The following is a 72,089-nucleotide window of genomic DNA, read 5'->3' as shown; positions in this document are numbered from 1 at the left end:
ATATTTTTAGCGCAACGCAATCTGACTTTCAAAAATCCCTACAAAAGAATGGCCCTGACTAACATTAACCTATACCTTTCACAAATCACTTACCTCACAAAAATCTTCGTTACTCGAACTACTGCGATACAGTGAGCGCCACTACTGCCAGCTAAATAAAAGATTCAAGCTACGGAAGGCACTAACTACTGATAGGCATAGTTAGCAAATGAAAGATTTTAATAGAGAACAAACAATGTATTTACCTTAATAATCATATAAATTTCAAAACTCCGCCATTTCTCTCCCCACATCCACCACTGCTGGAGGCTATAAATACAAAGTCAAATAGGGGTAATGCAGGAGTAGGTTTAATAATGAATAGGAAAATAGGAATGCAGGTAAGCTACTACAAACAGCATAGTGAATGCATTATTGTGGCCAAGATAGATACGAAGCCCACACCTACTACAGTAGTACAAGTTTATATGCCAATAAGCTCTGCAGATGACGAAGAAATTGAAGAAATGTATGATGAAATAAAAGAAATTATTCAGATAGTGAAGGGAGACGAAAATTTAATAGTCATGGGTGACTGGAATTCGAGTGTAGGAAAAGGGAGAGAAGGAAACGTAGTAGGTGAATATGGATTGGGGCTAAGAAATGAAAGAGGAAGCCGCCTGGTAGAATTTTGCACAGAGCACAACTTAATCATAGCTAACACTTGGTTTAAGAATCATAATAGAAGGTTGTATACATGGAAGAACCCTGGAGATACTAAACGATATCAGATAGATTATATAATGGTAAGACAGAGATTTAGGAACCAGGTATTAAATTGTAAGACATTTCCAGGGGCAGATGTGGACTCTGACCACAATTTATTGGTTATGACCTGTAGATTAAAACTGAAGAAACTGCAAAAAGGTGGGAATTTAAGGAGATGGGACCTGGATAAACTGAAAGAACCAGAGGTTGTAGAGAGTTTCAGGGAGAGCATAAGGGAACAATTGACAGGAATGGGGGAAAGAAATACAGTAGAAGAAGAATGGGTACCTTTGAGGGATGAAGTAGTGAAGGCAGCACAGGATCAAGTAGGTAAAAAGAAGAGGGCTAGTAGAAATCCTTGGATAACAGAAGAAATATTGAATTTAATTGATGAAAGGAGAAAATATAAAAATGCAGTAAGTGAAGCAGGCAAAAATGAATACAAACGTCTCAAAAATGAGATCGACAGGAAGTGCAAAATGGCTAAGCAGGCATGGCTAGAGGACAAATGTAAGGATGTGGAGGCTTATCTCACTAGGGGTAAGATAGATATTGCCTACAGGAAAATCAAAGAGACCTTTGGAGACAAGAGAACCACTTGTATGAACATCAAGAGCTCAGATGGAAACCCAGTTCTAAGCAAAGAAGGGAAAGCAGAAAGGTGGAAGGAGCATATAGAGGGTCCATACAAGGGCTTGAGGACAATATTATGGAAATGGAAGAGGATGTAGATGAAGATGAAATGGGAGATACGATACTGCGTGAAGAGTTTGACAGAGCACTGAAAGACCTGAGTCGAAACAAGGCCCCCGGAGTAGACTTTCCATTGGAACTACTGACGGCCTTGGGAGAGCCAGTCCTGACAAAACTCTACCATCTGGTGAGCAAGAAGTATGAAACAGGCGAAATACCCTCAGACTTCAAGAAGAATATAATAATTCCAATCCCAAAGAAAGCAGGTGTGGACAGATGTGAACATTACCGAACAATCAGTTTAATAAGCTACAGCTGCAAAATACTAACACAAAATCTTTACAGACGAATGGAAAAACTAGTAGAAGCCGACCTCGGGGAAGATCAGTTTGGATTCCGTGGAAATACAGGAACACGTGAGTCAATACTGACCTTACGACTAATCTTAGAAGAAAGATTAAGGAAAGGCAAACCTACATTCCTAGCATTTGTAGACTTAGTGAAAGCTTTTGACAATGTTGACTGGACTACTCTCTTTCAAATTCAAAAGGTGGCAGGGGTAAAATACAGGGAGCGAAAGGCTATTTACAATTTCTATAGAAACCAGAAGGCAGTTATAAGAGTCGAGGGGCATGAAAGAGAAGGGAGTAGGACAGGGTTGTAGCCTCTCCCCGATGCTATTCAATCTGTATATTGATCAAGCAGTAAAGGAAACAAAAGAAAAATTCGTTGTAGGTATTAAAATCCATGGAGAAGAAATAAAAACGTTGAGGTTCGCCGATGACATTGTAATTCTGCCAGAGACAGCAAAGGACTTGGAAGAGCAGTTGAACGGAATGGATAGTGTCTTGAAGGGAGGATATAGGATGAACATCAACGAAAGCAAAACGAGGATAATGGAATGTAGTCGAATTAAATCGGGTGATGTTGAGGGTATTAGATTAGGAAATGAGACACTTAGAGTAGTAAAGGAGTTTTGCTAATTGGGGAGCAATATAACTGATGATGGTCGAAGTAGAGAGGATATAAAATGTAGACTGGCAATGGCAAGGAAAGCGTTCTGAAGAAGAGAAATTTGTTAACATCGAGTTTAGATTTAAGTGTCAGGAAGTCATTTCTGAAAGTATTTGTATGGAGTGTAGCCATGTATGGAAGCGAAACATGGACGGTAAATAGTTTGGACAAGAAGAGAATAGAAGCTTTCGAAATGTGGTGCTCCAGAAGAATGCTGAAGATTAGATGGGTAGATCACATAACTAATTGGGAAGTATTGAATAGGATTGCGGAAAAGAGAAGTTTGTGGCACAACTTGACCATAAGAAGGGATCGTTTGGTAGGACATATTCTGAGGCATCAAGGGATCACCAATTTAGTATTGGAGGGCAGCGTGGAGGGTAAAAATCGTAGGGGGAGACCAAGAGGTGAATACACTAAGCAGATTCAGAAAGAAGTAGGTTGCAGTAGGTGCTGGGAGATGAAGAAGCTTGCACAGGATAGAGTAGCATGGAGAACTGAATCAAACCAGTTTGAGGACTGAAGACCACAACAACAACAACAACCCTCAGGTAATACAGATTACAGCAATGGAATGAAATGTATCACGGAAAACTTTCTTTGTAATTCAAAAATCTTTAAAAATAAATGTTTTAAGTACAAAATTAATCATTCAAATACGTGTCCTGTAGCGCTAAATGTGCGTCTTGCTGTAAGATAATCTCTGTGGGAGTGTCGTAGTTATTTTCCTCCGAAAGCTAAGTTCTGCAGAAGTCCATGTACTTACCTCATGATAAACAAAAGTGAAATGCTTTGCGTATAGATATCTTAGTTATTACGCTTATTGTTGTGATGAAGAAATTACTATGCTGTAACGTATTGTTGTCCTACGGAAAAGGCTGTCTCCTTGTTGCTATAGGACAAAAGTCACCACTAAAACATGTTTCACTTTACAGAAGAATTCTGAAAAACTGTGTAGATATAAAACATACACCGCAAAAGAAACATTGTAAATTATCACTCATTAGTAGTGTCGTGATAAAACCGTGTAGCTGTCACACAAACCAACCACTGTGTCATCTGGTATCTCACAGAAAGTACTTTAAATCCAGAATGTATTTTCAAGTAAACCAAAATGTTGCATTAAAATCTCATTGGCAGTATATATTCTAAGTATGTCAGCCTTATGGTCGTTATGTAATCGTGCAACTAACAAGAAAGAATGTACACACAAAATAACACTTTGTCGTCTGTTCACAATAACAATGCTTTCGTAATTTCTGTTTAAATAATTTCTCTTGGTTCTTGACTGGATATTTAATCTAAAACATTGTTGCATGGTAACAGTTTCTAAAGCATACTAGTAACGTGAAGTGAAACGTTTCATGGCAAAGACAAAGTTAAAAAGCAGATTATCTTTCAATAAATGGTTTCACATGTGAAATGTGGTGTAGCCCTTTGGTCTTCCCAGTACGCAGAGTTTCAACTTTAACGCAATGATCATGTGGTATACGTCGGTAAAGAGTACTGGAATTTTTCTCAAGGTTAGCGTCTATGTTTATTTTTCCCTGAGCCAGCAGGCGCAAGTGGCTGCCTGCGGTGTGAGTCATTGTCTGTTTCTTTTTTGGCGCGTGTCGTTATTGGGATTAGGAGACCTAGCTTCTACAAATTCACGTTGTCCCTGCTCTGTTTGAATCCCCCCAGTTCTGATGAAATTCAGGTCTGTCGTTATGATTATATCGTCTGTCGTCATGTCGGTAGTTCCTGTACTTTCTTTCTTGTCGCATAAGTGGTGGAGAAATTCTCCCTGAATTATCACTGCACGGTGGACCGTTGCGTCTGAAGTTATTCTGTCTCCCTTGATAATAATTGTTTTGGTTCCCATATTGTCTGTTTCTATGGTAATCTCTGTCATATTCATTACTACAGAAATGTGATCTTTCTCTGTAACTATTATTACTCTGCCAGTGGTTGTCATATGGGTGGTGTCTGTTTTGGTCACGATTTACGTTATAAGAATAGCCTTGTCGTGTATTATTTCTGTCATCGTGGAATTGTGACAGATGTGACCTGTAATTGTTGTGCTCCTGTTTTCGTGTTTCGCGATTGTCAGTGTCAATTTCCAGTTCTTGTAACAGTCCCTGAAAAGCTTCAATGTCGTCTTTGCAACGTCCTGCTAAAATAATATGTCGTAAATGTTCAGGCAGTTTGATTAAGCAAATGCGGATGAGTTCTGAGGGACTGTATGGGTTTGAAAGATACTGATTCTTATGCAACATGTCTTCAAAATATTTCGTAAGACTGGAAAATTCAGATTGTTCGAAATGTTTCATCATTATGATGTCATGTTTTACTCGGTCTTGTGTAGCTTGAGACCAATATGCTGAGAGGAAGGCATGGTAAAATTCTCCTTCACTGTGGCAATCGTGAATGACAGATCGCATTCTTACAGCTGGTTCATTCTCTAAGTAGCCACACATAAATTCTAACCTGTGCTCCAATGACCAGTTGGGAGGAAAACAATGAGAGAATTGATGTAGCCACGCTTGTGGGTGAATGTCGTTGGCAGAATTCTTAAACGTTTTGAATTTACGTGTAGTAATGAACAGCTTATAGTCAAAATCATCATGTCGGCGAGTCGCATGTCGGTCATTGTTACGTCGTTTCGGCGGTTCCATCTCAAAATTCGGTGTACCTTGCCAATTTCTTTCATAATTTCCGATGTGCCCTGTGTTATTATTTTGTGGCTGTTCCGTATTTCTGTGTCCTCTGAAATACATAATTCTTGTATTACCTGTGTCAGCTGATCTTTTACTTCCTGGATTTCTCTTTGGTGTTGCGTATTAATTTGATTCTGATTTTGTTTGAATTTCCTAATTTGTTCGCACTCTTCTGTGTCAGTGATGTCTAGAGGTCTTGTGTCATTCAGATCATCATCTACCTTTGCAGATAAGTTAGTGAACTGATCCGAAAGTTCGGCTACTTTCTCCGATAGTGTACTTATTTCCTCAGTGTGTTTTTCTGAACCAAGTTTGAGAGTGTCCATTTGTGTTGAAATCGAATCTACTGTATCCTTTAAGTTTTCCTGAGTTTTTGCAAGTTGGTAACCGAATCGGTAGATGCAACTGAGTCAATTTTAGCCCGCAAAGTGTCGTGATTTTCATGAACAATAGTTTGGAGTTCTTTTATGGCTGCTTCGTGATTCTGTAATGCATTTTCATGCCGCGAAGAAAAGGTTGAAAATGCTCACAAATTTGTGTTTTTACATCATTACTGACTTTTTGACATTTCAATTCGATTTTATGTAACTCAGTAGTCAAATCTTCACGTGTTTGTTCAAGCGTGGTGTGAAGATTTTGTTCCATTGCGTCTAACTGTTGCTGTGTTTGTCTCTGATTTTGTTCCATTGTGTCTAACTTTTGAAGCTTTTGTCCCATTTGTTGCATTAATTGTAATAACAATGCACTGGTGTCTGAAACATGTTCCACAGTGATTTTTGGCAGTGAATTTGCACCGGCAACATTCACATTTTGACAAGCGGAAAATGTGTCTTGACTCATTTGAGAAAACGGTGAGAACCCAAAACCTGAGTCTACAGTATTTGCAATATTGTGTTCTGTCATTCCCGATTCCTGAGGCGAGCAGTTGCCGACCGATCGATCGATAATGCTTCCCTGTTTACTACCTGTTTCACTGCCTACACCATTATTTGACGCCCGCTCCATTTCCCTATGCACAGTTACCAAATTACTACTTTGAATATTAGTTAATTCATTGCATGGTGGCGCTAACACACTGCTTTCGTCTTCACTGTCATTTCTCAGTTTACTTTGGAGCCTAGTATTACGTTTTTCACACGCCATTATTGTCACAATATTTCACACGACAACACAGAAAAACACAATTTGAAGAGCAAAAATAGGGAAACACATTAACATAGCACTGAAAATAATATCTAGATAATTGCAAGTGCAGCTGCGAAATACTTGATGCAAATCTACATGCATGCCACAACGGTTTTACTGTACAACAATGAAAGACTGCTACTACAAAGGAGATTCTCTACAATTACACAATAGCAATAAACAAAATCTACACTAATTACACAAACTACAAGAACAAATCAGAGGATTCCAGTGAGATATCCCGGCAGGGTCGCCATATGAAACGTCCCCTTTTGAAGAATTGTCTACGAGACTGTGTTTAAACTGACACACAATATTTTTAGCGCAACGCAATCTGACTTTCAAAAATCCCTACAAAAGAATGGCCCTGACTAACATTAACCTATACCTTTCACAAATCACTTACCTCACAAAAATCTTCGTTACTCGAACTACTGCGATACAGCGAGCGCCACTACTGCCAGCTAAATAAAAGATTCAAGCTACGGAAGGCACTAACTACTGATAGGCATAGTTAGCAAATGAAAGATTTTAATAGAGAACAAACAATGTATTTACCTTAATAATCATATAAATTTCAAAACTCCGCCATTTCTCTCCCCACATCCACCACTGCTGGAGGCTCACCTCGAACTGCACAACGCTATGCGCTGTTAACATCCAGCTGCCGCTGCCAAACACTACAATGACAGACAACAATGCAAACTAGCCACAGACTGCACACAGCACAGCCAGTGATTTTCGTACAGAGCGCTACGTAACGTTGCCAATAAGAAAACATAAACAGCCTACTTACGCTGTCTTATTACTCCTCGCGAAAAAATCCATTAACTTGCCTCCTGATCAGTTCTGTTTGGATCAGATAGCAGTGGTGCGGTGACAATTTTAAGAATGCAGCATTTGTACAGCGTGCTCGACGCCGTGAAAACTATTTTCCGTGTTTCTACGATGCTCATTACTCTTGTCCGTGTGCGACCACATCTGTCCTGTAAAACAGCTGGCATATTCAAACAAAGAGTATTTATTTTTCATTTTTCTCGAAAAATTTAATTGTGTAATGTTTCCTTAATTTCAAAATTAGTAACAGTCTTTTATGATGTATCAATAATTAAGAATGTGTATTTGCAATCAAAACCAGAATTCTACGTGTGATATGTAATTAAACACCCGAAGACGTGCATTTTTCTTAAAAAAGTGATGGTTACATATGAGTTAATTACCACATATTGATAAATTTCATAATTTAATTATTTTGGTATTCAAGAGGAATGAAAAAGTCGTTGAACCACCGCCCACCAGCCCCCTCTATTATCAAACAACGACGTTTCCGATTACGCCAACATTACAAGTAACAGTGCGTATCTTATATTTACTACATCTTGTTTCTCAACAAATGTCAAAGCTCATTTTTCTCTGTAGTGTTGCGCAAAATATTAAGAACAGCTTGTTTCTAGCCATTAACGGTGTTCCCCGCACGTATTTCACTTCGAAACAGGAAGCAGTTTCATCCATTTTCGCGCTACGTGTGAATAGCGACACAATGTCGGAAGTTCCATGCGGCTTTTCGCGGATGGTGCTGTAGTATACAGAGAAGTTGCAGCATTAGAAAATTGAAGCGAAATGCAGGAAGATCTGCAGCGGATAAGCATTTGGTGCAGGGAGTGGCAACTGACCCTTAACACAGACAAATGTAATGTATTGCGAATACATGGAAAGAAGGATCCTTTATTGTATGAGTATATGATAGCGGAACAAACACTGGTAGCAGTTACTTCTGAAAAATATCTGGGACTATGCGTACGGAACGATTTGAAGTGGAATGTTCGTATAAAATTAATTGTTGGTAATGCGGGTGCTAGGTTGAGATTCATTGGGAGAGTCCTTAGAAAATGTAGTCCATCAACAACGGAGGTGGCTTACAAAACACTCGTTCGACCTATACTTGAGTATTGCTCATCAGTGTGGGATCCGTACCAGGTCGGGTTGACAGAGGAGATAGAGAATATCCAAAGAAGAGCGGCGCGCTTCGTCACAGGTTAATTGGTAAGCGTGATAGCGTTACGGAGATGTTTAGCAAACTCAAGTGGCAGACTCTGCAACAGAGGCGCTCTGTATTGCGGTGTAGCTTGCTGTACAGGTTTCGAGAGGGTGTGTTTCTGGATGAGGTATCGAATATATTGCTTCCCCCTACTTATACCTCCAGAGGAGATCACGAATGTAAAGTTAGAGAGATTAGAGTACGCACGGAGGCTTTCCGGCAGTCGTTCTTCCCGCGAACCATACGCGACTGGAACAGGAAAGGGAGGTAATGACAGTGGCACGTAAAGTGCCCTCCGCCACACACCGTTGGGTGGCTTGCGGAATATTAATGGAGATGAAATGTAGATGAATCAGAACACAAATAGTGCTTACTGTGACTGTACATGATTTTTGAAATAAACATTACGTAGCTAAACTATAATTAAGGAAAACATTGATGGCTGTTAATACATCAGAAAGTCTTAAAGTTTGATTTACCGTGACATAGTCATAAGATATTTAGTACATAATTTATACCTACTTCCAAGAGCGGAACAACAACAGTGTACGGGAGCTACGGATGTTGACCAATCATCGTTTTGTGTTTGTTTACGTCAGGTTTATTCTTATGATCAACGGAATATAGGTGAAAACATGATATTAGTAAAGGAGACATATGTATGTGCTACAACTGACCAGCACCTAACCATCCCATCTACGTGGGCGGGGTGAACTTTGCATTTTCAAATGGAACCCCTAAACCCAATTTTTGTTGCATATTCGGATCGTGCGCCAAATATAGGGATGATTTACGCAAACCACTGTTTTCCATCAAGGGTAGATGGCGCTGTAACCGCCAAATATCAAGTGTGCCTGTTTTTGCAATTAAGAATCAACGCGTTTATCTCTACATTTCATTTATGATGTAAAAGTAAATCTTTGTGATCTAACGGGTTATATTTATGATTTAAATTTACTTTAGTGTTGCAAATTTGTTTGTACAATGTAGTATGGTTAGCCGTTTCACTGTCTGGTTAGGAACTATCTTCAGCGTGATCCGATAATAACGGCGTCGATGTAATAGTTTTCTACATCCTCACCGAGATGCCTGATTTCGGTGAGGCGCCATGCGTCTCACCTTAATTGTAATTCACAATAAAGTCTCAAACTGACGACCTTCCATTTGGTCCGTGGAATGCACATAACACAACTTAAAAGCATTGGGAATTATAGTTATGGTAAAAGGAAAAGGGACTGACCACACCCAACCACTCCAATGGAGAGAGCCAAGGCGACTTAGCGATATCATGCTACACTAATGTAAATTTAGAAGATAAATTTTACTCGTTAATACAGAAAGGTTTACTTTCACATTGTAAATAAAACGTAGAACCAGATGCGTCGGTTCTTAATTGCAAGAACAGGCACAATTGATACTTGCCGACTGTAGCACCGTCTACCTTGACTGGCAAACAATGGATTGAGTAAAGAGTACGTATGTTTTGGCGCAGAATCCGAATATGCAATAAAGTGGTAGGTTTCCCATTTTAAAATACGGCGTTGGTCCTGCCCAGGCAGGACGGGTGGATAGGATGTGGCCAGTTATAGCACAGACAGGTGTCAACTTTACTAACACTAACTTTCCAACTATAAAATATTTTGTACGATGCGTCGTTTCCGAAATATTTAGTGGTTCTCGAGTTAAAGCAAACACCCTATACATATTGAACTATTTTTAAGTACAGCTGCATGAGCAATACTAAAAAAACAATGTCTTCATTAATGTTAACACCAATCATGTGTACATCTCCTGTAAATTGAAGTGCTCTATACGATTTCGATAAACGAACCGTTCTAATGCTGTATGAAACACGTAACTAACTACATTCCTAGATGTGTAGTTTTAAATATCGTGTAATGAATTTATTTTACACTCCTTCCAGCAATCTGACAAGACATTAATGAAATACATTCATTTACAATAACAAAATACAATAGAAAATTCAAAAGTAAGTAATGTGCTAATAATGAAGTAGCCTACTCTGTTGTAATGTTACAGTGTATCGAGGACAGTTTTCCAACGTGTCTAAAAAGAATACCTCTCGCAGCCATACAATGCAACTTAATAGCAGTGGTCGTGGAAAAGCTATTTGCCTATACCTAGCAAACTACTTTCAAAGTACTTTTATTCGCTGAAGAACGAAAGAAACTCGTATAGGATTGCGTATTCAAATACAGAGGTATGAAAGCATGCAGAACACGGCACTGAGGTCGGCAATACCTATATAAGACAACCAAGTGTCTGACGCAGTTGTTAGTCGGTTACTGCTGCCACGACGGCAGGTTATCAAGATGTAAGAGAGTGTGAACGTGGTGTTATAGTCGGCGCGCGAGAGATGGGATACAGCATCGCCGAGGCAGCGATGAAGTGGGAATTTTCCCGTACGAACATTTCACGAGTGCAGCGTGAATATCAGGAATCTAGTAAAACATCAAATCTCCGGTATCGCTGAGGCGGGAAATGATCCTGCAAGAACGGGACCAACGACGACAAGAGAATCATTCAATGTGCCAGAAGAGCAACCCTGCCGAAAACTGCTGCAGATTTTAATGCTGGGCCATCAACAAGTGTCAGCATGCGAACCATTCAATGAAAGATACCGATATGGGCTTTCGGATTCGAAGGACCACTCGTGTAGCATTGATGACTGTACAACACAAGGCCTTATGCCTCGCCTCAGCCAGTCAGTACCGGCATTGGACTTTTTGATAACTAGAATCATGTTGCCTGGTCGCACGAGTCTCGCTTCGAATTCTATCGAGCATGTGGACTTGTACGGGTATGGAGACATCCTCATGAATCCATAGACCCTGCATGTCAGCAGCAGACCGTTCAAGCTGGTGGAGGCGCTGTAATGGAGTGTGGCGTGTGCAGGTGTAGTGATACGGGACCACTGGTATGTCTAGACACGACTCTGACAGGTGACACGAACGTAAGCACTCTGTCTGATCACCTGCATCCATTAATGTCTATTGTGCATTTCGGCGGACTTGGGCAATTACAGCAGGACAATGCGACGCCCCACACGTCCACGATTTCTACACTGTGGCTCCGTGAACACTCTTCAGAGTTTAAACACTTCCGCTGGCCACCAAACCCCCCAGACATGAAGGTTATTGAGAATATCCGGGATGTCTTGCAACGTGCTATTCAGAAGATGGCTCTGAGCACTATGGGACTTAACCTCAGAGGTCATCAGTCCCCTAGAACTTACAACTACTTAAACCTAACTAACCTGCCCGAGGCAGGATTCGAACCTGTGACCATAGCAGCAGCTCGGTTACGGACTGAAGCGCCTACAACCGCTCGGCCACAATGGCCCGTTGTTCAGAAGATATCGCCAACCTCCTTTAGTCCTGCGGATTTATGGGCAGTGCTGCAGGATTCATGGTATCAATTTCCTCCAGCACTACTTCAGACATTAGTCGAGTCCATGCCACGTCGTGCTGCGGCACTTCTGCACTCGCGGGGGCCCTACACGATATGAGGCCGGTGTTCCAGTTTCTTTGGCTGTTGGGTATATATATTCTCTTGAGTATACATATATTCTCCTCCAATTCCAACCAAATTTGATAGCGATTGTCACTCACTGTTTGCAAAGAACCACTCTGCGGGTGGGAACCACCTACTTATTAAAGGGGCGGAAGTGGAGGTCAAAACGCAATGTAGCTAAGGCGCCAATTTGACAGACTTCGTTCATCCAGTGTTTGAGAATGAGAGCGCATAGTGACTTGCAACGATCTTTCCACATAATATAAAACCTTTACGAAACTCTTTCTCGCTGACAACCTCCACAAAATAATAAACAGAAAAGAAATTCTATCATTTGCCACATTTTCGCTGTTCATGCAGTAAAATTGCCACGATAGACATGGCGTTCTAATTATTACTACGGACTGTATTCACGATACGTTTCGTAGATAGTATTCGAGTATACCACTGAATGTACCTGAAAAGTTATGACACATTGTTCCGAAGAAATGGCGTTACAGAAATTGAGATGTGCGTGAAGGAAACACCTGGACGAACTCCGCAAGAGATAGGGGTGAAATATTTTAATATACGTTAAACGCAACATGTGTAGTTTGCCAAAGCTGCAGGTAGAAAGCTCCTCCTAAGCCGATGGATCGATTTTAACCAATAGGTGTGCACATATTTCTAACCGGATAGAAATATTGTGGGAAGGGGGAGTAAGAAGTAGCGACCTCCTACTGAGGTGAGAGTGATAACGTGCACTTAGAGGGGGAGAGGAAGAGATGGAAAGACTGTGAGGCGGAAGGACGAACTGGACACAGAAGTCAGAGGAAGAGGATGGACAGAGTGAGAGGATGGACAGAGTGAGAGGATGGATAGAGTGAGAGGATGGACAGAGTGAGAGGATGGATGGAGTGAGAGGATGGACAGAGTGAGATGATGGACAGAGTGAGAGGACAGACAGAGTGAGAGGATGGACAGAGTGAGAGGATGGACAGAGTGAGAGGATGGACAGAGTGAGAGGATGGACAGAGTGAGAGGATGGACAGAGTGAGAGGATGGACAGAGTGGGAGGATGGACAGAGTGAGAGGATGGACAGAGTGAGGCGATGGACAGAGTGAGAGGACAGACCGGGTGAGAGGACAGACAGAGTGAGAGGACGGACAGAGTGAGAGGATGGACAGAGTGAGAGGACGGACAGAGTGAGATGACGAACAGAGTGAGAGGACGGACAGAGTGAGAGGACGGACAGAGTAAGAGGACGGACAGAGTGAGAGGATGGACAGAGTGAGAGGATGGACAGAGTGAGATGGTGGACAGAGTGAGAGGGTGGACAGAGTAAGGGGATGGACAGAGTGAGAGGAAAGACAGAGTGAGAGGACAGACAGAGTGAGAGGACAGACAGAGTGAGAGGATGGACAGAGTGAGAGGACAGACAGAGTGAGAGGATGGACAGAGTGAGAGGATGGACAGAGTGAGAAGACGGACAGAGTGAGAGGACGGACAGAGTGAGATGATGGACAGAGTGAGAGGACAGACAGAGTGAGAGGATGGACAGAGTGAGAGGATGGACAGAGTGAGAGGATGGACAGAGTGAGAGGATGCACAGAGTGAGAGGATGGAGAGAGTGAGAGGATGGACAGAGTGAGAGGATGGACAGAGTGAGAGGACGGACAGAGTGAGAGGACAGACAGAGTGAGAGGACGGACAGAGTGAGAGGACGGACAGAGTGAGAGGAGGGACAGAGTGAGATGACGGACAGAGTGAGAGGACGGACAGAGTGAGAGGATGGACAGAGTGAGAGGATGGACAGAGTGAGAGGATGGACAGAGTGAGAGGATGGACAGAGTGAGAGGATGGACAGAGTGAGAGGGTGGACAGAGTGAGAGGATGGACAGAGTGAGAGGACAGACAGAGTGAGAGGACGGACAGAGTGAGAGGATGGACAGAGTGAGAGGACGGACAGAGTGAGAGGACGGACAGAGTGAGAGGACGGACAGAGTGAGAGGACGGACAGAGTGAGAGGACGGACAGAGTGAGAGGACGTACAGAGTGAGAGGACGGAGAGAGTGAGAGAACGGACAGAGTGAGAGGACGGACAGAGTGAGCGGACGGACAGAGTGAGAGGACGGACAGAGTGAGAGGATGGACAAAGTGAGAGGATGGACAGAGTGAGAGGACGGACAGAATGAGAGGGACAGAGTGAATGGAGGCTGGACATAAAAAGGGGAAGCAGGAGACGGACTGAGAGGATGGCAGAGGGGAGGGTAAGAAGGAGTTTTTTTTTTTTTCTTTATTGGAATTTTTAACACCTTACACAAGGCGGGCTGTCAGCAGCTGAGTACGCCGCTCTTCAGCCTTGAGATTTACAATAAAATGGAGGGGACACAGAGAATACAATCAAAAATGGTGGGCATAACAATGTAGACACCAAAAAAACAAAAAAACACAGAGTCGTTCACGCCTGACGTAAAAACATCACTGACACTAGTTGACACGGCGCACAAAACACGGACGGCTGCGACGGAACACGTGAACAGAGGAGGCGTGACGACGAAAGAACACTAAACACAGACGAAGGCACACACACGAGACACTGATGGCGACGATCTCCGGCGCGCGAATGTTCACAGAGCGTGTGCGAGTCCGGGGACCTGCCAAGAGAGGAGGAGGAGGAGGGGGAGTGGGAGAGGGGAGAGCAGAGATGCCATGGACAGGGGAGAGTGGGAGAGGGGGGAGGGGGGAGGGGATAAGAAGGAGATGTGCTAATGCAATGAATACTTACATGGTGAAGCATCCCCAAATCTCTTGTGGGTCCCTTTTTAGCTACTCCACGTCGACGTCTGCTCGTAGATACGTATCATCTGTAGGTTTTCCGGATTTACTTCCCGACGTGACAGCGACGACTCTCCGATGAGGTGCGGGCCTTGCGTTTTGCTATTACTGCGAGTCTTGTAAATATCGCTTTTATTTAGTAATTTTCCCGCCTAAAATTTTCCCCTTTTATGATTAAGACAGCCTGCGCCACCTTTCGGAGTCACAAAAGCTCATATTAAGCAGTCTGTAAAACACGTAAACGTTCACTTCAGTTAGCGTGTTAGTTAATGCTTACGCTTTCCGCTAGATGGTACTGACTTACTGCTGAATAGCTTTGGTTCCGTAAAACCTTCACTGATTAGTACTAGGTAAATGAAATAAGTACAACACTGTTATATTTCACTTTCACTCTATATTCAAAGATTAAGATGGTGATGGATGATGGTCTATTTAAAAGGTTCCTAGCCTGAAGGAACCTAAATAGTCCGCAAATGCCAATATGCACGCGCTCTACGTCCAGATTCGCAACTAGCGGCACACGACACTTTCAAAAGTCCACACGTTAATATCTGAATACCGGTACCTCTGAATTCACTCGTATCAGCAGATAATTTGAGTTCCTGTCGTCTGTGTGTCTGTAAAGTTCCAATATAGCACTAAAGTCCTAAAATCACCCTTAATACTCCGTTGCTACTAACAGTCAGAGATCGTACACTACATCACTTTTAATCTCCGTAATATTCTAACTGTTTATCGTGAATCTTAACACGATGAAGTCCGATCTATTTATTGTCTCGCTGACTGACACAGGTTCCCCGCCCTTTAACGAAACAATCAAGGAAAAAAGGCGGCAATAATGACGATCAGGCCTTTTTATAGGTTTTTCATGACAAGAGTTTAACGTCACTGCCTTCTCCACGACGGAGCTTCCGTGGCTTTGCTGTACTGAGACGTTGAACTACTTGCTGATATACTATAATTTTAATCTGCAATTACCAAACTCTGATTTTTATTTTCCCCTCTAAAAATTCTGTTCTTATTTTTAAATTATTCTTTCTATGGCTTTTTTCACTGTAAGCTGAACCGAGGTGTTACAATCGGCAAAGCTGGGCTGGTTAGTAAATAGACCGACAGAAAAAATAATTAATTGAGAGTAATGAAATTTCAGGAGTACACTCTTCTAGGTAACATATTTACGTGAGTAACATTGTAAGATCACAGGTTAATGTAAGCTCGAGATAAGCCATTGCAAATCTGAAATGCTGGTACACTAATAACCGATGTAACCGCCAGGCTGTTGAACGCAAACATGCAAATGTGCTTGCTTTGTGTTTTACGGGTGCCGCATGTCAGTTTGTGGGCCTGTTGCCATTGGTCCACCAGTACAGTGACAGTTAACGCTGGTTGTGGATGATGCCGGAGTTGTCGTACGATGATGTCCCATGTGTGCGTTATCCTGTTGGAAAACCTTCCCTGGAATGCTGTTCACGAATGGCAGAACAGTAGATGGAATCACAAGACTGATGTACAGATTGGCAGTCAGTGTGCGTGGGATAACCGCGAGAGCGCTCCTGCTCTCATACGAAATCGCACCCCACACCATAACTGCAGGCGTTGGTCCAAAGCATGCAGTTGCAGAGCCTAACTGGCCTTCTCTTAACCACCAACAGACGGGCATCTCTGGCCCCGAGGCGCTACCAGCTTTTATCAGAAAACACAACGCACCTCCACCCTGCCCTCCAATGAGCTTTCGACCGACACCACTGAAGTCGCAGATGGGGGTGGTTTGCGTTCGGTGGAAGGCACGCTACAACGCGTCTGGCTGCGGAATGTCCTTGAAATAACCGACCTGTAACAGCGCGTTGTGTCAGTCTGGTGCCAACTGCTGCTGAAACTGCTTTTGCAGATGTAGTACGTTGCGCCAGTGTCAAACGCCGAACACGATGGTCTTCCATCTCGGTAATGGTATGTGACCATCCGGAGCGTGGTCATCTTGCAACAGCACATTCTTGTGACCACCGCTACGAGCAGTCATATACAGTGGCTCCGTTACTGCCAAGTCTTTCGGTAGTATCGCAGAAGGAACATCTAGCTTGTCGTAGCTCTATTACCCGAACTCCTTCAAACTCAGTAAGGCGTTGATAATGGCGTCTTTGTCGCCTGAAAGGCATTCTCGACTGACATAAGCTCACACTGTTGAAGCTGAAAGATAACTATCATCCACGTTACAGCATGCATTTAAAAGAAATCTGATTCTCATCCTCATAGTGTGTAATAATAGTAATTTTCGCCTCACAAACATTACAATACGCTCAATAGTAAACGCCTGATGGCCTAAAGTTATCGGACAATAGTAAAGTAAAAGAAATGAACCATCGCATAGCAGTGACCGAAGCTATTGTTCTTCCTCTTTGCCGTTCTTGCACGGTGCCTGTAAATCTCTATGTACATGTATCGATTAATCATATAAAAAAGAATTCTGTTGTTTCAAGACAAATGAGGCATTGGGCGCCTCACCTTTTACTGTTTGTATTCCATGAAAGGCGGACACGGACTTGCTACGTTCCGCATTGGGATTTTATATTTTATGTGAAAACATTCAATAAATGTGCTAATTGTTATTTTTCCAATCACAAAACATGTACCTGATTACGAAAAGACAGCATCAAGAGGACATTTTGACTGTTATGTATCACGTATTTAACCACAATGGTCATCTATTGTAATGAAAAGGTACGTAGCATTAAAAAACGTGTGTTTAAGATATGTGCGCTTATTTTAGTACATTAACCATGATGATTTCCATCTCCTCATTAATTGAATGATAGTTATTTTGTGTTAGTTCATCACCAGAAATTAAGATCACGTAGATCGGCCGAACGCACCGTGAGGCAGAAGGAACATTATCGTTCTCCTATTATTTCTGAATGAACTCTTTTTTTAATTGTGTAGTACTGCATTTCTTTTAATGTCTATAAATCTTATGGTCCCTTAGTGTTGTTCCGGGTATGACTACATCGCGACTATAAAAATGCACAGAAATGATAATGTTTCTTCCGAACAATCTTACATAAATCAATCTGCTGCTCTTATTCAAGTATTTAATGCTCAACGTATGTTATTATAATAGTGTAATCAATCCCTGATTCTGTTACCAAGTGGCCCACCAAAATATTAACTTTCTCCAAATCTTTCAAAATAATATAAAATAACAAATCTTTTTTTTTTCGCCCCCCCCCCCCCAAGAGCAACGCTACAAGTGGCACTACTAGCGCAGTATGCGTTGGATAACTGGAGCGAAATCTAAATAGACATAATCTTTTAGATGTAGAAACACGTCCACCAGCTTGCGTTTATGTTGCATAACTCTTTTTTCGTGTTGTGATTTTGTTCCGTCAGTGCATTTAGCCATTTCAGCCAATAGGGAGCATAAAGCTGAATTTTCGTTGGCATTGCCTTTTTCCGGTACTATGACTCTACTATGACCTGGACATACTGACAGGTGTCAGATAGATTACATAACGGTAAGACAGAGATTTAGGAACCAGGTTTGAAATTGAAAGACATTTCCAGGGGCAAATGTGGACTCTGATCACAATCTATTGGTTATGAACTGTAGATTAAAACTGAAGAAACTGCAAAAAGGTAGGACTTTAAGGAGACGGGACCTGGATAAGCTGAAAGAACCAGAGGTTGTACAGAGTTTCAGGGAGAGCATAAGGGAACAATTGACAGGAATGGGGGAAAGGCATACAGTAGAAGAAGAATGGGTAGCTTGGAGAGATGAAGTAGTGAAGGCAACAGAGGACCTAGTAGGTAAAAAGACGAGGGATAGTAGAAATCTTTGGGTCACAGAAGAAAAACTGAATTTAATTGATGAAAGGTGAAAATATAAAAATGCAGAAAATGAAGCAGGCAAAAAGGAATACAAACGTCTCAAAAATGAGAACGACAGGAAGTGTAAAATGGCTAAGCGGGATGGCTAGGGGACAAATGAAAGGATGTAGAGGGTTATCTCACTAGGGGTAAGATAGATACTGCCTACAGGAATATTAAAGAGACCTTTCGAGAACAGAGCACCACTTGTATGAATACCAAGAGCTCAGAAGGAAACCCAGTTCTAAGCAAAGAAGGGAAAGCAGGGAAGAGGAGGGAGTATATAGAAGGCCTATACAAGGGCAATGTACTTGAGGACAATATTATGGAAATGGAAGAGGATGTAGATGAAGATGAAATGGGAGATACGATACTGCGTGAAGAGTTTGACAGAGCACTGAAAGACCTGAGTCGCAACAAGGCCCCAGGAGTAGACAACATTCCATTGGAACTACTGACAGCCTTGGGAGAGCCAGTCCTGAAAAAACTCTACCATCTGGTGAGCAAGATGTATGAGACAAGCGAAATACCCTCAGACTTCAAGAAGAATATAATAATTGCGATCCCAAAGAAAGCACGTGCTGACAGATGTGAAAATTACAAACAATCAGTTTAATAAGTCACGGATGCAAAATACTAACGCGTATTCTCCACAGGCGAATGGAAAAACTGGTAGAAACTGACCTCGGGGAAGATCAGTTCGGATTCCGTAGAAATGTTGGAACACGTGAGGGAATACTGACCCTACGACTTATCTTAGAAGCTAGATTAAGGAAAGGCAAACCTACGTTTCTAGCATTTGTAGACTTAGAGAAAGCTTTTGACAATGTTGACTGGAATACTCTCTTTCAAATTCTGAAGACGTCAGGGGTAAGGTACAGGGAGCAAATGGCTATTTACAATTTGTACAGAAACCAGATGGCAGTTATAAGAGTCGAGGGGCAGGAAAGGGAAGCAGTGGTTGGGAAGGGAGTGAGACAGGGTTGTAGCCTATCCCCGATGTTATTCAATCTGTATATTGAGGAAGCAGTGAAGGAAACAAAAGAAAAATTCGGAGTAGGTATTAAAATCCATGGAGAAGAAATGAAAGGAGGGTATAAGATGAACATCAACAAAAGCAAAACGAGGATAATGGAATGTAGTGGAATTAAATCGGGCGATGCTGCGGGAATTAGATTAGTAAATGAGACGCTTAAAGTAGTAAATGAGTTTTGCTATTTGGGGAGCAAAATAACTGATGATGGTCGAAGTAGAGAGGATATCAAATGTAGACTGGCAATGGCATGGAAAGCGTTTCTGAAGAAGAGAAATTTGTTAACATCGAGTATTGATTTAAGTGTCAGGAAGTCGTTTCTGAAAGTATTTGTATGGAGCGTAGCCATGTATGGAAGTGAAACATGGACGATAACTAGCGTGGACAAGAAGAGAATAGAAGCTTTCGAAACGTGGTGCTACAGAAGAATGCTGAAGATTAGATGGGTAGATCATATAACTAATGAGGAGGTATCGAATAGGATTGCGGAGAAGAGAAGTTTGTGTCACAACTCGACTAGAAGAAGGGATCGGTTGGTAGGACATGTTCTGAGGCATCAAGGGATCACCAATTTAGTATTGGAGGGCAGCGTGGAGGGTAAAAATCGTAGAGGGAGACCAAGAGATGAATACACTAAACAGATTCAGAAGGATGTAGGTTGCAGTAGGTACTCGGAGAGGAAGAAGCTTCCACAGGATAGAGTAGCATGGAGAGCTGCATCAAACCAGTCCCAGGACTGAAGACCACAACGAAAACATGAGTTCAGTAAGGCACTGCTTTCTTGCAGGAGTTTCACACGGTTGTTTATCGGGGGAGTTTTTAAGCTTCGACCATCGATGGAAATCAAAACCCCTTTAAGGCAACTTTATATGCTCAAGCCACAACCCTTTCAGCAGGATTAGGTAGTGGTCCCTTCCTCTCCACCCGAGAGAGAAGATTCCTTCTCCCTGTACTCGGAAATAACCCTGGCACTCACAATATTCGAATACATTCACACAGACGCGGCCAGCAAGTTGTTTTGCAACCCTTGTCAATGGCAACCGATTTACTGCTGTTAGTGAACGCAGGCCCACACAAGTCTGTTTCCCAGCGAATATTTCGAACGAAACTGCGTGAAACCTGGCAACAGGCCATTTCCCACAAGGCACACAACGCTGAACATCTTCAGTGGGCCAAACAACGCTGCAGCTGTGATCAGACTAGTCGTGACTTTGCGTCTTGCCGAATGACGCAGTGCGTCGAGTGCAACAGAGGTATTGTGAGCCTCTTAAAAAGTAGTGTGTTTGGGGTGTGTTCCAGTACAGATGGGTTCTGTAGGGTTTTGGGAGTGTTTTTTGCATCATGATTTGGCCTCACCCATACAGATTTGATTCACAATTATCGGCGATCAAATATTAATCCTTGTTCTAAGATCCGAATCAATAACAGCTGCAAACATGACACACTTAAGAGCAGGTAGTCTCGGTGCTGTGTCGTCCGAACAAGACACAGCCAGGGCAAAAGCACCACAGACGCAAAGATGCGAGCTGGAGCCAGTGCCATAGGCACTCGCCATCTGCGCGACTTCCGCCAGAATGAAGATATCGACTTCGCCTCGACCAATTGCCGGCCGAGTAGAATCCACCTATGACCGGACGACAACGGACAGAAGCCCATTCGGAAGATAGAAGAGCAGCTCTCGCCCACTTCATTGTAGGTCATCGTCTAGGGCTGACTTAAACAGGGAACGTCGTTTAGTAAACTCTTAGAAGTGAACAGACAGTTGTTGCAAATTCCATTTGCTCAGTACTGTGAAGTTTACCTACGATTAGTTGCGCTTAACAGATGAGGGCCATTTTTGTGTTATATTACAAGCAGTGCTGCAGACTTCATTATTCAGCTAGTCACAAAGACAAGTACACATTTTGACTCATTTGTATTACTTTGTCACTAATTTGTTGGAGTGTTGTACAAGCTTCTTTCTCCTATCCTGTTACCTGACCCTAGGATAGTTGTGTAATAGTGGCAGGGAGAAGTTGTCTTAGCGGTGTACTACACCAGAAGCCGTTTCAAGAACTCACAAATCTCAGCCTACCGTAACAACAGTGGCAACTCGGCCTCCAAAGCTGTAACGACGAAGCCTTTACAAAACTAGCCAATTTGGTTTACAAAACTCGGTGTAGCGAAGTACCGTAAGTCACTTAGTAAAGACTACTGCGCCACCCTTTAGATACCACCAACTCGTAGGAGAAATGCTATTTGAACATGTTGTAACATCACTGCAATATATTGGTGAAAAGAAACTTCGGACAATCTCTCGTAATAATACAATTAGTTCTACTGACAAGACTTTCCCTACACTCAACGACGCAATATGCGTGACTTGAAATAAAACAAAGGCGACGAATAGGATTTGATATTCAGCTTCTCACGCTACAAGTCACAGCACTGCCCGCTACTACATCACTATGTTCAAAAGTATGGACATAATAACGCTTTCGTGGTATATTGGGGTCATGGTAGCTATCTGGATATATAGTAATTACAGCAACGCATCTGACTATCAGGGTTCACTAAGTTCGAAAGATAAACTACCACCAAAGCTAGGATTAGTCACCAGAACTAAATGCGAGAGTCTATGAGTAGTAGGAATGATATACTTACTTTACCAAGAACAGCAACCTTAGTGAATCTTACTCTGTATACTCTAACAACACAACTAACCACTCCTCAACAACGTAGGTACCAGAAACGACAGTTCTCATAAAGAACTGATAAATGTGTCGGGTCTAGTGAAGCAGGGGATAGAACCCGTCGGCTTTGACCAATGAGGTCATACATTAGTCATAGATAGTAATGTCTTCACTTCGAAGCATAGATAATAAAACAGTTCTGTGTTTCGGATAAGCGCTATCATTGTAAATTAAAATAATTGAATGTGAATCAATAAGCGATCGCTTGGTATTCGTTAAATTATTCATCGTGTAATTTAATTAAATTAATTGTTTGTTTCTTATTCAAACGATACTTAATTCTGTTCGTAATGATATTGAGGTAATTTGGAGTATTAGTTTGTTATTGTAGAACAATTTTTACTGTCTTATTTTCATATATAGAAATGGATTTGTCTGCTGCAATGAATCTTGACGATTTAAGAGAAGCTATGGGGGAAGACATGTTGACCACAATTTGTTTCTTGCAAATATGTGGTCTTATTGCTGAATACGTCCGATGTCGTGAGTACGGCGAACATATGCGCCTCACCAGTGTCTCAAGTCGGCGTAATCACGACTTATTTGTATGGAGGTGCAGCAGAGACCGGTTGCGGCGATCTATTAGGAGGGGAACGTGGTTCGAGATATCTAAGCTCGTCCTGAGAGACATAATGAGAATCCCTTACTGTTGGTGTTTAAGATATCCTGTGTGGCTCTGTGTTCATGAATGTCGTGTGAGTAAGCGTACGGTAGTGGACTGGTACTCGTTTTGTAGGGACGTTTGTGGGGAATATATGAAATATAGGGGTCCGTTGGGGGGGGGGGGGGGTGTTATGGTCGAAATTGACGAGTCGCATTTTGGGAAAAGGAAGTACAACACGGGGCAACCTCCGGTTGATTATGGGTGTGGAGGGCAATAGTTTGAGGTCAGCATTGTGACGATGTACTGTTCAGAGTAGTACCAAATGGAAGTAAGGAAGTTTTGGTTAGGTTAATTGAAGATCAGGTTGCAGAGGTTTGTATTGCTATTTCAGACGGGTTTTCTTAATATAGGGATTTAGGGGATAGGGCTTATCAACATCTTGTAGTAAACCACACCATTGAATTAAATCATTATCCACAGGCGCCTGCACTAACAGTATAGAGGGGTACTGGTCATCGGTGAAATCTCTTGTAGGGAAAGGGAAACGTCAGATTTCGACACTTCAAAGCCACCTAGATGAGTATTCGTGGAGACAAAGTATTCCGCGGAGATATTGCCCGTTTAAATGTTTTATGAAACATGTTTGCAAAATGTACCGTCCAAAACATCTCAGCTAATTTCACAGTGGGGATGGGGGGTGGGGGGTTGGTGAATGAGTGTGTGTGTGTGTGTGTGTGTGTGTGTGTGTGTGTGTGTGTGTGTGTGTGTGTTTGTGTGTGTGTATGAGTGTGTGTGTGTGTGTGTGTGAGAGAGAGAGAGAGAGAGAGGTAGGTTTGGTAATAATGTGTTTGTTGTGAGTGTGGGTATGTGATTTTCATTACTGTCTGTCTAGGCGAGCTTCGGTTATTCCTCGATGTTTCCGTGTGATAAGTTCACTTTTCCATTTACTTCTTTCACTGTATTTCACTATTTTGGCATATTTCACTGTTTTATTCCACCAATATGTGTATTTTCGTGTTGTGAAGTACGTAATAGAAATTTCTCAGCTGTCGATCTTCTTTCGTATCCCAGCACTAGTATCAGTACGACATTTTCGAATGTGTAAGGTACTTGCTATATTAAAGACGAAACCCCCGACACTACTAAAATTTGTATCCACTTCTTCACTTCGCCTTTACACTGACACTATATTTGTCAATTGGCGAGCTAGATACAAATGTTGCGTATAGCTATATAGCTCAAGCAACGAATGGGATACTATTAGCGTCCAAGGCAACAAAAAACTGTACCCCATAGTGAAGTACGGGATACAAATTGCACATATGTTGTCTTCTTGTCTCCGTCTAGTTCACTTGAGGTACAGGTTGCAAATGTAACGTACGTCTATTTTCACCTTTTCGTTACCAGTGTACATATATAGAGGTCAACGGAAGTCTGGTATACATGTATTACATACGTAGTTCTTTCTGTCATCAGTAGTATTGATATGTACGTAAGAAAAGACTGTTAGTAACAGCGGAGACGAAATAAACAACACATCTACAATTTGTATCCCGTCTTCCATTTAGGGTTTACTGAAGCGGAGAATACATCGTTCAAGTGAAGAACAGGACAGCAATGCTAGTGAAAACGAAGAAATCGACTTACGACAAATTCGTATTCAGTACTGTACTTAAGCAACACACTTGAAATGAGCTTTTAATTTGTATCCGGTGTTTCATTTACAGTTTAGTGAAGCAGGGGATACATAGTTCAAGTAAACAACAGGACTTCACGTGAACACGTCTCTTCACGTACACCAGCCAATGGAAAATCTCCCAATAATACTGAAACACGGTTCGCCTACATAGGGGTGGCTATTAAGTTCCACAACGCACGATTAATCACAAACAGTGGAAACTAATCTCACACTTCAATAAGTAGGAGCTTTTCCTATACCTGACGGGTCTAAAGTCCACCAAAATCGGCGAAATAAACAATTTCTACACAAGCTGATAATCTTCTCAAAATATCTCTCCAAACGACTTAGAACCTCTGTGAACACATTTGAGTTGTATCCCCATTGCAGACTAATTCACGTATCGTACCTGTGAGCCGATCTCAACACACTCTGGAAGTAATCTCTCTCGACGCTCACTGCTCGAACTATACTCGGATAATAATCTCAAATTCTAAACAGACAAGCCAAGAACCATTCTCTGCGATCAATCATATCACACTAATTCTCTATTTAACAAGTATTTGCTGGCAAAGGTTTGTAGTGGCCAGCTGATCCGTAGCTGTCATCTTTGCCGCACACTGCGATTCAGCAGTCGGCTGGACGCAGCAAACTCGCTGACTTGACAAGACACAGCTTTTCTCGAACTTTAGGTGTCAGATATCTACAACATTTTAACGAAAAATATAAAAAACTCTACAAGCCTATTAACAAACTCTTCATTCACTCAATTCATTGAAATCGATTATAAGCTAAGGCGCTTTTTAGATCTAAAGGCGTTTGGCGCATTATGTAATGAAAATCTCCCGGTCCAGTCTGTACACCACTTTGCTTCATTTCAGAGCCTTCTGATACAATAGCTCCAATGACATATAGTTGATCGCTCGACGAGAGATACGAACCTAAGGACTGGAAAAATTATACAGGTAACACCAATGCCCAAGATAGGAAATCGAAGCAAACCGCTAAATTACAGATCCCGTATCACTGACGTAGATGTCCAGTAGAATTTTGGAACAGAAATTAAGTACGAAGTAAACGACCGCCTCTCACAACCGAATTATAATCTATCTGCGTGCCTGTAGGCTATCGCCACACTTTTCCAGCTGAATCTGTGTTTTCCTGCCACGTAGGTCACAGTTCGTAGAAATTGTCGGAAAGTCATGTAGTGAAATGGAAGTGACGTCTGGTGTGAACAGCCCTCTTAGACTGTTAGCATATGACGCTCTTATTTACTGTCTAGTAAAGTCGTCAGAAGATTGAAACCAATAAATTGCAATTGAACGCTCTTCATCTGTGCTGTATCTTTAGTTATTAGTTTTTACAGTCAAATTTTACGTTACGTTGTTTGAAATTAATACTTGAAATTGAAAATTAGTTTAGCCTCTATTATGCAATACAAGAGTGAGCAGTTACTGTGACAGCAAAACTTAGACTAAATCTGGCAGTAAATAGTTAATAAATTTTTTCATTTTTTACGACTCTCGGTCATTCCATAGAGGAAAGGAACCCTGCTTGGTAAGTATGTCTGAGGACAATGATATCACAGATTCCCTACAAATTTTAACTACTGCAGCTTATTATTCAGGGAAGTTAGTCATTATAGTTTCTTAAAGAAATGTCACCTGGATAATGCCTGTATAATATTAGTTACGCTTTGCTAATTAACGTTCTTACAATGTTACGGCTGTGCGGACGATGACGAATGTAGCGGACGACAATGCTGAGCTGCTGCTGTTGCTGCTGGTTCCGAATCATGAGTCGTTTCCAGAGCCACGGATAGTTAGGGGACAGGCAGTAGGCAGAACTACAGATTCCTCCGCCTGTCCACTCCTACCGTGTTGTCAACACTCACTGATTAACGAATCAGGCGCGCCTACACTGTCGCGAGCATAGCTGCACACCGCATCTGCTGGAGCGCCCAACAAACACTTCCGCACTCTTTCGTGCCTCGAGCTGCTGTGTCTCCTTTGTGCTCGCAACGTGACAGAGACTCTCCATATGCAAAGATAAACAACGGCACAGCTACTGCCATTTCATCGTTGCTATCTGTACATTAGAACAGAGCTCCCTTAGCGATTACCTAGAAATTTACAATATTTACATTGTGATATGTTCACAAATAAATACATCATTACATCCATTACGTATTGAATATAGTTTCTATATTAAGGCTGCCGGATTCAGAAATAGCTGGATAACGGATGATACAAAAGGTATTTGATCTGCTTTTTCGGTGTTACAAGTGTCTCCGATGTGATACTCAAGTTCGAGTGGCAGCCCTTAAAAGAAACGCGTTTTTCGTTGTCGTGAGATCTTTTCGTGAAACTCCGATTTCCAATTTTGTTGAATGATTAAGTATTGTGCTGATGCTGACCTTCATAGTGAGGAATGATCATCGTAATAAAATACGACATATATGACCCCCCCATGAACCATGGACCTTGCCGTTGGTGGGGAGGCTTGCGTGCCTCAGTGAAACAGATAGCCGTACCGTAGGTACAACCACAACGGAGGGGTATCTGTTGAGAGGCCAGACAAACGTGTGGTTCCTGAAGAGGGGCAGCAGCCTTTTCAGTAGTTGCAAGGGCAACAGTCTGGATGATTGACTGATCTGGCCTTGTAACAATAACCAAAACGGCCTTGCTGTGCAAGTATTGCGAACGGCTGAAAGCAAGGGGAAACTACGGCCGTAATTTTTCCCGAGAGCATGCAGCTTTACTGTATGATTAAATGATGATAGCGTCCTCTTGGGTAAAATATTCCGGAGGTAAAATAGTCCCCCATTCGGATCTCCGGGCGGGGACTACTCAAGAGGATGTCGTTATCAGGAGAAAGAAAATTAGCGTTCTACGGATCGGAGCGTGGAATGTCAGATCCCTTAATCGGGCAGGTAGGTTAGAAAATTTAAAAAGGGAAATGGATAGGTTAAAGTTAGATATAGTGGGAATTAGTGAAGTTCGGTGGCAGGAGGAGCAAGACTTCTGGTCAGGTGACTAGAGGGTTATAAACACAAAGTGAAATAGGGGTAATGCAGGAGTAGGTTTAATAATGAATAGGAAAATAGTAATGCAGGTAAGCTACTACAAACAGCATAGTGAACGCATTATTGTGGCCAAGATAGATACGAAGCCCACACCTACTACAGTAGTACAAGTTTATATGCCAACTAGCTCTGCAAATGATGAAGAAATTGAAGAAATGTATGATGAAATAAAATAAATTATTCAGATAGTGAAGGGAGACGAAAATTTAATAGTCATGGGTGACTGGAATTCGGTAGTAGGAAAAGGGAGAGAAGGAAACGTAGTAGGTGAATATGGATTGGGGCTAAGAAATGAAAGAGGAAGCCGCCTGATAAAATTTTGCACAGAGCACAACTTAATCATAGCTAACACTTGGTTTAAAAATCATGATAGAAGGTTGTATACATGGAAGAACCCTGGAGATACTAAAAGGTATCAGATAGATTATATAATGGTAAGACAAAGATTTAGGAACAAGGTTTTAAATTCTAAGACATTCCCAGGGGCAGATGTGGACTCTGACCACAATCTATTGGTTATGAACTGTAGATTAAAACTGAAGAAAGTACAAAAAGGTGAGAATTTAAGGAGATGGGACCTGGATAAACTAAAAGAACCAGAGGTTGTACAGAGTTTCAGGGAGAGCATAAGGGAACAATTGACAGGAATGGGGGAAAGAAATACAGTAGAAGAAGAATTGATAGCTTTGAGGGATGTGGTAGTGAAGACAGCAGAGGATCAAGTAGGTAAAAAGACGAGGGCTAGTAGAAATCCGTGGGTAACAGAAGAAATATTGAATTTAATTGATGAAAGGAGAAAATATAAAAATGCAGTAAATGAAGCACGCAAAAAGGAATACAAACGTCTCAAAAATGAGATCGACAGGAAGTGCAAAATGGCTAAGCAGGGATGGCTAGAGGACAAATGTAAGGATGTAGAGGCTTATCTCACTAGGGGTAAGATAGATACTGCCTACAGGAAAATTAAAGAGACCTTTGGAGATAAGAGAACCACTTGTATGAACATCAAGAGCTCAGATGGAAACCCAGTTCTAAGCAAAGAAGGGAAAGCAGAAAGGTGGAAGGAGTATATAGAGGGTCTATACAAGGGCGATGCACTTGAGGACAATATTATGGAAATGGAAATGGAAGAGGATGTAGATGAAGATGAAATGGGAGATACGATACTGCGTGAAGAGTTTGACAGAGCACTGAAAGACCTGAGTCGAAACAAGGCCCCCGGAGTAGACAACTTTCCATTGGAACTACTGACGGCCTTGGGAGAGCCAGTCCTGACAAAACTCTACCATCTGGTGAGCTAGATGTATGAAACAGGCGAAATACACTCAGACTTCAAGAAGAATATAATAATTCCAATCCCAAAGAAAGCAGGTGTTGACAGATGTGAAAATTACCGAACAATCAGTTTAATAAGCCACAGCTGCAAAGTACTAACACGAATTCTTTACAGACGAATGGAAAAACTACTAGTAGCCGACCTCGGGGAAGATCAGTTTCGATTCCGTAGAAATACTGGAACACGTGAGACAATACTGACCTTACGAGTTATCTTAGAAGAAAGATTAAGGAAAGGCAAACCTACGTTTCTAGCATTTGTAGACTTAGAGAAAGCTTTTGACAATGTTATCTGGAATACTCTCTTTCAAATTCTAAAGGTGGCGGGGGTAAAATACAGGGAGCGAATGGTTATGTATAATTTGTACAGAAACCAGATGGCAGTTATAAGAGTCGAGGGACATGAAAGGGAAGCAGTGGTTGGGAAGGGAATAAGACAGGGTTGTAGCCTCTCCCCGATGTTATTCAATCTCTATATTGAGCAAGCAGTAAAGGAAACAAAAGAAAAATTCGGAGTAGGTATTAAACTCCATGGAGAAGAAATAAAAACTTTGAGGTTCGACGATGACATTGTATTTCTGTCAGAGACAGCGAAGGACTTGGAAGAGCAGTTGAACGGAATGGATGGTGTCTTGAAGGGAGGATATAAGATGAACATCAACAAAAGCAAAACGCGGATAATGGAATGTAGTCGAATTAAGTCAGGTGATGCTGAGGGCATTAGATTAGGAAATGAGACACTTAAAGTAGTAAAGGAGTTTTGCTATTTGGGGAGCAAAATAACTGATGATGGTCGAAGTAGAGAGGATATAAATTGTAGATTGGCAGTGGCAAGGAAAGCGTTTCTGAAGAAGAGAAATTTGTGAACATCGAGTATAGATTTAAGTGTCAGGAAGTCATTTCTGAAAGTATTTGTATGGAGTGTAGCCATGTATGGAAGTGAAACATGGACGGTAAATACACTCCTGGAAATGGAAAAAAGAACACATTGACACCGGTGTGTCAGACCCACCATACTTGCTCCGGACACTGCGAGAGGGCTGTACAAGCAATGATCACACGCACGGCACAGCGGACACACCAGGAACCGCGGTGTTGGCCGTCGAATGGCGCTAGCTGCGCAGCATTTGTGCACTGCCGCCGTCAGTGTCAGCCAGTTTGCCGTGGCATACGGAGCTCCATCGCAGTCTTTAACACTGGTAGCATGCCGCGACAGCGTGGTCGTGAACCGTATGTGCAGTTGACGGACTTTGAGCGAGGGCGTATAGTGGGCATGCGGGAGGCCGGGTGGACGTACCGCCGAATTGCTCAACACGTGGGGCGTGAGGTCTCCACAGTACATCGATGTTGTCGCCAGTTGTCGGCGGAAGGTGCGCGTGCCCGTCGACCTGGGACCGGACCGCAGCGACGCACGGATGCACGCCAAGACCGTAGGATCCTACGCAGTGCCGTAGGGGACCTCACCGCCACTTCCCAGCAAATTAGGGACACTGTTGCTCCTGGGGTATCGGCGAGGACCATTCGCAACCGTCTCCATGAAGCTGGGCTACGGTCCCGCACACCGTTAGGCCGTCTTCCGCTCACGCCCCAACATCGTGCAGCCCGCCTCCAGTGGTGTCGCGACAGGCGTGAATGGAGGGACGAATGGAGACGTGTCGTCTTCAGCGATGAGAGTCGCTTCTGCCTTGGTACCAATGATGGTCGTTTGCGTGTTTGGCGCCGTGCAGGTGAGCGCCACAATCAGGACTGCATACGACCGAGGCACACAGGGCCAACACCCGGCATCACGGTGTGGGGAGCGATCTCCTACACTGGCCGTACACCATTGGTGATCGTCGAGGGGACACTGAATAGTGCACGGTATATCCAAACCGTCATCGAACCCATCGTTCTACCATTCCTAGACCGGCAAGGGAACTTGCTGTTCCAACAGGACAATGCACGTCCGCATGTATCCCGTGCCACCCAACGAGCTCTAGAAGGTGTAAGTCAACTACCCTGGCCAGCAAGATCTCCGGATCTGTCCCCCATTGAGCATGTTTGGGCCTGGATGAAGCGTCGTCTCACGCGGTCTGCACGTCCAGCACGAACGCTGGTCCAACTGAGGCGCCAGGTGGCAATGGCATGGCAAGCCGTTCCACAGGACTAAATCCAGCATCTCTACGATCGGCTCCATGGGAGAATAGCAGCCTGCATTGCTGCGAAAGGTGGGTATACACTGTACTAGTGCCGACATTGTGCATGCTCTGTTGCCTGTGTCTATGTGCCTGTGGTTCTGTCAGTGTGATCATGTGATGTATCTGACCCCAGGAATGTGTCAATAAAGTTTCCCCTTCCTGGGACAATGAATTCACGGTGTTCTTATTTCAATTTCCAGGAGTGTAGTTTGGACAAGAAGAGAATAGAAGCTTTTGAAATGTGGTGCTACAGAAGAATGCTGAAGATTAGATGGGTAGATCATATAACTAATGAGGAAGTATTGAATAGGATTGAGGAGAAGAGAAGTTTGTGGCACAACTTGACCAGAAGAAGGGATCGGTTGGTAGGATATGTTCTGAGGCATCAAGGGATCACCAATTTAGTATTGGAGGGCAGCGTGGAGGGTAAAAATCATAGGGGGAGACCAAGAGATGAATACACTAAGCAGATTCAGAAGGATGTTGGTTGCAGTAGGTACTGGGAGATGAAGATGCTTGCACAGGATAGAGTAGCATGGAGAGCTGCATCAAACCAGTCTCAGGACTGAACACCACAACAACAACAACAATATATGATCTGGAATGGAAAGATTTAAGTTTTCCTTTTTCTTACGTGCTGTCGTGAGAGTGAAACAGTCACACGGATTTTGGTTACGATAAGTATATTAACAAGATATTGAGTCACCCAAAAAGAATACAGTATTTTCCTGTTTTTTCAGGTATGCTATTTCTATTGGAAGATACTTGTTGACGATTAGATTTCGTAGAGCAACGAAATTGCAGGAACTGCTTCGCATTACTTGACGTCGGAGACGGTAGAGATACAGTCTGAAGGTGGTTCGATGAGCCCTCCGCCAAGCACTTAGGTGTGACGTCATCTGGATGTAGATGCAGATACATCTTCGTGATGCCGGCCGGGGTGGCAGAGCGGTTCTAGGCGCTACAGTCTGGAACCGCGCGACCGCTACGGTCGCAGGTTCGAATCCTGCCTCGGGCATGGGTGTGTGTTATGTCCTTAGGTTAGTTAGGTTTAAGTAGTTCTAAGTCCTGTCCCATAGTGCTCAGAGCCATTTGAACCAGCCATCTTCGTGATGAGTGTGTTATGTGTAATCCAGACTTCTAAAACGACAGCAGCAGTGTTCACAGAACCACATGCACGCAAACGTTGCTGGTTTGTCGTACACTTTACTCTGGCTTCCTTTTGCAATTCGATGCTCTCGAAATCACCCGATCTCCGACGTCAAGTAAGGCGAAGCAGTTCCTCCAATTTCGTTGCTCTACAAAATCTAATCGTCAACAAGTATCTTCCAATAGAAATGGCATACCTGAAAAAACAGAAAATACTGTATTCTTTTTGGGTGACTCAATATCTTGTTAATATACTTATCGTAACCAAAATTCGTGTGAACAATAGTGTACCACTTGGAGCGGTTTTCGTTACTCAAAATCTGCCTTTCAGTTCAACAAAGGTTTGCGGAAGCATGTGTTAAGCAAACCCCGCAGTATAATCCCCTTTTTCACTACAGTAATCGGCCGTCGTATTATTAATAACGGGATTTGATTAGCATCTCACTAAATATTGCAACAGAGTGAATTGGCGCATTGCTGACACATTGGACGCATTCGGGAGAATTGTGGTTGAAATCTCAGTTCGGTAATCGAGATTTAGGCTTTCCGTGATTTCCTCAAATCGCATAAAGCGAGAGCCGGGATTGTTCCTCTGGAAAGGGCACGGCCGATTTCCTTACCCGTGCTTTCGTAATCCGAGCTTGTACTCTACCTCTAATTACCTCGATTAGCGTTGAAACCTGATCTTCCTACCCACCTCTTCATATTGCACTTCTCGAAATAATTTGGTACCAAAATAAACAAGCAAAGCATAAATATACAAAATGAAACCTGCCTACTGTGGAAACACAAACAAGAAAGCAATGAGGAACTTAAAATGACTTATGAATTCCCATTTGTTTCCTTTTCCTTAAGCGCACACGTCCCTCTATAACACGCCCCTGCTTCCCGGGATTTGCGAAACTTACAAGTTGACAATGACCGTGAATTATGAATTTTGACCCGCGTCGGAATAAGGCATCCGAATACGAAGTAAATAATGATAATTCCGCGGGAAACAGGAGACGTTATAACTTGAACGTTACTGAATGAGTAACTTCATTCAATAACGATCGGTAAACGAAACTATAGAAATAATTTGGAAATAAATTTTGCCAGTGGAAATTTTGCCGAAAGAAATGATTAACTTGTAAAAACAATTAAATCGGTCGCGAGCTCAACTGATGAGCGACAGTACTGTTAAGCACGTGAATAATCGTGTCAAAAATAAAGTTCACCTGTTTGTAGCGCAGCAGGTGGAACGGGGACTTTTACGTAAGTGCTGTGTCAGGCTCAGTAGTCATATAAAAAAATGTCATAACAATCTAACTACACTTATTTTGTTCATAATTTGTCAGCTAAGTGCAATGCTGACAACACAGATAATTATCTATCGAGATTTTGAATAATGGACTGTCATTCTGTCTTTTAAATTAGGTACTTTGCACAGTTTAATCTACTGATAATGAATTATATTGCCAATAATTGATTAACTATGTTTTGAATGATAGTAATTCATTAATTGGGTGATTGTCAGGTGGATTAAGCTTTATAGTTTCATGAAATATCCTTGAATTAACTTCCGCTGAATATGCATTGAAATAAATCTTAATAATCAAATTTATTACTTCAGTCTATTATTAAGTTACTACGGTTGGCGTAAGCTTATGAAGTGCAACAATTAACTACGATAATCAGTCTGAAATTTACTCTTCACCGTCTATGCAAATCATTTGATAATTAACATATTTTCTCTTGATAATGGCGTGACACACTCGGTTCAATAAGGTATGGATTGGAAGGAACCTACTTGGTGTTATTGTCGTATGGAATGTAACTGCAACACTTCGATTATAAAAGGCTTGTTATTAATTGTTCAACTTCAAACAAAAGCACAGTCACTGACAATCCTTCTACACTTTTATCCTACGAAAATTACGTAGATCTGACTTCCCTCGTGGTCGGTGGATCGGCGGAAGTCCACGGCAGCGACACAGTGTGGGATCGGCCTTTTACTGTTGCGACTTGGGCCCACAGTGCGCTTCACATTTAAGTCCTCGTTTCTTCAGCACTGTGCCCATTAATCCATAATAACTTGCCCGGCCATGCCTCCAGATACGCTGACCATTACTTTCCCGTCGTACTTAGAGCCACACACTAGCCGTTAGATGTAACACAGCTAGGACTAGCAACAGTCGACTGTACATCTTACTCCGAGCACGGCGTCACTGCTACTACTACCCGCTGGCGCGCTCCCTCGCCCAGCGGCACGACAAAACAATCTCTCTGACTTCAATGTTAGCTAAATATGCCCTGACTTGCCAGTGATAAATATTACACTACTGGCCATTAAAATTGCTACACCACGAAGATGACGTGCTACAGACGCAAAATTTAACCGACAGGAAGAAGATGCTGTGATATTCAAACGATTAGCTTTTCAGAGCATTCACACAAGGTTGACACCGGTGGCGACACCTACAACGTGCTGACATGAGGAAAGTTTCCAACCGATTTCACGTACACAAACAGCAGTTGACCGGCGTTGCCTGGTGGAACGTTGTTGTGATGCCTCGTGTAAGGCGGAGAAATGCGTACCATTACGTTTCCGACTTTGATAAAGGTCGGATTGTAGCCTATCGCGATTTCGGTTTATCGTATGGCGACATTGCTGCTCGCTTTGGTCGAGATCCAATGACTGTTAGCAGAATATGGAATCGGTGGGTTCAGGAAGGTAATACGAAACGCCGTGCTGGATCCCAGCGGTCTCGTATCACTAGCAGTCGAGATGACAGGCATCTTATCTGCATGGATGTAACGGATCGTGCAGCCACGTCTCTATCCCTGAGTCAACAGATGGGGACGTTTGCAAGACAACAACCATCTCCACGAACAGTTCGACGACGTTTGCAGCAGCATGGGCTATCAGCTCGGAGACCATGGCTATGGTTACGCTTGACGCCGCATCACAGACAGGAGCGCCTGCGATGGTGTACTCAACGACGAACCTGGGTGCACAGATAGCAAAACGTCAATATTTCGGATGAATCGAGGTACTGTTTACAGCATCATGATGCTCGCATCAGTGTTTGGCGACACCGAGGTGAACGTACATTGGAAGCGTGTATTCGTCATCGCCATACTGGCGTATCACCCAGCGTGATGGTATGGGGTGCCATTGGTTACACGTCTGGGTCACCTCTTGTTCGCATTGACGTCACACTGAACAGTGGACATTACGTTTCAGACGTATTACGACCCTTGGCTCTAGCCTTCATTCGATCCCTGCGAAACCCTACATTTCAGCAGGATAATGCACGACCGCATGTTGCAGGTTCTGTACAGGCCTTTCTGGATACCGAAAATGTTCGACTGCTGCCCTGGCCAGCACATTCTCGACATCTCTCCCCAACTGAAAACGTCTGGTCAATGGTGGCCTGTACACGCCATCCAAGTTGTGTTTGACTCAATGCCCAGGTGTATCAAGGCCGTTATTACGGCCAGATGTGGTTGTTCTGGGTACTGATTTCTCAGGATCTATGCACCCAAACTGCGTGAAAATTTAATCAGATGTCAGTTCTAGTATAATACATTTGTCCAAGGAATACCCGTTGATCATCTGCATTTCGTCTTGGTGTAGCAATTTTAATGGCCAGTAGTGTACATAATTTAAACATAGTATTTACAAAACATATTTACACTAGACAATACGTCGTACACAAACAGTTTCATGTGTTAAGTAAGCGAAGAAATTCATAGCAAGGACTGTGTTGTAGCGCCACACCTCCACTCAGAACATAAGGTTCATAAAAGAGTTACCTTGTTGTTGACTGATTAATTTTGCTGGGCCAGTTCAACGCAATGAGGTGGATAATAATTCACCAGATAAGTAAAATACAGATACTGTTAGATAGTAGAGCTGCATCAATGGAAGAAATCGCTTAACATACGCAGTTGGCCGGTCCAGTTCCCGTCTCTCTCTTGGTCTCCCTCGGCCGGACTCGTCCTTCTTCGCACGGACACGCGTCGCAGTTCCACTGCCGACTGCTCATCGTTCAGTATCCGAGTTGTTGTTCGTTTCGTTCGCCGCGCACGCCAATTCTAGATCTGTTTCAAATCTTTCTTGAACCCTGAACTTCTGGTTCTTTTCGTATTCTATTCAGTGTCCACGACCGGTAATTAAAATTTATTTTATAATTACGTAGATTTCATGAAAATTACGTTGTATGTCATACCTACGTATTTCAAGTAATAAAAGGGCATATCAGCTTACTTCATTATTTCGATGACCAGGAGAAGACATAATTATAAAAAGAGAAGGTTTTTGTTATTACACATGCAAAGGAAGTCGGCACGGTACACACTAGTGGCCATTTGCTGTTTTTTAAATCCAAGGTAAAACAGCATGTACATTGCTATGGAAGGCAGACCGACTTACAACCGAATGAAGCCCGCGCTCTATAACAGTCCGCCTGGTGTCACACTTTGTAAAGAGAATATGCTAACTTCTACAATATAAATTCAGTGGCACAGGGCGGCGCACAAAACATCGGCCCGACTACTAGACTGCTCACTGTCCCACAACCCGCCGTCATCTGTTGTTTCGAAGTTGTTTCGATATTATTATTTCTTTACTGCCCACTTATTCTGCTAGTACCGGCCAACAAATCGAGCGTAACTGGCGAGCGGTCTGTACTCGGGACTGGTTTCGAAAATGTTCAAATGTGTGTGAAATTTTATGGGACTTAACTGCTAAGGTCATCAGTCCGTAAGCATACACACTACTTAACCTAAATTATCCTAAGGACAAACACACACACACACCCATGCCCGAGGGAGGACTCGAATCTCCGCCGGGACTGGTTTATCGTGCGCCATCTTATATTATTTCACTGCGTACAGACACATAACGCTACCGTTGGGTAAACGAGAGTTTTTGCAGAATCACGGAAATTACTTCTACAAGCGTGTGAAAATTCTGTAGTAAATAAAAACTGTGTACTCCAAGCGGGAGGTAAGTCCCCGCTCTTTGCGCCTTCCATCCTTCAGTCACCTATGCTACTAATTTTCATTTTGCATAAGAACCATATACCATGCACAAATAAACGGTGAACGAGTAAAAATGAACGGTTCCCAAAAAAGAGGGATTAAGAGTGAACTAGTTCCCAAGGATGAACGAGTCTGCCCATTTCTACTACACAACTATCTGAAGTACTCTATATTTCCATTAAAGAAGAATAAAATGGAGACATGGGAGTGCGGGACACCACATACTCTCGTTGAAAATTGTTACATGTATTGAAACAAGCTTTTTACTCCAATTGGCAGTGTAGTTAAATAGGATCGAGTTAATTGGAGTATTATACTATTGAGAGCAGCGCATCATCAGTAATGATGTAAGGTTCCTAGTCTATTTTTCCTTTCAAGAAGAGTGATGTAAGCTCTGTTTTTATTCGATGTATCGCATTTCACAAGTGCATACCGCATATTTTTCAATCAGTAGCTTCCTGTACTTGATATGTTACCCTACAGCGGTTCTGATATAAGCGCTGTTATCTTCGGTTGCCAGTAGCACTGTCGTTCCAGTTAGAATTCTAAGAGTACATAGCGAGAACGAGTTGTTGGGCCGGCCGCGGTGGTCGTGCGGTTCTAGGCGATGCAGTCCGGAACCGCGGGACTGCTGCGGTCGCAGGTTCGAATCCTGCCTCGGGCATGGATGTGTGTGATGTCCTTAGGTTAGTTAGGTTTAAGTAGTTCTAAGTTCTAGGGGACTGATGAACTCAGCAGTTAAGTCCCATAGTGCTCAGAGCCATTTGAACCATTCGAGTTGTTGGTTATAATCCTGAGCAGATGGAGAGGACACAGATAAATACACAGAGAAGGCTGAAATGTGAATTAGGATTTTGTAAAGACTAATTGGGCACATAAAGATTTTTGAGGTGAAGTATTACTGCACAGCATACTTGGTGTAATTGTAATGTCTATGGATAACGGAAAGCTTGAATAGAATCTTCCTTCGTTGGTTTGGGGTAGGTGGTTTTATTGTTCAGACGGGATTAGGTACAGGTTTCTATTCACATTACTTGCACTCAGAAGCTGCGGTTTTGACACTTCTTTACCCTTTCGGTAAATGATTTTGTCAAGAAGCAAAAATTTTGTAAGGGTGATTGTTATTGTCAGAAAATGAGATTATTTTTGCAATATAGTTTTCAACATAAGTACAAATTACAGCACCATCTCCATCCAGAAGAATTTTATTTTCTCATTATGTGAGTCGCCACACCGCATAGAGTGGGATACAGTAGCACAGAGTGAAAGCTAAGCATAAATTGTTGAGAATAGTTTGCACGTCTTTGCATTGCGCGAGGACTTTTCTTCCCCTTCAGCTTTCTTAGTGCTGCGCTGCATATTTTATGTCCATCAGTTCCAGCACTACCAAGTTCCGGTGCCAAATGTGAGTTAAGGAGGATTTCGCTCTCATTTAAGTACATGGCAGAAAGAGTCAGCCTTCAGGAATTGTGAAACGAACCCTGTCGTCCAGGACTGTGTGCCACGAAGAGCGCAGATTCGCCACGAGATGAGGCCTAAGCGTTGTAGTGCGTGAGTCAGACAGACGTCTACGTCTACGTGATTACTATGCTATTTACAATAAAGTGCCTGGCAGAGGGTTCAATGAACCACCTTCAAGCTGTCTCTCTACCGTTCCACTCTCGAACGGCACGCGGGAAAAACGAGCACTTAATTTTTTCCGTACGTGCCCTGATTTCTCTTATTTTATCGTGATGATCATTTCTCCCTATGTAGGTGGGTGCCAACAGAATGTTTTCGCAATCGGAGGAGAAAACTGGAGATTGAAATTTCATGAGAAGATCCCGTCGCAACGAAAAACGCCTTTGTTTTAATGCTTACCACTCCAATTTATGTTTAATGTCTGTGACACTATCTCCCCTGTTTTGCGATAATACAAAACGAACTGCCCTTCTTTGTACTTTTTCGATGTCATCCGTCAGTTCCAACTGATACGGATCCTACACCGCACAGCAGTAATCCAGAATTGGGCGGAGAAGCGTAAAGAAAGCAGTCTCTTTGGTAGACCTGTTGTACCTTCTAAGTGTTCTACCAATGAATCACACTCTTTGGTTTGCTCTACCCACAATGTTATCTATGTGATAGTTCCAGTTTAGGTTATTTGTAATTGTAATCCCTAAGTATTTAGTAGAATTTACAGCCCTCAGATTTGTGTAACTTAACGCGTAATCGAAATTTAGCTGATTTGTTTTAGTACTCATGTGAATAACTTCGCCCTTTTCTTTATTCAGGGTCAATTGCCACTTTTCGCACCATACAGATACCTTATCTAAATCATTTTGCAAGTCGTTTTGATCATCTGATGACTTTACAAGACGGTAAATGACAGCATCATCTGCAAACAATCTAAGACGGCTTCCCAGATTGTCTCCTATGTCGTTAATATAGATTAGTAACAATAGAGGGCATATAACACTTTCTTGGGGAACGCCGGATATTACTTCTGTTTTACTCGATGACTTTCCGTCTATTACTACCAACTGTGACCTTTCTGACAGGGAATCACGAATCCAGTCGCACAACTGTGAGGAACGGTATCGAAAGCCTTCTGGAAATCTAAAAATATGGAATCAATTTGACATCCCCTGTCGATAGCACTTATTACTTCATGATTATAAAGAGCTATTTGTGTCTCAGAAGAACGATATTTTCTGAATCCGTGCTGACTATATGTCAATAAATCGTTTTCTTCTAGGTACTTCATACTATATGTTAGAACACAGTATATGTTCTAAAACCCTACTGCAAATCGACGTTAGTGATAAAGGCCTGTAATTCAGCGGATTACTCCTACTTCCCTTTTTGGGTATTGGTGTGACTTCAGCAATTTTCCAGTCTTTAGGTACGTATCTTTCTGTGAGCGAGTGGTTGTATATAATTGCTAAATATGGAGCTATTTTACCAGCATACTCTGAGAGGAACCTAACAGGTATACAATCTGGATCGGAGGCCTTGCCTTTATTAAGTGCTTTAAACTGCCGAAGATGTCTACTTCTATGTTTCTCAACTTTGCAGTTGTTCTTGATTGGAATCCAGGAATATTCATTTCATCTTCTTTGGTGAAGGAGTTTCAGAAAACTGTGTACAATAACTATACTTTAGTGGCACTGTCATCAGTGACTTCATCGTTGTTATCGCGCAGTGAAGGTATTCATTGTGTCTTGCGACTGGTGTGCTTTATGTATGACCAGAATCTGTTTGGGTTTTCTGCAAGACTTCGAGACACAATTTCGTTATGGAAATTATTAAAAGCATCTCGCATTGAAGTGCGCGCCATATTTCAAACTTTTGTAAAACTTTGCCGATCTTGGGGATTTTGCGTTCTTTTAAAATTGGCATGCTTTGTTAATTAAAGATACAATTATGCAGTCTTATTTCTGGCGACTCATTTTTTGGCATACAGCGTTTCTTTAATCACACAATTTTTATTGTTCAGCTGTTACAACACAGACACACATGAGTATAAAAAAGAGCATTTCTGTTTACTCCAGTTACAGTTCACAAGAATAACAAGTGGAAATGTTATAACATACAGATGTTAGGAGCATGTGATGCAAGATCAATGTTTCTCTTGTGCCATCCGCACTTCACTCAACATCGTATATGATTCGGGTTGTAGATTATTCCATGTCTCTTTCATACAGCCTGGCAGTGTGAACTAGATCTGTAGGTCGTGGATCACGCTAGACTTGTTCCAATACGACCATCTGTCTGATTTACTCATCTCCAACTCATAATCGCATTGTGATGGGACAACAAACTGGTTTTAGTACAACATCAAAATATGAATCACACGTGCACGTACTGTATTTCGCGTGGATTTTAGCTTAAGCGTTACTTCTTGACCGGTCGTAAGATTTATTCCGTGCTCTCGCAACTGAGCGTTTTGGCATTTGGATCTAGACATGAAGTTAACTACTTCGTAATCGCCTATTCGTAAACGTGGACGAAAAACTAGACTAAAAGCTACCTACGTATTGGCACTCGATAAAAAGCAAATATCGAAATGGCAATAACAGTGACGAGAGGCAATAACAGTCATCAATAATGACTTAACAATGCCGAAACGGACGATTGTTTCGGTTCAGAACGGAGTGCGCCTTGGATCAGGCGACTCCTATTGTTGGTCTCTGAAATCCAGGGTGGTGTGAACGTGATTGCAGATTGCTTAAAGTGATGGATAGGCTTAACTGTGAAACTAAGGCACCCATGTGTGTATGCGTTCATCTTGCCTGTGAGGTACTATACCATTGACTTTTCAAAGTGTATACAATGTAAACAGGTTTATGCGTGTGGGTATGAGTTTTTCATACACGGCTGGGCAACGTAATTTTATGCACAATAAATTTACAAATAAATAATTGAATAACTGATTAACGGATAGATTTAAATGTTATTAAATAGTTGATATGATCCCAGCATTTAAGTAAAATGGATTGCTAATAGTCTCAAATAGTTGTCAAAGTTCTTTTCTTCTTAACGTATCCTGTTCAATTTTGAACTCCCGACGATAAATCAGCTTCATGATGTATGTATTAACTTGATGTGGAACAATCTAATCGCTAGCAACAAATTCATTCTGATATTCTAAATGACGCAAGGAGGAAATAGTCTAGACAGTACATAATTAAATGAATGAGTATAATGCTTATTCTAACCTTGGAGTAGCTGTAAGATGGATTCAATTAGCTTTGGAGGTAGGGCTTATCTCTGGAGGCTTGCAAATCACGGTTGTATATCAGTACTCTAGTTCAACTAATGAAAGTTCTACAGAATGGTTTCATTCGAAAGAATGGATGAATTATTCAAATAATACTTACGATTTCAACAGAATGAGTGGACTGTTTTCCAACAGCCGACTGAATCGAATGTTTTAATTCTGTTGTTCCCATCACTGTAATCGCAGCTTGGGTGGCGTGCTTAATGGCAACAATGAGCTCTTTGTACATATCATATTCTGCTCTGGTCCTCGTCAACATACAGAATATTACATTATTCAAAGAATTTAAAGGTGCCGTCATATTACCTCTGCCAGGTAGATCATACTATGTAGCAGTTATTGATTTAAACAGGAAAGCATATTAGAGATTAGAGATTAGCAGCACCAGATCGACTGTAATGCAGCATTGTCGCCCCATAGCTGAGGCTGTCAATGAAGGCCCGTGCGGAAACACGCAAGTGGGAGGTAGCCAGTTCGAATCTGTGTATGGGAGTCAATTTTGTAGGGTACTTGGCCGGCAAGGGCAGAAAAGGTGATGACATAAGGTTACAGATCACCATATTTTGTCCTGGATTAAATTCCAAATCTATCAATAGGATCCCTACCTGCAGTCTCCGTGACCCACGGTGCTAGTTGATTGGAGGAGGCTGTGTACTAGCACAAAATTACACCATCTTCCTTCTCTCGTGATCGTGTAGTTTACAGATTACATCACGTTACACACGGATCGACTGAAACAGATCCACAAGGAAATGAGGCGTTTGGACTCGTCATACATGACTCTTCGAGTTCCGCGAAAAGCTGAAAATCGCTAGGGAAACTGTCGGTACTGTACTCTGGATTATCACAAAAATTTACAACAAAACTGACGGGTGAACTCTCTGACAGCAGTGTTAGTAAGAATGAGGGCCCTACAGAGAAGAAGCACAATACCGCCGAAAAGCATTTCGGGCCACAATTTTGGATTACTCACAGTATGTTCGTAATATTAATCTGAATTGATCTTAGCGTCTTTTGGCATAAATCCACAACGAGGCACCCATGTCCATCACCATTAACAATTTGATCGAGAAAGCCATTTTCATCTGACGGACAGCACGTCAAAAAAGACATTGATGCAGGTCTACGTCTCGTACATTACTACGCTTCAACTCACACCCAAGCGCCTGGCATTGAGTTCTTGGAACCACCTCCAGACTATTTCTCTACCGTTCCACTCTCTAGAAGTGTGTGGGAAAATTGAACACTTAAATTTTTCCGTATGAGCTCTGATGCCTCTTATTTTATTACGATGATTATTTTTCCCAATTTATGTTGGCGACAATAAGAATATTTCCAGATGCAGAGGAGAAAGTTGGACACTGAAATTCCGCGAAAAGATTTCGCTGCGACGAGAACGCCTTTGTTTTACTGATTGTCACACCAACTCACTTATCATATCCGCCATACGCTGTCGCGTTAATACAAAGCGAGCTGCTGCCTTTTTGGACATTTTCGATGTCCTCCGTCAATCCTATCCGATAAATATACCATAACGTAGAGTAAGACTCTTGCAGAGAACGGGTTCGCTTGTTGTAGGCAGTCTCTTTAATAGACTTGTTTCACCTTCTAAGTGTTCAGGTAATAAAACGCAGTCTTTGGTTCGTCTTCCCCATCACATTATCTATGTGATCTTTCCAGTTCAAGTTGTTCATAATTGCAATTCCTAGATATTTAGTTCACTTGATAACCATTACATTCGTGTGTTGTATCGTATAACCGAAATTTAACAGATTTTTTCGTACTTGCGTCGATGACCATACACTTTTTTTTATTCAGAGACGACTACTACTTAGCGTTTTCATTTGGTTAGCCAGATGGCAACATACAGAGCAAAGTTTTGCTGTGGCGAAGATGACCGACGACAGTTTGACCAAGCAAACATTGAGAGACAATTGGGAAGGGAATCTCTGACTCATTGACAGCAACGAATTTGCTTCGTACGATTTCCTTCTTCAATCGATTCTTCGAGTAACTTGTCGAGGAAGCCATTCGACCTTGAATACAAGCCACATATGAATTGCTGCAGCTGGTGTGTGTGATACGTCGTTATTTCCAAGATTAACTTTTGTATCAATAACTCTTTAGGAAGAAAACAGATATTTCTGCTAGATTAAGATTGACATTTCCGGATAGGAATGGTGATTCACCTTCATAGCTGCAAATCTACCTGTGCTTCCGTCTCATTTTCTAGTTCCGCAGTAGCACTCCCGAATATCGTGCTGCTTTGTCAGAGCTGCCCAGCGAAAAATTCATTCACGCAATAGCCACCGTTGGTGTTGATCCGTCCACAGAGTTTTACCACTTTCATGAAGTACTAGACCGTCGCGACTTGAAGATTTCTGGATGTATCGGAAAATCGTATATTTTGCAATTTTAGTACTCAACTCACCATTAATGCCCTTAATTATTCAAAACTGGTTTTTGTTAGACTTATAACCTTTCTGTGCTTCAGTCATTGCTATCACATTTCATATCTGCAAGCAACTTGCATTGGATACAATTTTACTCATACTGTTCATAGTTCCAATGGTATTTTGCTTTGTTCTGAAAGAGAATGTCAACTTTGGAAGTCCAGAGCAGAGGATGACGGATGTGAAGATAAGAACATGAATAGGGAATACCAGTTCAACAAAAAATCCTACTGGCCGAATATTTATATGCATTTCGAACTTCGAAATTGGCAAAAAGCAGATGACGTTGCAGAGGACCACGTTGTTAAAGCCTGAGAATGAATATATGGCGTCCCTTTAGTAGGTCGATCCCTAGAAGCACTTCAGAAAAAAATTGTAACGACAAGTTTTATAATAAAAAAATTAAATCGTTTACTGACATTTTTATTATTTTACATAAAACACCTTTAATGCGAGGCTTCAAGTTCAATCCTTAGTGAGGCTCATTTGAAATTGTTGTGTCAACAGTTATGACAGGAAAAATATTACATCTTATTCACTCACCATGTGCAACAGCAGGGCGACAGAAAATAAATGTCCTAGATACAGTAGCAGTGATCAGACCTCTATGGGATGTATGTATTACACTCCACAAAATGGACATCGTTGACACTGATGAACAGTTCAAAAGAGACCATTAACTTTCAGCATGAACACCGACCGAAGAATGGCACGTCACAGTGATCACAGAGATATGCGCCATCCAGATCGAAGGCAAACTCCGTGGGTGTTACAAACCGTGCTGGACTTTCAGCTAGGTATCCACTCTTAAAGAATGCCTATTGGTGTATCAAGGTGATGAGAAGTGATGGGATGTGATAGCGTGTAGCCGGCCGAGGTGTCCGAGCGGTTCTAGGCGCCAGAGTCTGGAACCACGCGTCCGCTACGGTCGCAGGTTCGAATCGTGCCTCGGGTATGGATGTGTGTGATGTCCTTAGGTTAGTTAGGTTTGATTAGTCCTGAGTTCTAGGCGACTGATGACCTCAGAAGTTAAGTCGCATAGTGTTCAGAACCATTTGAACCATTTTTGACACTATTTGTAGCTCCCTGTCCGACAAGGATGATGATCTTCATTGTTCGACACCTGCTTACTCTTGTTAGGCTCATTTAATTATCATTGTACTCCTCATGTACATTGTTCGCAAAATCTGGCGTATACGACAACACACATTCCAGTGACGCATCTTGCAGAAACGCTTATGTTGCATCTGTCACTTCTTTATCAATCTGCAAAATTCCTAGGCATCCTTTCTGACGAAGTGTCAACTTCCGCAACTGTTATTTCTGAGTTAACGAGCATTTCGCTCTCATTTAAGAATATGGCCGAAAGAGTCAGCCTTCAGGAATTGTGAAACGAAGCCAGTCGCGCAGGATAGGATGCCACAAAGGGTGCAGATTCATCACAAGATTGGGAAACTCACAGGCGTCCATTGTCTACTGAGGCCTAAGCGCTGTAGTATGCGAGTGAGACAGACGAGAACCTACGTCATAGGGAAACCCAGAAGCCATTTGTGGCTGAGGAGACGTAGCAGTGTTAAATACGGCGGACCTAAGATTGGCCATAAAGGGAAACATTTATGGAAATTATTTAATTCTTTAGTAATTCAAGGAATCAAGCCACAGTAATTTTAATCTGCAATCCTCTAGAAATTTTCATGTTCTTCCCAAAAAAACTTGAATATTGATCATGTCTATAATAGCTCAGGATTTACTGTTTATGTGAAATTAACAAGTTTTGTAACAAAGACATGAATGCTAAGATCCGAACGCTTTGGTCGATCTTAACGATTGACATTTCATATAGAAGCGCATCATTAAAATGACTCTGTAACTTTATTTGTTTAAATGATATAACAGATTTAAGAAATCAGTTTTTTCAGTTAAGCATCGGATCATCGTTTCCTCCACACAAAACACACTGAACGATGAGAGCATGACACCTCTAGAATCATTAGGTATTACAATATTTGTTGTAGAGTCTGGTGCATAATAGTTACTTTTGTTCTTTATTTATTTGTCAGAAAGCATATTGGTGCAAGGCTACTAGGCGTGACATTAAGAAGATAAAAAGGAAATTGTATTGGTTTTATGTAAAGAATTTAACGTTTATTGTGTAATGGATATTATTGTTACTTTATTTAGAACGTGAAAGTGGTCAAGAGCTAAAAAATTAAGCAAATTCCAGTGTTACATTGTTGATTTTCTTCATTTAAACTTACGACTTGCCACCTGAATATGTTTTTTTTTTATATTTCATTTTATCTGTTTCTAATATCGTGTTATAATTTCATCTATTGACTCGTTCCATGACCATGGAGACTTCTCCTTAATTTGGTCGCACGGAACAATAAATAAATAAATAAATAAATAATAAATTTAAATGTATTAAAATGTAAAAGAATGTAGAATAAGCTGTAGCCAATCCGATGGACGGCTTCAGGAAAGGGAACTGCCCTAGTCAGTTGAGCGAGGATATTCGGCGCGCGGGAAACGCGGTCGGAGACGGGCAGCGTCCAGTTCTGGTCTAGACAACAAAAGGGAACAGTTCAGACTGAGACGCGAAAGCGGACAGTCGGTCTTTAGGTAGCTAGGGAGGGAAACGACTTAGAAAATTTCGTGTTGTATGGTATCGCGGGACTTAGTCTCTGAGCGGTGAGCAACCTGGTGTGAACTCTGTCTTTTCGCATAGTTAACGAGGTGGAGTTCAAATGGTTCAAATGGCTCTGAGCACTATGGGACTTAACTTCTGAGGTCATCAGTCCCCTAGAACTCAGAACTACTTAAACCTAACTAACCTAAGGACATCACACACATCCATGCCCGAGGCAGGATTCGAACCTGCGACCGTAGTGGTCGCGCGGTTCCAGACTGTAGCGCCTAGAACTTCTCGGCCACCCCGGCCGGCCGAGTTGGAGTGTTGAGCTTTTAATTCACCATGAGATTGTGAATGATCGAACTGTGTCAAATGGATATGCGCTCGAGTGTAACAGTAACTCTAAGTACGACCACTTTCGCTAATAGTTTGCTCTATGAATAAACATTACTCTAAACAAAATCGCAACTGTGTGGCCTTCACAATTTATTAGTCATTAATTTAGTTCCCGATATTTATATTACTGCTATTATATGTTATGTTAATTTTGAATTTCACAAATTTGCCATGAGCCACGCAATTTAACCAAAGGGTCACAAGTGTATAACTTGGGGCGTGTAATGCGGCGCGTGCGGTTCAACCCCTAGATGAGTTTGAGCCAAGACATTTCGACGAAGAGGAACCGCATGTGAGCCCGAACGACTTGGGGATGTTAGCTCTCATGTAGTAGATGTAATATGATATTTGCTTTTTTATCGTTACCATTGCTCTGCTGTGTATCGACACCGTTAGCATTGTAGCTCTGTTGTGAGTTACTCGTCGACTAAGTCGTTCAACTATGCTCAGTACACTCATGCAGTGCTCGCCATTGGATACCTTTAGTCTCGCCCCCACTTGCCATTAACAGCCAATATTGTGGCTACATAGTAGACAATATATGGGGCGTCGAACGCTGTGAACATCATTGACCTTTTGCGACCTCACACACAAGGGATTGCTTATCAATGACAGTAAGGAGACAACATTCAACATGACTTGCATTTAATGATATGAAATCAACTTTTTTCACATTGGTATACTAAAATAAAATATTTATTTTTCTACACGTTTTTTTTGTCTTATCATTCTGATTATCATGCATGGCACATGGACTGCAACAATGTGTAAGAGTGTGAAAAATGTTACAAGTGGATGCATTAACTTCAGTGAACCCGTCAACACGTTAAATGTGATTTGCCTTAGTGTAAGACGTATGCGTTGCCGGCGATGGGCGAGCCATGGCAGAGTCTCTGACCAGAGAGTAGTATGTAGTTAGTTGTTGCTTGTCGCGAGTCGGCATTAGTCTTCAGTCCGTGCTAGTTGTCTGCATTTGTCTTGAGTAGTCTGCGTGAGTCGGCAGTAGTCGGCGCGTGCCTGCGCGTGTCGGCAGTCTGCTCTGGTGGGGACTCTGGAGGATGAGTATTATTGTAGAAGGTAAAGAAGCAGCCTTGCGAATATCTAGTAGTGTATATTAAGTGTCATTAATTTCTTAAAGAAATGCCCCAATAATAATTTCTATAATATAAAGTAATTTTTTAAAGAAAAGCATTCATTTCTATTTAAAGAATATTTCCAATGCATGATCATTCCTTCCAAGAATCAGAAAAAAATATAGGCCAGCATTGCACGAAGCTGTGCCGAAAAATTGCTACATAAGAGCAGATATATTCGCAGTTTTTATTGAGGTAAGAATTTTTCCTTTTTTATTCAGAATACAGGGCCGAGGGGCAGCGCTGCTGTCGTCATAAAATTTACCAGGTTACTGAATTTTTTTTATTATTTTGGTGTTTAGGAATTTGAATTTTGTGCTTACATTATATGTGAATGCATTTCAGCATAGAGATCATAAATGGGAGCCAATTTTGTTCAGAGGTTACAATACTTTAAAAATTCATTTAATTATTATTTTTGTGCGTAGGTTACACTTGTTTCTTGATTTCTCTTATAAAATAATTTCGTATGGGGAGGTTACATCAGTTCAGTGCTTAAATTTGTTATCAGGTCTCTGGGTGTTACCCAGATCTGCAGTTTTATTTTCACTTCGGAAACCTCAAGTGAAATGAGATCTCTAATGTAAATTATGTAAAGATTTCTTTTGTCAGACATTCGACCATCGTACAAGGAATTTCAACCTTTGTAACGGAACTGTGTTTTCCAGCCGTTGACTCTTCTGTCACGTTTTATTCATTCACCCACTTACGCTACCAGATCGAAATCTTTCACCCATATTCTCTTGCGAAGAATTTTCGTGTTAATGTCTCCCTATTTTCTTAACCCTCGTCTCTGCTCTCAAGATTTTTTTTAAAAATGGCTCTGAGCACTACGGGACATAATTGCTGAGGTCACCAGTTCCCTAGAACTTAGAACTACTTAAACCTAACTAATCCAAGGACATCACACACATCCATGCCCGAGGCGGGATTCGAACCTGCGACCGTAGCGGTCGCGCGGTTCCCGAATGTAGCGCTACACCAGCAGGCGGTTTTCTTTAGATTATAGGTACAGTATATTGTGGCGTGTAGACGTCAGTAGGCTTCACTTTGAGCAGTTTGTATAACTATCTAAATCTACATTTATACTCCGCAAGCCATCCAATGGTGTGTGGCGGAGGGCACTTTACGTGCCACTATCGTTACCTCCCTTTCCTTTTCCAGTTGCGTATGGTTCGCGGGAAGAACGACTGCCGGAAAGCCTCCGTACGAGCTCGAATCTCTCTAACTTTACATTCGTGATCTCTCGAAAGGTATAAGTAGGGAGAGGCAATATATTCGATACCTCATCCAAAAATCTGGACAGCAAGCTACACCGCGATGCAGAGCGTCTGTCCTGCAAAGTCTGCCACTTTAATATGCTAAATATCTCCGTAACGCTATCACGCTTACCAAATAACCATGTGAAGAAACGCGCTGCTCATCTTTGGATCTTCTCTATCAACCCGACCTGGTACGGATCCTACACTGATAAGCAGTACTCAAGTACAGGTCGAAAGAGTATTTTGTTAGCCACCTTCTTTGTTGATGGACTACATTTTCTAAAGACTTTCCCAATGAATCTCAACATGACACCCGCCTTACCAACAATTAATTTTATATGATCATTCCACTTCAAATCGTTCCGCACGCATACTCCCAGATATTTTACAGAAGTAACTGCTACCAGTGTTTGTTCCGCTATCACATACAATGAAGGATCCTTCTTTCTATGTATTCGCAATACATTACATTTTTCTGTGTTAAGGGTCAGTTGCCACTCCCTGCACAAAGTGCCTATCCACTGCAGATTTTCCTGCATTTCGCTGTAATTTTCTAATACTGTAACTTCTCTGTATACTACAGCATCATCCACGAAAAGCCGCATGGAACTTCCAACACTACCTACTAGGTCATTTATATATATTGTGAAAAGGAATGGTACCATAACACTCCCTTGTGGCGCGCCAGAGGTTGTTTTTACGTCTGTAGACGTCTATCGATTGAGAACGACATGCTGTGCTCTGTTTGCTAAAAACACGGTTCACTCAAGAAAATACGGCAATTGGATGCTTGAATAGGGTGTCGTGTTAAAATCAGTATAAAAATCTTTCTGCAGACCCAGCGGTGATATATCCATATATCCGTTAAATACTGACCTGACGATAACTTCAGGGTCATAAAATGAGAACAAATTACCACTGATTCTAGCCAAGTCTCTACGCTGATTCAGAATTTGATCAGTTGAACTTAATGAGCTCTAATCGCTGGCATACTATAAAACAATCTTTAAAGCCAGAATTTCGCACAATGACATTTACTCTCCTCTTACGCCAGCCAAATAGGAAGGAAGAGGGTGAGTGAGGTACTGTGAGGTACCAACAGAGATGTGAAGCCACGCCCATTCCAGTGCCGTGGCCAGCTGCGCTAGGTCTCACGGCTGAGGATCCATGGCGTGAACAGCCTGATCAAGGTGGTCCCACAGATTCTCGATCACAATTAAACCTGGGGAGTTTTGTGGACATCGGAGGACGGTGCATTCATCCTGGTGGTCTTCTAACGACCCATGTGCACTGAAAGCTGTGTGACACATTGTATTGTCCTGCCGAGTAAAAATAAACTGCATGTAGGGATGCATATTGTCCCCTAGGGTAGATGCATACTTGTGTTGATCCACTGTGCCCTCCAGAAACACAAGGTCTCGTATTTAATGCCAAGAAAACATTCCCCAGACCATAAAGAATGCAGGGCATTTGCTCCCAATCGTTTAACGGCGTAAACGCGAATGGTCATCTGTCATAAAACGTGATTCAACCCAAAAAGGTCACCTGTCGCCAGTTAGTGGACGTCCAATTGCGTTACTGACGTACAAATAACAGCCTCCATCCTTGATTAACAGTAGTCAGCGTGGTGCATCAAGCAGGCACCTGCTGAAGAAGCAGTAAGTTCCATCGGACGGTAGTTGATGAGACACTGTTGGTAGCTCCTTGGCCCTTCTGGGTGGTCATCTCTAGCCCCTCGTACACATCTCTCCAGCGGCCCACCACTCCTGTCCTCAATACATCAAATGTATTCGCAAATGCGTACGAGTCTCGTTTCAAATTGTATCGAGCGAATGGACATGTACTGGTATGGAGACAACCTCATGAATCCATGGACCGTGCGTGTCAGCAGAGAACTGTTCAAGCTGGTGCAGGCTGTGTAATGGCGTGGGGCGTGTGCAGTTGGAGTTATACGGGACCCCTGATACGTCTAGATACAACTCTGCCAGGTGACAAGTAAGTCGGCATCCTGACGAATCACGTGCATCTATTCATGTCCATTCTGTATTCTTGAGCAGACCGCGACTCGATCCCGGATTTCCCGCTTATCGCGAGCGGTCACCTTACCATTTGGCTATCCAAACACTATGCAACGTAACCTTCCAGTACTGGTGGTGGTGTAAGTCCACCTAAGTAGGAAGATTACCGTCGCTTTGACATATCCTACCGCTCCTGCAAGCTACCGTCTGTAGTAAATGGTTTCTTAAATTCGTGTGGTCCACGAAATTACTGGCCCCTGCGAGTTATTGCTGGGTATTAATAATTTCTAACGGAAGGTTTTAACGAACCGGTAGAAATTTGAACGCAACGGATAACGCATTTTTTTTTTTTTTGGAACCACTACAGAAGGCACGTATACAGGGCTTAATAGGCATTATGTAGCTTTTATTTGCTTTCATGGCCCAGAGTTCGACTGTGGTACTGACTGCCACCCATTCTTTATGGGGGAAGGAGTAAATAATTAGTCGAGGGTAGAAATTAATTGATATTTATTCAGTACCAATGGTATTTCAACAACTAGTCGTGTTTCTCTTGCAATGTACATCATCAAAACCGGTCTCTAGTTAACATGGCTCAGTTACGCCACGTAATTATGGAATGGGACAGAGGAGCGCAGACCTGGCTTCAATGTCATTCTATAAAACGGCACAATTATACCTAAACTCTCGGTTATTACATTCAGTTACTATAGATTACTCAGAACAAGTTCCGCAAAGACAATACAAGCAAAACTAGGTCAGGGTGGAAGAGCAATCCGCAAATCTTTATCAAATCAGTGGGCATTAAAATCCGATACTTTTCCTAGTGGCACGAGTATTTTACTTAACGCACAACATCGCCAACAAATCAACTCGTTATGGGGGTGCAAAAGAAACGTCACTTCAATGCTGTTCAACCCACATGGCCAAGTTTCAGTAGCCAACAGAAACCCAGAAAAAAATGGACACACACGATTATTCCTTCCCTATTTTACCCTCGCTCACTATCGTATGATTATTCATCGTCTACAATATATTTTCAGACCGAAACTACAATTTATTAATGCAGTCGTTGCTCCAACCGACCACGTGGCGCGAAAGCAATTTCACAAAGGAAACATATGGAAAATAAATAAGAACCCCCAAAATATTATTGTAAATGGAAGAGCAGATTAAAATACATTGAATGAGTGAATTTTCGTTAAGCACAGAACAATAACGTGACCGTGAGCTTAAGGCACATGGTGCTTTGCCTGAACAAGGCAGTAACGCAAGGTCTACTGAAATTCGAGTAAATTAAGGAAATCAATTCCCTTATGGGGTTCAGTGGTAATTTCGCACCTGATTTCAAGATCTGGACTTCATTACAGAGCAGATTTCAGACAATCTAATATTAGGTTAACATTACCAAAACGAGAGCTGCGTCTCCATGTCGGTCCAGCACCACGACCCAGGAGCAAGTTGTCTTCTAACCGAATTTGCCTAACCGTTCCGCTTACAAACGTGGTGGGGGTGGCACGCCAATCTGACAGAGCCAATACGCGCGCCTACGTGTCATCTTTGCCCTGACCTGCAATCTTGGTCTCTGCTAAACTTGTTCACGCTTGTGGGGGTTGGTATTACCGTACCCCAGAACGACCATTCATGCAGTGTTACAATCTGTGCCTAAAGCTTCCTGCTAGTTCACACACACACTCATTTATACCGTCCAGGCCGCACATAGGTACACAACATAAAAAAATTGAATAAGTAAACCTGTTTAGTCCATTCTCTCCTTTTGGACACCAGCTGAGGTATTACCTGCAAGAGAAGAAACTCTTGCTAATAATTTCTGCGTACTAGCAATTTAATAAAACATTGGAACGGTACAACAAGTTCCGATTCAACGAATCATGGCCAGACCCAAATTTCCATAAGTAGTCAACCATGCGTCTACGACCTGCACTCGCACATCCAATATTTTCATTTCTGTACCGGAGAGACATTTTACTTGAAAGTCACTTGCCCTGTATCGACGGATAATGACGACACTGCAGTACCTGCGTTAATCCCAATTACGATGCAAAGTTCCTTTGCACATGCAAGATTGTCCCAAGTAACTTTTCATGATAAATTGGAATAACACAGGCACTGCAACATCGCACCTGTCATCTATGACCCTTGGACCACAACAGTCGTCTCTGACCGATTTTGTAAAGCACTGTTTTGCCATCAACGGTGTAATTTAATCACGGCTGCCCGCGAACAGTTAGCAAACTTAGCTGTTTCGGAAATGCCTCCACCCTTGCAGCCATGAATGGGTGCAAATGGCCTCCAAGTAGCCGAATATACCCATTTACAGTCAGTGGTCGTTTCATTTGGACCAGAGGACTCAGTTCATTCCGTGTGAACACAGCCCGCACCATTATGAAGCCACCACCAGCTTGCACACTTTGCTGTTGACAGTGTCGATCCATGGCCTCGTAGGGTCTGCGCAACGCACGAACCCTACCGTCAGCTTCTACCAACTGAAATCGAGACTCATCTGACCAGGCCGCGGTGTTCCAGTCGTCTAGGGTCGAACGGATATGGTAACGAGCCCAGGACTGCCGCTGCGGACCATGTCACGCTGTTGGCAAAGGCACTCGCGTCGGTTGTCGGCTGCCAAAGCTCATTAACATCAATTTTAACAGATACGTTCGTAGGGGGTCCGACATTGATTTCTGGCGTTATTTCACGCAGAGTTTCTCGTCTGCACTGCTAATGGGTGAGAAACTGCCTTTCCGCGTTTACCTTATAGACCGAGCTTTCTGCGGGTACTTAATATTCGAATGGCTGGGACCATTTGCCATTTGCGCAAGAAGATGCACTCTAGCCATGGCTGGCATTCCCTTCGTTTCTTCCTCGTGTTAGTTTCAAGTAAATCTGTTTGGATGCAACTCATTAAGCTATTAAACAGAGGAAGGCATTATAATTCTCTCCTTTCTAAACACTGTGGCGGTGGCTCCAGTTTCAGTAACCTTTGCGTGCCACACACACAAAAAAAAAAAAATAGCAAAGGACTTTGTATCTCCGCCTTTAGGGAAAATTACTCTCATTAAATAAATGCAGGTACAAATAGTACATCAGTTTGAAACGTCCGCTTAGAAAAATTATACATGACTGTGCTTAAACTGACACACAATATTTTTTTAGCGCAACGCAATCTGACTTTCAATAATCCCTACAAAAGAATGGCCCTGACTGACATTAACCTATACCTTTCACAAATCACTTACCTCACAAAAATCTTGGTTACTCGAACTACTGCAATACTGCGGCGCCACTACTGCCAGCTAAATAAAAGATTCAAACTACTGAAGGCACTAAGTACTGATAGGCATAGTTAGCAAATGAAAGATTTTGATAGAGAACAAACAATGTATTTACCTCAATAGTGTTCAAAAGTCATAATGTATATAGCAGTTCCTGATATCCAGTATTACAAATTTCAAAACTCCGCCATCTCTCTCCCCACATCCACCACAGCTGGCGGCTCACCTCTTAACTGCGCAACGCTACGCGCTGTTCACATCCATCTGCCCAACACTACAATGGCAGACAACAATGCAAACTAGCCACAGACTGCACACAGCACAGCCAGTGATTTTTCATACAGAGCGCTACGTGGCGTTACCAATAAGAAAGCCTAAACAGCCTACTTACAAGTTTCATTTTTGATGCTCCCTTCTTTGTGCTGTCTCCTTGCTCGTGAGCACCTCCTACACCTTGGCTGTACAGCCTGATCATTTGGACACCACATTCTCCTACAATAATTGAACACTATTTATGAGTCCGCACTATTAAGCTCTAACTACGCCACGCGTTTATTAACTGTCCATGATATTCTGAGGCCATCAGAGCGTCGAATTTTAAAACACCAAATTCGAGAAACATATACAACCGCAGCTTGTCATGTAAACACCTACTGCTTGTGATTAGTTTAAAAGGTACATTAAGTTTCAGTATACAGCGGGATGAAACTGCAAAACAGTAATTTAGAACAGAATACGGTTTGTTACCTACTTAGTAAATGAATGAATCGTAGCACAGTAACAGCACAAAGCTGCTATTTAACTTAAGCGCAGTAATGTAACATACGCCTGGTAATCAGCCACCCTTGTTTCGTCGTTTTATTATCTTTGTTGCATGTACGTGTATCATCATGTGTCGCTTTTCATCGGCCTGTTTACCCTTTCTCCATGATAGTCTATAATTCAGTGATGTTTGTAACGCTTTCTCCTTCGCACCGGTGTAGATTTTAAGTTAATTTTCAAGTAGGAATGCGAAATGTTAATGAAGGAAGGCGCATCACACTGCCAACAGCAAGAGATTGATGGAAACATCTCTAGATATAGGATTCAGAAAAGATGTATTGTATTGTTTAAAATGCTATCCCTTTCTACTTGGCTAATTTTACACCATAGAACACTTTTCGCACCATGCAGGTATGTCCTTCAGTGCTACAAGACGTCGTTAGTAAGCGGGGAGTTCGGTGACGCAGGTCCGTAATATTATTCAGTTCTAGTTCAAGGAAATGACTTGCATAGTAGTAGCAATAATTATTTATTTTTCCAAAGATTTTGGCATGCGAACATAATCACGTTCTTTTTAACAGGCCACTCTCAGTCTAAGAAGCTCCGCTAATTGTTATTCACACGCACACACCTAGTCTATCGCTTTCACTATCATTATCTCTTTGTGTCTCTCTAACTCTCTGTTACTGTCCCCTGTCTCACAGCAACAGTCTCCTTCGTTCTGTCATGCTACTACTGTCCCTTCTCACTGTCAATATCCCCCTCTTCCTCGTTCTCATCGTCATAGACTTCGAATCTCATTATCACTAGCTCTCATTCACTTCCACTTTCTCCTTCTGTTTATTCCTCTCCCATCGTACTACCTTATTCACTTTGTTCCTATCACTGTTCTGTTACTGTCAACCATATTAAACTGCCACTGTGCCCCCTCTATCTCTCACATTGCCCATGCCTCCACTCCTATCGCCCAGTAATTATTTTTTCTCGCCACCTTCTCTCTCAGAATAAAATGGAGTTGGTTTGATAACCTGCCTAGAATTTTGGGAATTTTTTTTAAGATGCTGAGGAAGGCAGCATGAGGCAGCTGGTTACCCACTATCAGCCAGTCTTTTAAAACAAGAGCATATTAGTCTTTTTTGGCCTTCGATAGGAGCATTTTTTCACTGATTTCCTTCTTTTTTCTGCTACAGCAGGATGTGTCACTCATATGGAAAGAACTTTATGTGTCAGTAAAATTTTAATAGGGTACTAATGGGACACTGAACTAATGCACCGAGCGAGGTGGTGCAGTGGTTAGACACTGGACTCGCATTCGGGAGGACGACGGTTCAATCCCGCGTCCGGCCATCCTGATTTAGGTTTTCCGTGATTTCCCTAAATCGCTCCAGGCAAATTCCGGGATGGTTCCTTTCAAAGGGCACGGCCGACATCCTTCCCCGTCCTTCTCCAATGTGATGAGACCGATGACCTCGCTGTCTGGTCTCCTTCCCCAAAAACAACCAACCAACTAATGCAAAACTAATTTTAACCCCAGACTGTAGTTTACGTGCACAAAAACTTGTGTGTGTTTCAGTACTACAACATGGGGTGGCGTGTTGCAAAAGGCGTTAAGGGGCTCCGGAAAGGCTCAAAATCATGAAAAGTTCAATTTTTACTTTTTTGCGTTATCTGAATCTGCAGGCTACTACCTTTTAATAGATATATAATTTATTCAATTCCGAAGATTACAACTAATGTTAAATTTTTTTTTTGAAATGTGTTCTACATGGGCGTGACGCACTGTGGCGCTGTTAAACTGCTGTCAAATGGTGTTATTATTAACGTCCGTGTTCATCAGGTACATTTTAGTGATGTGAGATAAAGTATTTGTTGTGGCTAACCTATTTTCAGAGACTTAGCAGCACCTGAACTGTTGAAAAAGTGTATTCGCGGAAAAACTCAAAACCCCAATGAAAGTGTAAATAGTGTTATATGGTCGAGAATCCCCAATTTGTTGGAATAGAAACACTTCACTTTGGTGTGTATGATGCTGTTGCGACTTTCAATGATGGCAACATTGTAAGGTGCAAGGTATTTAGAAATATGGGAATGAAGATAGGTTCTAACATGGTACGAGCGATGCTTGCTTTAGACAAGGAACGCCTTCGGGCTGCAAACAGGGCTGTAAAGAGTCTAGAAATACAAGCAAGAGTAAACAGGAGGAGGAACAAGAGGAAGCTGGAGGAGGAGTTTGCAGAGGAAGAAGATAATCCATCCTATGGACCTGGAATGCACTAAAAAGTTAATCCAATCTTTGTCGCTCGATTCCCAAAACTTTTATTTTCTCATACCAATTACATGTTTTCTAAGGATCTTCCAAACATACTTGTTTCAAACTTTCAGTAAATGTTACACAGTACCTTCTGCATAATTTAACACAGCCTTTTTCCAAAAACTGTATATTTTTGAATATATAAATAAAAAATTGCAAAAAAATGTTGTGAATTTTCATTACAATTGAAAAAAAAATCATCTTTAATAACTGAACTAAAATGTTGTAAAATCCCTGTGTTAAGTTGTAGCCCATATTCCAATAAATAATCTGTAAAAAATTCAACTTCCTACCTCAAATACTTTGTGAGGAAAGATGTAATTTATAAGCGTTATTTTAACATTGCAAGTATAGGGCGTTCCGGAGCCCCTTAAGTGCCGACGCCACACGGCCACACACCACCGTCGGGCTGATTGTCAGCTCAGCCCCTGTGACTAAGGGACGTTCTGGCTCCGCCGTTTGCAGCGCGATCTGCAGAGGGCGCTCACGTACGCCGGACCAGAGCACAGAGAGTGTGTAAATCAGCCAGAGGGGTCGCTCCTAACACGAGCCTTTTGCTGCGTTCGCCAATGTCACGTGCGGCCAACCAGGAGGAAGTGTGGCTCCGCTCTATGAGTGTTTAGGGCCGCAGTTACGACGCAGCCAGCAAAGAGAAGAGGCCTGCTCTGGATCCAGCGCCGCCTCGACAGCTGGTCGCCTTCGCCGTCAAGGGAGCTCGGAAAGATGCTCGCGGACATTTCGGTATTCTGTCAGGCTCATTTGGCAAGGCTGTGAAAATTGTGAGCTCATACAGATCGTAACTGAAGTGTTAGTCTGTGCCGCGCGGGATTAGCCGAGCGGTCTGGGGCGCTGCAGTCATGGACTGTGTGGCTGGTCCCGGTGGAGGTTCGAGTCCTCCCTCAGGCATGGGTGTGTGTGTAAGCTTAGGGACTGATGACCTTAGCAGCTAAGTCCCGTAAGATTTCACACACATTTGAACATTTTTGTTAGTCTGTTCCAACGTGTTCCGCTCAAGGAGATTGAGGACTTCAACATTTGGTAGTCAAACAAGTGGCGAACGAACTCTGACCATAGGACCTTTCATTCTGTTTTGTTCTCAAACAAGACATGTATTCCAAGTACTTGCGTGCAGTTGTGAACTTACTTCCCTGTTAGCAACTAGTTACAAAGATCATTACTTGTTTGTGACGATCAACGAAGACCATTTATGTTGGAGTCATTGTATTCTTAAGCACAGGGGATTAATTACACGGTCGTGCGTTTCTTGCGGAAGTGTTTAAAGTTCAGGATACTTCAGCTGGAGACGAGGATTTTAACTAACTTTCTATTCAACTGTTACAGGTAGTGCCTGGGTGCAGACTGTTTTAACCATGGCAACTGCAGCAGAACCAGTGGACCTAGTCCACCCAGTGATCATTCTTCTGCAGAAAATGAGCACACGAACTAGCTCCTGTTGGAGCGGATTGCAGCAGTGGACGCCAGAGGAAGATTACCTCCACCATGTGGGTGCCGGTCAGTCAGCGCAACTTATGACCTCCACCCACAACGTCCGACAACCGCCACCGCTTTTCCAGGAATTCGATCGTAAAGTAGAACTTTGGTCGTGCGTCACTGCATGGATGGAAAAGCTTTTTTCTAAGGCAGGACATCGTGCGAGAGATACAACATCGTACTTTTCTCCTGGCCAATGTCAGTCCACCTATTTGTCAACTGATAGATCAGTTTCACCCAGAGATAGAACAACATGCCCTCCCCTACGCCACGTTGCGATCTACTCTGACTGATTACTTTGCCTCCGAGATACAAATAAGGGGGGGGGCATGCCACAAATTTTTCAGATGTCATAAACTGTCTTCCGACTCATACAGGAATGGATAGCTGACCTCAAAGGACTCTCAAGGGAATGCCGTTTCCATTGTGACGACCCACAATGTAGGTGCTATTATGTCTTTTCACTCATGCAAAAGATGATACTTGTAAATTCCACAAACGAAATGTTATACCACGATCTCTTGGAACTCAAAGACCCATCTCTGGAAGCGTGTCTGCCTACCATTTACGCCTTTGAGCAATCTTTGCGCATCTCTGCAATTTTCCAAGACCTACCGTTGTTATTTGCCTCCAATCTCACTGGTGGCACTCCTGCTTCTTACCCCTGGTGGATGTCGAATATGGTTACATCAAGGCCATTTTGGTCTAGGAAGCTCCCTTTCTGCAGCCAGTGCTTTGTCAGTTACCAAGACACACAAGGCTCACACATTGGTCGTATCCCAACTCAGGTCTTGCAACCTCCTGGGCCTGGACCTCTTTCATGCCTTGGGCTTATAGATCTGCAACCTTAACACCATTGTTAACGTCGTGGAGAGTGGCCCTTACATAGAGAAGCATTTTTATCAACATCCCTAGGTATTCTCAGGGCGTTCCTCCAGGATAAGCAATTTCCATACATTGATTATACCTTTGTCCTCGGTAGTTCCGAAGCTCTATGAGACAGCTTCTGCTGGGAATTGCAATGGCTTCAAGATGAGGGACTTCTAACGCAGTTGTCCAGCAGCAGAGAGGCTACTCCTACAGTGTTTGTGGAAAATTGGAATGGTTCTCTCAGGGTCTGTGGTGATTTTAGTGTTACAGTTAATTCTCAAGCAGTGATATACTCCATCCCGAAACCGGATGACATCGTCAGTAAACACGGTGATGGTACAGTGTTTGCCAAGATTAACCTACAGGAGGCCTACCTACAACTGCTGATTCACGCTGCTTCTCGGGAACTGCTTGTGGTCAGCACACCTTTTGGGTTGTTTCAGTACAATTGGCGTCATGAGTGCACCCACTGAACAGTTAATCTGTGATGTCTCTAGTACAGCTAATTACTTGGATGATACCCTGGTCACCAGCACATCTCTTGAGGACCTTGCATGCTACTTCGATGTTATTTTCTCCCTTTTTGTTAAGGTTCAGTTTTAGTATAACGAGGACAAATGTACCCTCTTCGTTCGACAAGTGGAATACTTGAACATGGGCTTACGATTTCCTGAATAGCCCCTAGCCTTCAGTATGTAGAAGCTATTCAAAGACTGCCGGTGCCCTCAGATAAATCCCAATAATTTCATTGCTTGTACAACTGAACTATTGCAGGCAATTTATTCTACAAGCCGCAGAACTAGCCCAACCTTTGCACCAGCTGTTCCACAAAAATGTTCTGTGGAACTGGTCGCCACAATGTGACCGAGTTTTTCGTCCCCTGTGACACATACTCCTGCTGCCCACCAACCTGACCGCATACAACTCGGCCAAGCCTCTCATCTATGAGACTAATGCATCAGATCATGCTGTGGGGCAGTCCTACCACACATGGTTGATGGCATGAAAAGACCAACAGCTTTTGTTTCCAAAAGCTTGAATGCTGCACATCACAACTACAGTCAGATCCAGAAGGAGGCGATCATCTTCGAAATTAAGAAGTTTCATGACTACATCTATGGTCGACTTTGAACCTTTCTCACTGAGCATAACCTACTGATTACACTGCCATGTTCCATTGTCCCTGTCCCTACGAAGACAGCATGATGCTTACAACATTGGACCCACTTTCTATAGAGCTACACAAAGGAAATCGGGTTTTTCTTCACAGCTCACCACATTAATGCAGACTTACTTTCCAGGCTGCCCACTGGACAAGAGCCAGACTTTGACGTGTTTCCACATGTATGTGCTAGAAAGGATATGGTATCACAGCTTCCACTGAATGTAGCACTCGTCAGAGAGCACACAGCCAGAGACCCTTCCGAGAAACTCCAAAATACATCCACCAGAGCTGTCCTGCCCAACATAAACCACTGCCACATCCCAACCTCAAAAATGGTTCAAATGGCTAAGCACTATGGGACTTAACATCTAACGTCATCAGTCCCCGAGAATTTAGAACTTCTTAAACCTAACTAACCTAAGGACATCACACACATCCATGCCCGAGGCAGGATTCGAACCTGCGACTGAAGCGGTCGCGAGGTTCCAGACTAAAGCGTCTAGAAACACTCGGCCACAACGGCCGGCATCGTCACAACCCCTAGGCGTTCTGTGTGCGTCAACAGGAACTTTATGCACTGCGTCATCCTCATCCAGGCCAACAATATCCAGACACGTGTAGCTGTTCCACATTCCCTACACAAGCAAGTCATCAACCTTCTCCATGAAGGCCATAGCGGAGGGGGGTGGGGGACGTTGGTAGTCACTGAGGGTCTGGCCCAGCAACACATCTACTGGACACTGCAGTAACCAACATGGTTGCTGCTTGCTTCACGTGCCGGAGCAAGAAAGCTGCCACAGTTCGATGGTACATCCCTGGGCCCACTATGACCACACTATGGTCCTGCATCCACCTTGAGTGTTTGCGTCCCTTTCTCGGTGCATCCTGGCTCATCATCACTGATGCTATCTCAGGATTTCTGTTTGTAATTAAGATGACCTCGACCTCTACCATAGATGATCAAAGTCCTCATACACATTTTTGCCTTAGAAGGTCTCCCTGAAATCATTGTCACAGACAACACACCTCAGTTCATCCCCACCGAATTCTCTTCCTTTTGTGCCACGAATGGAACCTCTCATTCATACAATTTCATTCATCATAACATCCAATGGCATCGCCGAGCAGTTTGTGTGCATATACAAGATGCAAATGGCAAAAATGTGTCATCACTCCTTGGCATCATACCAGGCAACTCTGCAAGAGGAGATCTCTCCTGCAGAATGCTTACATGCTCGACCACATCTCTCCTTGCTTTCCCTCCTTCATCCCCAGGAACAGCAGGGTCACCACCCCACTCAGGACAGCATTACTCAGTGTGAGTAATGAACATTGCCTGCAGTCAACTCTGCTGACTCCCTGCTACAGTATACCACATCCTTGTCCATCTAATGGTGGAAGTTACACTAGAAGATGGTTCCCATAGTCACAAACGCATCAAACAGAACCAACTGCGGCATAGCTCTGTTTCACCAATAGAAAATTTATCTCAATTTTCTGTTCCAGACACCCAGCATGACGACAGGCTCGCTGGGAAGGCCGACCTCGACGCTTCTCTCCAATGGAAGGGGAGGTGTCCAATGTTACAGCCTGACAGCCCAATGGAACTCGATCCAACTCCGCCTTCACCTCCCTGACTTATGCAGGCAAGCGTTGACGCCACACGGCAACACACCTCTGTCGAGTTGGTTGCCAGCTCAGCCCCTGCGACTACACGTCGTCGCGGCTCCGCCATTTGTAGCGCGACCTGCAGAGGGCCTTCGCGTGCACCGGACCAAAGCACAGGGGGCGTGTAAGTCAGCAAGAGAGGTCGCTCCTGCCACATTCGCCAATGTGCGGGTATTTACGGCCCACTTGCGCCGATCACCGCAGTTACGCCTCAGCTAGCCAAGAGAAGAGGTCTGCTCCGGATCCAGATCCGATTTGACAGCAAGTTGTCTTCGCTGCCAATGGACCACCGAAACGTGCTCGCTGCTTCTTTTTGTCGTGTTCAATGTAGACCATTTGTGGTAAATTCGTTACGTTCTTAAATATAAAGCATTAACTACATGGTCGTGTGTTTCTTGCGGAAGTCATAAAAGTCCAGGATTCTTCAAGGGGTTCCCAGAACCATTCTGTTAATAATGGAGACACTATACAGCATATTTCTCCATGCTGCGTGCTGCGTTTTCGCCTCACATGGGATATTACGTGCATATTTTAGGTGTGCAAGTATGGTAACTTTGAACCTCCGTATGTCCAAATCGGATGAAGCCATCAAGAAAATTTTCTAGATTGTTCGAGATCGGAATCATAGGGACATATCGTAAAAATGAAGCTCCTTTTTGTGCATAGCCGTCTTGGAATTTTCGGCTCGGTTTTGGCACCCCCAAACCATGTTTTCGTGGCGTTTCTCGAGAGCGGATAAATATTTCTAAAACCAGGAAGACAGCACTTGCAGATGTACGCCTAGAGAAATATCCATACAATTTTCTGCGGTTATTGAAGTCCGCCTCCAACCAGATATGTTGGTACTTTATGTGTACAAATAGGGCACATTTGAACTTCCGTATCTCGGAAGCGGGTAAAGATACCAACAAAATTTTCAAGATTGTTCCATTTGCTGTGCGTAGCCATCTTGGAATCTGCGGCCTGATTTTGGGACCCAAAAGCCACATTTTTCGGTTTTTCTCAGGAACCACCCCTGAACTAAATGGGGTCTCCTTAAGCCCCTTAGGGCACTCCATAGCCCACAAATACTGCAAAAACGACCAACCGTTTTGCTCCATTTGCCTAAGCTGCAGGGAATGTGAAATATTCAAACATTGACCCAGTACTGCAGAATAGTTACAGCCGGATGGTCATACTGTTAAGTATACAAATGGTTCCTAGCCAAAGGTCTATCCAAAACACTAGACCATACATACCTACCGCCAATAGGAGCCAACGTATGAACCCCCGAGAATCCCTGTTTCCATTTAAGTCATTTTGGAAAACATTAGGCAGCGCTTTCTGCCGCATGTGTACCAACGTGAATGCACAAACGTATAATGTCTACTGTAGCATACGCTCTGGTGTAGCTTCGTATCAATGATTATGTACATAAGTACTTCAGTTATGTCCCATGTGGCAGTTATGCTTCAGAAGATAAACAGATATGCTTCGCTGAAGTTATCAGATAGATGTACAGCGGCCGAGCCGAAACGTTATGACCACCTGCTCGATAGCTTGTTTGTTCGTCTTTAGAACGTAATGTATCACTGATTCTCGGTATCATGAAGCCGACAATTTGTTCGTAGGAATGTGGTGATGTCTATGAGCAGATCATGTAATTTTCATAAATAACGGGACCACTGATTTGCGTATGCGGTGTTGGCATCCGATATCGATCCAGATGGGTTCCATAGGATTTACATCAGGCGTGTTTGGTTGCCGAGACATCAACAGGAGTTCACTATAATGCTTCTCAAACCACTCTAATACGGTTCTGGCACCGAGACATGGACAATTAAACTGCTGAATGAGGACATCTCTTTCGAGAAGACATCAAACATGATTGTCCCGTGCCCACTGGAATTGTAGTTGAAGACGTCATTGGGTGAACATGTGAACACGTAGGGGTCGTCTGCTGTGGAACTCCATCTTCAACAATGTACGATGAACGGTGTGGTCCTAAACTCTTGTGCTTGCACCAGCATTGCGCAATTTCGGCAGAGATGCTTCAGATCACCATCTATCCTTGTTTACAGAACAGACAAGCCTTCGAACACCACGTTCTGTGAAAAGTTGTGCACGTCTAACCGTTTACCTCTACCAGAAATAGAATTTCGCTTCTGCTTCTTTCAGTAGATGCTCACGACAGTAGCACGTGATCATTTGACCAGCTTCGTCGTTTTAGAGATACAAGTTCACAGGCTCTGCGTAATAATAATCTGGCAATTGTCCAAGTCTCTTATGTCAATGGATCTTCCCATTTGTAGCCAATTTCTTCGCTAGGGAGATCCGCCGTCCAACGTCCGCGCCACCTGCATATGTATGGTACCTCGACACGTGTCTGCAAAGCCACCAGCGGTCATCCAGCGTCGACGTGGGCAGGGGTCACAATGTTCCGGCTTCCCCATATAGCAGTCTGTTTTATGTACCGTTACTCTAGCGAATCTAATTCTGATACTATCGCACCAAATCATGGGATACCATTTTTTGATTTTATCCATACTGGATGAGAGGTCGTGGTTGTGAATGTCAATGTTAAAAAATAATCGGCTCAACCACTTGTTTATAGTGTGAAACACTAAGATTGACGCGTTTCGGAAGTCAAGCTTCCATCATCAGAGTAATAAAAAGTAAAAGAACCTGTTAAAACTCGCTAAAACGAAACATGCACCACGCACAATAAAATTGATAATAAAATTAAAACATCGTGGCTACTTCCCCTGTTGCAGCCGTGTCTTCCAAGGTGCATCTCCACGTAGTCGTCCAAATATAAAAAACTCTAAAATGGTGTCGCCTATGGTGTTCAACATCTAACCACATGGCTCTTTCGTCTATCGTCGTAAACAGCCCGTGCGTCTTCGTTGATACCACACACCACGTAGCCAAACACGACACTGAAACGCGCGTGAGCTGACGCGCAAGTAAACAAGGAAGTCACAGAGATGTCTAGACAAACAGATAACGTATACATGTTATACATGTTCCAAGCAATTGGCAGAATACCATCATTTCATGAGGTCCTAGGAACATAGAGGAAAGATCCATGTGGTTAGATGTTGAACACCATAGGCGACACAATTCTAGAGTTTTTTATATTTTGTCGACAATGTGGAGATGCACCTTGGAAGACACGGCTGCAACAAGGGAAGCAGCCACGATGTTTTATTTTTATTATAAATTTTATTGTGCCCTGTGCATGTTCCATTTTAGCGAGTTTTAACAGGTTCTTTTCCTTTTTATTATTCTGATGATGGAAGCCTGACTTCCGAAACGCGTCAGTCTTAGTGTTTTACACTATAAACAAGTGGCTGAGCCGATATATTTTTTTAACATGGTACACCATGTTGCTGAGTAGCACCATTTCCTTATATCTTCTGGTGCTAAAATTCTGCCTGCAACAGAAATTTGTGTGTTAATGTAAAGTTAGAATACTATGAAATAAGGTCAGTTATCTCCTTAACCCAGACCTTGGAATGTTATTTTTGTACGACACGACAGCAAATATGTGCTACTGGTAGTTGACTGGTGAAACACTGATATTGACTACCTCGTGATGGATGTTATGTGGAGCCACCGGTGTGCCACTCTTCGTTATCACTGAGTTGCTATAAGACGTCTGTTGCAATCTCGTTCATCAGATAAATTAATAACGAAATTCAAATAAAGTACTGCTGCTGCAGCAGCTCGTCATTTCACTGTTAATGACACCAAATAAAACTTAAACGGTTGTGAAAGTTGCCGAACGGAATTTGTATGGTTAATAAATTTAGCAGACTTTGATTTCAGACTCAAATTACGGCTGCCCTACCACGTATTTTGGGAGCAAACCGTCGGTTTAGTATTTCACTCAAAACTAAATTTTCGGAAACTTGGCTCTGACATTGTTAAGACGCAGTTCTAAGCGAAGCGGTTCACAGTTATGTACCAGGTAATGTGGACTGTGGTGAGTTGGGTTTTATTGACTAGTAGACGGCTGAGCTGAATATTACTTTTATCTTAAACTCCAACGCCTTGTCCATCTTCCGAACGTCTGCTGATGCTTCCCAGTCGCTGACGGCCAGCGAGGGCGCCACTGCAGAGGTGGATGGCACCCACGCACGAAAAACGGCTTACTCTCAAACGGATAACTGTGTAAGAAAACCAGGAATTTGAAAAAAAACCTGGTATTTGTAACTGGTGCTCCACTTTGGACAATGTTACAGATGGAAAAGGCTGAATATTAAATAGTACTGTAGAAAGAAGCATCCATGAACTGAATATCTCCTTAAGGTTTAATAAACTTTTTCAGTATCTCTTAAAGACAAGCAACTTCCCTACCACTCTAGAAGAAAGTGACCTTAACAACTTTGATGGACAATGTTCTTAAACTTGTAATCTTCCAAAATTTTGGCGATCAGCACGTACCACCACACTCAGAAACAAATCCAGCACAAATCACCACAATACAGAGTGAACAAGTCAACACAAGGCGGGAACTATTGACTGCGGGTCAACATTGACATCTAAGTTGGTTAGTACATACGCAAAAGTTTCACTATGCCCTCAGTAATTAAACTTACTGCTAATGTCACACCAGCACCAGCATTCTTTGCTACGGTATGACGCAACTCGTGCTTATTCTGCGATGCACTTAGGATAGTTCTCTTAACACTGACAAAGAATCTTCACCAACTCGACCTGGTATTTTAATCAGAAAAAAGTCACACGTACAAGATATTTGCCACAGCAATAGATCCCACGTGGATCGCTGGGCCATTAATGTGACAGGTTGTAGTTATGATACTCAGAGAGTACAGCTTAGAAACACGCGGGCTGTTGTGACACTCGATCCGCCTCGCTGCGCTTGCTTAATGCCCACCAAGTACTATACGCTGGAGTGGATACGAGGTTTAAATTTATCGCGTCGGTGAACCAATAAGCCATTGCGCTGCATCTCCAGGAGAGGTACAGAATTACTGCCAAATTGCCACGCTTAAAGGTCGAATAATGAGAGCTTCTGAAAGTTGTTACTGCTAAACATCATATTTTTAATTACAGAATTTGACCAATTATAGACTGCTTAGAACCTAAGACAGAATTTTAATCTTTTTTTTTCTTGTCTTTCCAGAACTTTTTCACGCGTTGGCTGATGGCCTGCCGCTGTTCATTTGAGATCACTCTCTTAGGTTGTGAATTTTATTGCTGGACAGGAAATTTCACAGAATTTATCAGTAGTCTGTAACGTTCCCCATTCCCTTTCTTTTAATTTGAAAGTGAAATTAAAAGTTTTCTTCGCTAGCCTGTTATCATTCCTTCCGCAAATATGATCGTAAAATTGTACTCTCCTTTATCTGATCGTGTCTGTCATTGTTTTTATGTTTCTGTATAGATGTCCATGTCTCCTCTTTGTTCAGTTGTTTTATTTGTTCTTCTGTGACCTTAAAAATTTTTGGAGTATTTTCTTTTATTTCTTTTCCAGTTCTTATTGGTCACTCTCTGTTATTCACTGTTAGGCATTCAGATCCGGAAAGTGTGACAGGTTTAATTACTGTTGTGTAGTGCTTAATTTTTGCCTGAAATGATACTAATCATTTATTATATCGGTTTGGGTGAGTTTGATTACTGATTCCATTTTCTTCGATCTTTCTTTCCATGTAGTGTTTTCTAACTCATTTGACTATACACTTTCTCCCATGTACATTAATTTATCAACTCTTTTGATGTTCCATGTAGTGTTTGTATACATTCTAATCTGTTGTGCTTATGTTAAATGTATTCCAATTTCTCGTACGATATTTGTAATCCAGGCTTAGCTGCAATTTCGTGAAGTGTTTCTGTCATTATCTTTGCATCTGTTTTGTTCCTTAGAAATTACTGCAATATCGTCAACAAAAGCGAGACACTTCGCCTAAGACCAGACCTTCCCTCTTCCTTTTTCTAGATGGATTCCTTCTATGTTTTCTTCTTGTAACACACTGTCTCACTCTCTCATAACCATGTCTATGACCAGACTGAATAGAATCGGTGAGAGCCCATAACCCTGCCGAATGTCTGTGTTAATGTTGAAGAGTTCAGATGTTTCTCCTAAAAATTTACCTTTTGCAGTTGTGTCTGTAAGTTCAAAATGGTTCAAATGGCTCCTAGCACTTTGGGACTTAACATCTGAGGTCATCAGTCAACTTAGAACTACTTATACCTAACTAACCTAAGGACATCACACATATCCATGCCCGAGGCAGGATTCGAACCTGCGACCGTAGCGGTCGCGCGGTTTCAGATTGAAGCACCTAGAACCGATCGGCCACTCCGGCCGGCCGTGTCTGTAAGTGTGTGTTCGACTAATTGTCTAGCGTTTTTTTTATACATGCTTCTTCGAGTGTTAGGAATTCTGTCTGTGTGTCTGTCTGTCTTTCTCTCTACAGAATCGTAGCCTTTTATGGCATCAATGAATGTAACAACTGCGATTAGGTTCCGCTTTGTTCTGATCCTGAGGATTGTTTTCAGGCTAATAAATTTGCTCTGGGTAAGATATATGTTTTCTGAACCCCGCTTGGTACTACCCAGTTGTGCGTTCTACTTCATCTTCTGTCTTATTCAGTGGAGGTTTCGATATAAATTTGTAGGAGACTGGAATCAGAGATATTCCTCGGTAATTGTTGATGTCTATCCTGTCACCCTTCTTATGTAGCGAATGGATTATGGCAACGTTTAATAACCTCATAAATGTTTTCCCTCCTATTTTCCACATCTCAGCTGATAATTCGTCTTCACCTGAAGGTCTGTTATTTTCCAGCTGGCCGACGTATTGCTCAGTTTCACGTAGCGACGGTGATTCTGAACGTGGGTTTTTCTTCTAAGAGTATCTAAAAATTAGTCGTTGTGTTGGTACCTTTCTGTTAAGAAGATTTTTGGACTGTTTTGCTAGTAACTCATGGTTGTCTTCGTTGTTTTTAATCAGTTTTTCTGTTGAATCTTTGCAGTGTAGGCTCATTGGTTTGTACCCTGTTACATCTTCTTTGAAAACTTTATAGATTTCACAAGTATTGTTCCCTCTGAAATTTATATCTATTTCCTCTAATAATTTTCGTCAGATTTCTATTTCTCCATTCGAATAATTTTTAGTATCTGATCTCAGTGAATGGGCTCCACTCTTTCCTTTTTGCCGGAGTTCCATTTTTCCCAAGCTGTTAATCTATGCTCTGTCGCTTCGTCACATCTTCTTCCACTACCTATGTTCCCTCCTTTGCGTTTGTTCTAGTTTTTTCACTGTTTCTTTAATTTCATCCCAGTTTCCAATCTTTTTTGTGCCAAGATTTCTAACGAATTCGTTCCTGTTGTCTGACAGAAGCATTGTTTCAATTTTATGGACTTTTTTAATTTTGAGGTTTACCATTTTGGTTGAAATTTGACTGACTTTGTAACACTCCCGCCCTGTCGGACGTGCGTTAGCTCAATAAAGCCTGTACTGTAATAAGTTCACGGGCTTCACCTTGTAAACAAGGATTTTAGTACATAAGTTGACCGCGTGTACCTAATGGAAGCAATTCGGACTTATTCAGTCAGTAACTACAGTGATGCGTCAAGCAAATGTAAAGTACAATTACGCGTTCGCATGGACTAGAAGTACACACAGTAGATACTACCAATGATTAATAATACGGTCGCCAGCCTAATTAGGCATTGAACGAATTTTTCCCTGTACGAGTGGTAGCCTGTACAAGCATAATGACACGTAGCAATGTTGCGTTTTATAGCAAAATTTAGAACCAGAAAGAATCTACTGAACTAAGGTTTTCTTCTTTTGTACTAATTTGGATGAGCTAAAATTACACAACACCACACAGCAATGATTACTACGAGCTGCACTTTGTATATTGATCAGACTGAAATCGGGCATAGATTACCCTAGAATCAGCAATTTTGAAAACACACATACAATGTCACTATTAAAATTGGAAAAAACACTAATACACTTAGGTTTAATATAGAAATTAATTTTACTATTCAATTCTGATCAGTACACTTCAAAATGTGCGAGAATAGGCAAGAGAAGGGGGGGGGGGCCTGAAACTGTTACGGTCGTTATGCTGAAACTAGTAAGTCCTGAAGGTACATTAACACTCAAAATTATCAACCTATGGATTACTATTCTTTTGTCCCGCTTCTGGAGTAATTGACTAACATTCTTTCAGTCTCAGATGAATTAAATAACCTTGCTAGCTCAATGCAAAATTTATCTTTCAATTTAATCACACTGTTGCTCTTTACTAACATCTGCGTCAACAAACATGAATTTAAACGTCTTTATAGCATAGATTAGTCTGCAGATGATTTATTACTAACTGTAAACTTTCAATTCGGGATACTCGGGTTGCACAATATGTGGTAAGGACCCTGTCTAGGTCAATGATAAGGATAAGTGATGGCTAAGGCAATTCTGGTAAAAGTCACGTTATTATTGAACAG

This window comes from Schistocerca cancellata, chromosome 8 (assembly GCF_023864275.1).
Source record: "Schistocerca cancellata isolate TAMUIC-IGC-003103 chromosome 8, iqSchCanc2.1, whole genome shotgun sequence".
NCBI classification, from domain to species: domain Eukaryota; kingdom Metazoa; phylum Arthropoda; class Insecta; order Orthoptera; family Acrididae; genus Schistocerca; species Schistocerca cancellata.
This window is presented reverse-complemented; position numbering follows the sequence as displayed.